This window comes from Ipomoea triloba, chromosome 9 (genome assembly GCF_003576645.1).
Source record: "Ipomoea triloba cultivar NCNSP0323 chromosome 9, ASM357664v1".
Taxonomy (NCBI): Eukaryota; Viridiplantae; Streptophyta; class Magnoliopsida; order Solanales; family Convolvulaceae; genus Ipomoea; species Ipomoea triloba.
Genome location: NC_044924.1, coordinates 26,987,417 through 27,059,505, shown reverse-complemented (window position 1 = coordinate 27,059,505; position 72,089 = coordinate 26,987,417). Strand labels below are relative to the sequence as shown.

General features: G+C 33.3%; 4 protein-coding genes and 1 non-coding gene across 9 annotated transcripts; 2 read left to right on the top strand and 3 right to left on the bottom strand.

Annotated features, from left to right (window-relative positions):
* The first annotated feature begins 5,577 nt into the window (after positions 1-5,577).
* On the top strand, positions 5,578-10,879 carry LOC116029425 (myosin-binding protein 1-like). 3 transcript variants are annotated; one of them, XR_004100330.1, is made up of 6 exons: positions 5,578-5,751; positions 6,063-6,133; positions 6,377-7,440; positions 8,026-9,437; positions 9,623-9,697; positions 10,694-10,879. XR_004100330.1 is itself a non-coding variant. In XM_031271425.1 (5 exons), exons 3-4 carry the CDS (start codon positions 6,462-6,464, stop codon positions 9,432-9,434), a joined length of 2,388 nt encoding a protein of 795 aa, XP_031127285.1. In that variant the 5' UTR covers positions 5,578-5,751; positions 6,063-6,133; positions 6,377-6,461; the 3' UTR covers positions 9,435-9,437; positions 9,623-9,981. The 3 variants fall into 3 exon arrangements, 2 of the variants coding, with proteins under 2 accessions (XP_031127285.1, XP_031127286.1); XM_031271425.1 differs by lacking the exon at positions 10,694-10,879 and having other exon boundaries at positions 9,623-9,981; XM_031271426.1 differs by lacking the exons at positions 6,063-6,133; positions 10,694-10,879 and having other exon boundaries at positions 9,623-9,981.
* LOC116029426 (uncharacterized protein At2g34160-like) lies at positions 10,167-12,623 on the bottom strand. Of its 2 annotated transcripts, XM_031271428.1 has the most exons (5): positions 12,488-12,623; positions 11,776-11,824; positions 10,727-10,789; positions 10,563-10,627; positions 10,167-10,464 (listed from the first exon to the last, which is right to left on the bottom strand). In XM_031271428.1, exons 1-5 carry the CDS (start codon positions 12,617-12,619, stop codon positions 10,312-10,314), a joined length of 462 nt encoding a protein of 153 aa, XP_031127288.1. In that variant the 5' UTR covers positions 12,620-12,623; the 3' UTR covers positions 10,167-10,311. The 2 variants fall into 2 exon arrangements, with proteins under 2 accessions (XP_031127288.1, XP_031127287.1); XM_031271427.1 differs by having other exon boundaries at positions 10,563-10,789.
* A 13,899-nt stretch (positions 12,624-26,522) lies between these two features.
* LOC116030661 (protein TIFY 5A-like) lies at positions 26,523-29,224 on the bottom strand. Its single transcript, XM_031272974.1, has 3 exons — positions 28,764-29,224; positions 27,895-27,976; positions 26,523-26,947 (listed from the first exon to the last, which is right to left on the bottom strand). Exons 1-3 carry the CDS (start codon positions 28,871-28,873, stop codon positions 26,759-26,761), a joined length of 381 nt encoding a protein of 126 aa, XP_031128834.1. The 5' UTR covers positions 28,874-29,224; the 3' UTR covers positions 26,523-26,758.
* A 21,490-nt stretch (positions 29,225-50,714) lies between these two features.
* LOC116030516 (phosphoacetylglucosamine mutase) lies at positions 50,715-61,554 on the top strand. 2 transcript variants are annotated; one of them, XM_031272784.1, is made up of 11 exons: positions 50,715-50,993; positions 52,095-52,155; positions 57,455-57,571; positions 57,665-57,927; positions 58,373-58,492; positions 59,011-59,153; positions 59,250-59,492; positions 59,819-60,237; positions 60,322-60,497; positions 60,879-60,975; positions 61,133-61,554. In XM_031272784.1, exons 3-11 carry the CDS (start codon positions 57,511-57,513, stop codon positions 61,285-61,287), a joined length of 1,677 nt encoding a protein of 558 aa, XP_031128644.1. In that variant the 5' UTR covers positions 50,715-50,993; positions 52,095-52,155; positions 57,455-57,510; the 3' UTR covers positions 61,288-61,554. The 2 variants fall into 2 exon arrangements, with proteins under 2 accessions (XP_031128644.1, XP_031128643.1); XM_031272783.1 differs by lacking the exon at positions 52,095-52,155.
* Positions 61,555-62,328: 774 nt separating this feature from the next.
* TRNAS-GCU lies at positions 62,329-62,410 on the bottom strand. The gene has a single exon. It is a non-coding gene; the product is annotated as a tRNA-Ser (tRNA).
* Between the last annotated feature and the right edge of the window lie 9,679 nt (positions 62,411-72,089).

Genomic DNA, 72,089 nt, shown 5'->3' with positions numbered 1-72,089 from the left:
AACAACAACAACAACAATAATAATAATAATAGTTAATACCCATTTTGGTTTATCGATTATTATAAAAGGACGTTTTTGCCCCTCTATATAACGGTGGATGTATGACAATTGTAACAGAGCACCAAATTGGGTATGATTTTTCAAGTTAGAGGACTAAATTGGATACTTTTAATAGTATGAGACTAAATCACATATGACCCTATAGTCGAGTGACTAAAATGGGTATTAACTCAATATTTTATTTGCAGATTATTTCAACTTACAATCTTTCATTCCAGTTTTCTGTGAAATGTGAAATGTGATTGACTGAATTGTGATTTCTTATTCACTGAGGAAAACTGGCAAGTGAAAAGTGAAAACTGGGACATTGTGGGACAATGGTTTGGCAACAATTTAATTCTTACTGCCCTTGATTCCTTTGATCCTTTTAGCCATTAGGTATAACTGTATCATATCATTAAGCTTTTAGTCTTTTGCCTTGATTAATTGAATCAATAGTGCATGGGCCTTATAGTCATCTGATCTCGACATCTGGTATATCACTCTCCCTTATTCTCATTCTGTTTTTTTTCTCATTAGTATAGTTCAATAAATACTAATTCCAATTGTCAATAGCTATAATGATGCTTCCACCAACCCAATGGCGTGGCTCAAGTGGCAAATGAGCTCTCTTTGTGGGAAAGAATTTTGGGAGTACCCGAGTTCGATCCCTATAAGCGACGATTCCCCCTAGGCTAGCTCCGCTCCCTCTTGGAGCGAACGTGGGTAAACCCGGACCGTTAAACGGATGGAGAAAGACCCCGTGTCTAAAATGATTTTGGGTTGGTATATGTTGCTCACTAGTTTTGAGTTCTATTCTAAAATTGAAGTAGCAATATAATTTGCTCCTAATCCTACCTTGACATGAAAACATAGCAATTCGAGCTTCTTCCCTTTTTCAGCATATCTGTGAATGAGTGAATCTGTGATGGTTTTAACTTGCACGTCCATATATATATATATATATATAATGCTAAATGTTGAATTTCTTATTTCTGATTTCATGTATGCCATTTGGGCATTTAACTTGTAACTTGTAACTTTAAATTAGAATGCTGATCTTGAGTTCTTGACTTGTAAGTTGTAAGTTGGAACTTGTAACTTTTAAGTTGGTATTTGGACACATTTTGTATTTTGGTCATGTAAAATTGTAAATTGTAAGCTGTAGCTTGTAATTTGTAGCATGTAGATTACTAAATATGTAAGTTTTAAGTTAAGTTTATAGTTTTAGTTTTAGCTTAGTTTTAGTTTTTTTTTTTTAAAATTTAAATATGAATACATCCGAAATTTGATTACAAGTCAAGAACCCGATATTTTAAAATATGAATGGATTACCTTCTAAAAAATAACAGATATGATTTTAAAATTACAAACCAAAATCAGAATGGGTGGGCGGTTCCAATATTTGAAGTTTTGAACTGTCCGAACCCGTCCGATGCATAAGGCTAATTTTTGGTCCTAGATTTATAGGTGTCAATCCACTTTTTAGTCTTTTTTTTTTCAAAACATATCTTTTTGATCGTAGTATTATTGTGGCATGACCATTTTGGTCTTTTATCAACAAAACAATTTACATTTCGTTAAATACAAGGACATTTCGATCTTCAATTATGAATTTTTTTAAAAAAATAAAAATAAACATAAAAGTATAGCGGATCAACCTACTTTTTTTTTTGAAAATCGGATCAACCTACTTTGTATAAAAAATATCAAATTAAAATATCCTTGTATTTTTTTGAGTACTATGACCCTGTTACATGTAGTATCACCCCCACTGAGTCTTAAATCCATAACCTACCATTTGGGAAAGTCACTTCATGCAACTTGACCACAAGGTCTTTGGCAAATATTATTCTATTTAACAACATTTCAATGATTTTTTTATGGAGGACAAGAAATAGTCATGCCACAATAATACTATGAGTCTATGACCAAATGAAAATTTTCTGATAAGAAAGAACTAAAAGTAGACTATCACTTATAAATCTATGACAAAAAATGAAATTAACTATTTTTTTTTATTGTCATTAATGGAGGATCATGAAGTATTCCATATTTCTCCAATCTTTATTTGAAATTTCCTTAAAATATACAATCATAGCATGCCGATATTGTTTAGATGTAGAGAGAATATGAAATAGGTTTGTTTAGTTGTAGATACTTCATACTTATATGAGAAATTATTAATATTGACAATATTGTAATAGCAATGGAGTTATGTTTCCCTATTATTATAGGTAAATTGTTATTCCAAATGTTTTCTCTTTCATGAATTGTTACTCTTAATTGACTTTTGGCAATTCAAACAATTTAAGTGTATAATCGAAAAAGCTCACCAATCACCGAAGTAAAAAGTTAACACTAAATTGGTTTATTTTGAAAAAGTAGAAAAGAATTCAAGATATTTTGTAAAGAAAACAAAAATTATATATAATGACATAGAGTTACAATTTTTTTGGATGATGAGTGAAATTCGCAGACACTATTCGATGATATATTAGGTAAACCATACCTTGTAACTACAACTGACAAAAGATTATAAGGAAGCTAGGTTATTTATAGATAATCAGCTCAAACTAAGAAAGTCAATAGATAATTCTCACTAAAAGTCAAACTTAGAACCTTATGGTTATTAATCCAGCAATGTTCCTATATAGGTTTTCAATACAATTTCATATGTTTTGAAAACTTGTATTTTGTACTTTGTAAATTGTACTCTTCCTGAAAAATATTTAGCAAAATACAAATTACAATTTCATAAAACACAACATTATAACATGCAATATTGTAAACTTTTTCTAATTTTGTATTATTTAACGACTAAAATTTTCCTAACTTTGTATATTTAACGACTAAAATTTTTCTAGCTTTGTATATTTAACGACTACTTCTAAAAGAGTGAACCATTATGGAAGTATAGTGAGACATTATTATATTCAAACTCGAAAAAGAAAACGTACTCTCTTAATTAAAGTGTGAGAACTTGGTGAAATTCAACTAATTTAATACATTAGTGTGCTTTGCCCCATATGATTGTTTCGTATCATTAAAAAAGAAAAAAAAGGAAAAGCTATATAGGACATTGAATTGCCAACTAATGATATGATGATTGACTCCTTGTTAATGAGATTTGTCAATAATTGAAAGTATTTTTTTGACATCAAAAAATTATTGAAAAAATAGTCAAATAGATCATTAAACTTTACTCGGAAATACAATTAGACTTCTGAATTTTAGAAAAGTGTAATTACACACTCGAACTTGTTAAAATGAGTCAATTATGTCTGATTTTCTGGTTACTGGTAAAATTATGGCCGGCATTGTTCTGTGTCGTTTTTAAAAAAATAAAATTTCCAGTAGCTTTCTCCGGTCGACGACCGACTGGTCATCTTTCTCCAGTGGCCAGAACTTTATTTTATTTTTTAATTCAAAGAGTGGCCGGAACTTTTTAATCGTCAGAATTAGTCGGAATTGTCACCGGAATTTTGATGACTGGTTATTTCAGGTGAATTATTGGTTATTGGGTTTAGATGCACTAAAATGATAAGTTTGAGTGTTTAATTGCACTTTTTTGAAGTTCATTGGTTTAATTGCACTTTCGAGTAAAGGATTTGACTCTTTTTACAAATTTATTTTCAAGGGTCTTAATATGTATTATTATTAGTTTTGGGTAACAAGGGAAACCTATAGTTATAACTCACAAACTACATAACAAAGGTAAATCGTATTAGAAAAATCTTGTGCGACAAATTCAACTAAAAGTGTGTTAACGAAAATTAAATTTACGATCTTTCAATACAAGAATTATACTGTACATCGTGATATTGCATGCATCATATTTAGTGTACAATCATTTGTGCATTTGTACACATATATATTACTATATCTTATTATTAATTGATTAAAAAGCATTAGTACGTAGTTTGGTACACAACATTTTGAGGTTGTGTATGTGATGGCTGCTGTGCCCATCTTTCCAACCGACTTATTGCTGCCTTTCTCGTCACTGTCGGCTACCTTTTCTTTTATTTTTCGTTCGTATTCGGTGTTCATGCCTGTCTCTAACACTAAATATTTGGCAACCCCCCTTAGGTTTTGTGTAATTACACTTTCGCACTTATTAGTTTGTTTTAATTGTGTATGATATTGATTCGCGCAAGGGAATCAGAATCGAAATGAAAATCAAATGCTTGGTAATAGTAATAGGTTTTAGTGAAAGTATTTTGCATGTGTTGGTAGTAAAGTGAAAATGGAATGATTACCAATATTGATGTTTGGGTATATATATATGACCCTATAATGAGAATAAAGATTTAAAAGATACAAAAATAAAAAAATCAAAGCAATTGATCATAATATAATGACATCCAAACACCAATATATATAAACAAAACGAAAATCTAAAAGCACTAATCCAAACTTAAGAATCAAATTATCAATGAGATGGAATGATACTCGTTTTTAAATAGGGAATAAGGTTTTTAATTGAAAGGGTAATCAAATATCATAACTGTGTTTTAAAAAGTTATCAACTAAACACTAACAATGATTTATTCAAAAAAAAAAAAACACTAACAATGATTTTGATTTTCATTCTTAGTGTGTAAACCCATGAACCAACCACACCATAACTTTGGTTAATAGTACTCTAGTGATTAGGGTTGAGTATTCGAGGCCAACTAATAGGTAAAGAATTAGACAAAATAATATATTTAATTTGGAAGACTAAAATAGGTACAAATTTGATAATTAAGGCTAGAAATAATTTTCTTTCTCCAAATTTTCATTTCTTTAGGAAAAATAAAAACTTTTACTAGCATTCTTTTTAGTCTATATCAATCGGTTATTGCAATTACTTCTAACATTTGTATCTTCTTCTCTTTTTTTTTTTTAGTAAAATCTTAAAAAAAAAAAAACATTACACACTATTTATTAGACAAAAGTTAGGAGTATCAATACGACGTAGGCATGTAGCCCACACCACCGTGGAGTTATGAATGACTGTTTTTTTTTTAACTCTAACCTGTCTTATTTGCTAGTTTAAAAAATAACTTTTAAAAAAAAGGAAATAATTATATTATATAGCATACTATATTTTAATAAATGAATAGAAAAAGTGTAATTTTTAATTTATACGTACTATATTTCAATGGTAACAATTTTTTATTCATAATTACAATTTGTACTTTAAAAAAAATGAGAGTGTACTAATTTTAATTATATACAATGAATAACATTATATGATTTTAAGACATAAACTTTTTAAAAGTATACGAAATCATGAATACAAAAATACGTCTACATATCATAGGGTAATTCATGCTCAGCTTGCCAATATCAAGTTATCAACCCACCTCCATACCCCTAGCAAAATTACATATCAACTTTCGATTCTAGATGCAATTTTACCAAACATTGGGCCTTTATGTGCAAATTATATAGAAAAGAAGGGTATAGATGCAAAAGTAGCAAAAGTTACTCCGGTAAACAAGTGCACCGTCCGCGGAAATATTCGAACTTTTTTTAGCAATTATTATACAGAAGACTACACAAGTACAAAACGAAGAATTCAAGAAAAACACACCAAGTTCTGCTGAGGATTCTTGTCTTACAAATTCTCCTGGGTTGATTCTTTGTTGCATCCAAGAATCTCAAATTGATTGCAAAATCTTGTTTGGGTGGACACTTGGCACTGTTTCATTTGATGATCAGGTCTGCTTCTTCTTCCCTTTCACTGTCTTTGACTTCTCCTGAAAATTGCACTACTTTCTATCTCTGTTTATATGCAAAGGGATCATTTTATTTTATTTTTTAAATTTCTGGGCTTTTTTTTTTTCCTGCAATTTGGTATTGGTTGACTGCTTGTTTTTGGAATCTTTTGTGTTTTTGGTAAAATTTTCAAGGGTTACATGCTTCTGGATCTTGTTTGGGAGATGGTTTTTTTTTTAGTATGATAATTTGATTAAGTTCTGTTGATGGAGCTTATTTATTTATTTAATTTTTTTTTTTTTGAATTTTTTCAGATTCTGGTGTAAACTGTGCATATACATAAGTTCAATCAGTCATTCAATAACATATAGTACTATATAATCAGGTATGTTGTAAATTTGGAAGGAGAAATAGCCTATTTGTGAAAATTAATGTTTGTGGTTGCACATGTTGACCCTTTGAGTAATAATGTAGTATAATTGAACTTTAATTTGCCTTGTCATGATTCATGGTTAACATATAACAACCTAGAAAGATAAGAGATGTAATTTATTTTATTTTATTTTTTTGTTGTTGTTGTGATAGATGGTACTTTGTGAAGTTTTTAATGATATATGTTGAATTACAGAGTTGCCTGCTGATTTGATTTTGAGAAAAAATTGGATTTATTGCACTTTGGGCACTCGAGTTTTGTTCTGGAGTTTGGAATCAGAATGGAAGCGAGGAGGCCAATGGTTAGATGTTGGGATAAGGTTGTCCCTAGTATAGTAACAGCATTATCATCGGCATTTTTTGAGTGGGTGCTTATCTTTATGCTGTTTATTGATGGTGGTTTTGGTTATTTGATCACCAAGTTTGCCCTATATTGTCGGTTGCAAATCCCGTGTTTGTTTTGCTCGAGGATGGATCGTGTTCTGGGCAAGGAAAGAGCGGGCTTTTACTGGGATTTGGTCTGCTACAACCACAAGTTGAACATCTCTTCGTTGGTTCATTGCCATCTTCACGATAACCTTGTTGATGCCCGTGGAATGTGTGAAAGGTGCCTCTTCTCATTTGAAACCTTAGATAAATTAAACACGGAAATGTATAGATCAATAGCGGGGAAACTAGGTGCAGATGCTCACCTTGTTGATGAGGATCCTTTACTAGAGGACTGTTCGAGCAAAAGAAACTGCTTTTGCTGCAAGGAGCAGTGCGGTTCTAAGGGTTTTGCCCGAAAGTTGCTTCAGATTACATCTTTTGGTTCCGAGGCGGGTAAAATTGATTCACCTTTGCCTGTGGAGAATGCGGATGATAGGGATGACGAGGAGATGAGGAACCGGTTTCATCAATTTCCTCTCTCAGAATACAAAAATGTCAGGATTACTTCTGAGAGCGAATCCGATGCTGCAATTTCAGACGATGAAAATGCTGATGTGGTTCGTGAAAGGGAGAATTCCAAACCGGATTCAATTGATCGATGTATACATCCAGAACCTCAAAATATTACCGTAGCTGAGGACTTGACATCCGAGAAATTGATACATCCATCTTCAGTGTCTGTACCGCCTTCTAATCAAGTTTTGGCTCAAGATGTTGGCCATGAGTTAAGGGAGATTAATTTGAGTCAAGCTGAATGTGTCCCCGAAATATCTGCACCATCTAAACTTACATCTTTCGTTGAGGTCCCTCCGTCACCTAAACTTGAGTCCGGTAAGTTAACTTTTTAATTTTATTGAATCCAATCAATTAGCTAGTCTAACCCATGGCCTCCATTTTGAATCTAACTGGGTGACCACTTGAAATATACCACTGGTAGACACAAAGACACAAAATGGACCGAACAAGCTCTGATACCAATGTCATAATCTTAGATTGGTTCAAGGTCACTCAATTGGGTTATAATGCACAAAAGGGCAAAACCACACTGAAAGATTGAATCCAATCAATTAGCTAGTTTAACTCATGGCCTTATAAATTCATATGTTCTCTCTTATATTTTGTGGGACTCAACATATTCCATATATAAAATCAGATGTCCTGAAACATATTTATATTACTGCAGATAGGTGCATAGTTTTAGACATTTACCTATATTAACAATTACTTTCTTCCAAATTTGGTTAATTTTAACTGTTTATTTAACGATAACTAGTGATTTTAATGATGTAATTACCTAACTTCAATAGGTTTCCGTAAATGAATTATGAATCAACCTAAAAGTATAAATAAGAATTGTTAAACATACTAAAAACATTCAGATATTAGATCTCACCCATCCTTGCTTTTTTACGGCAGCTGTTGCAACAATGACCATAGAGTTGGAGAAGGAAACGCCCAAGTCAGGGAGTGATTTTATTCCGTCAAGTGAAACACCGTTGGATTCTAAGCCCGACACAACTGACACTAGTGCACAGATGGCTACGTCTTTTTTGGATTTAGGTGATGCTTATAAGTTGGCTACCAGTGGTAGGGTAAGGCAACTCTCGGGGAAGTTTTTGAAGCAGATGTCCTTTAAGGATTCTACGCAAAACAGTGAAGACTTGAAGCTCCTGCTGTCGCAATTTTCTGCTAACCGGGGAATTGAGTCTTCATTAAATGATATCGGGACCAGACTGTCTGTGAATAGCGATGAGCTTAAAGGTTCTGATGGTTCCACGTCTCTCAGTATACAGATGATCCAAAGAAAGATCTCGCTTGAGAGAAACGAGTCTAATATCTCGCTAGACGGAAGCACGGTGAGTGAAATTGAAGGCGAAAGTATGGTGGATAGATTGAAACGACAAGTGGAGCACGACAAGAGATTTATTGGTGCGTTGTACAAAGAATTGGAAGAGGAGAGAAGTGCTTCTGCCGTTGCGGCAAATCAAGCAATGGCGATGATTACTAGATTGCAAGAAGAAAAAGCGGCACTTCAGATGGAAGCCTTGCAGTGCCTAAGAATGATGGAGGAGCAAGCCGACTTCGACAACGAAGCGCTTCAGAAAGCGAACGAAAATGTCGTGGAGATGGAGAAAATTATACAAGATTTAGAAGGTGATCTTGGAGAATATAAAAAGAAATACGGTGACATTACTCTCTTGAAGGATGTGGAGGCAACTATAGAGGAAATCAGGGCCGAGAATTTAGAGGAAACTCGCACACGAATTAGTGATGATATTCTCGGCAATGCAGATGGCGATACAAAGCGGGAGATGGCGAAACCAATGGCGGGAAGCTCGATCCTTGATTTCGAAAACGAAAAATTATACATTACGAGATGTGTGAAGAAATTGGAAGAGGAGCTGCGTCTATTTTCTAACAACGCTGCTGCAGATATGATTAATGGTGAATTTTCAGCCGAGGAATGGGTTAATGTGAGTAATCCCGTCGAACTTGACCATAGGGAGGATTGTCAAGGAAATAGCGAAATAGAAGCGGGTCATTTGCAACAAGATGCAATAAAAGAAAAAGGAATCCCTTGTTCTCAAGAACCATCCACGTTACCTCACAAACTCAGAAACGTGGCCGGAGGTATCGAGTTGGATGCACTAAGAAACGAGCTGTCGACTTTGACCGACAGATTAAAACTGCTCGAGGCAGAACACAACATAATTCAGCATTCCATCAACTCTCTTGGGAACGGGGAAGAAGGGGTTAAGTTCATTCGGGAGATAGCTGGTTACTTGCAAAAGTTACATTCGAGAAAAGATCAACTCTCGTGCTAAAAGGTGAACACTTAAATTTAACGCTAATATTAGCTATTGTGGCATATTTATATGTCAATGTGCATTTCCTTTGAAACAATAATCCGTTTTGGATACCAAATCTGCCCACCGGGAATACATTATTATGTAAATTTTTTTTATTTTTTTTTTATATCTATTAATTGACATTCCTTTTTATATCATCACAGATTCAAATGGATAAAAGTGTACGAGTTGACTTTCCCGAGACGAGGATCGCAGCTTCACTGTCAGCAAAGAACTATGTGAGTGTACAATCTCATCTGCTTTCTCATAGGAACAGCACATTGAAGATTTATTTACGTTTCGTTTCTTTCTCGTTTTAGTTTGTTTTCCTTCAGATTGCTTGAAAATTTAAAATTCGAAAAGCGTCCTCATTGGTGACTCCCTTCAAGGATTTTAGGGTATCATTGTATGTGGGCAGGAACTTTTGAGTAAGCTCACACTATAATGGTATACTTTTTTTTTTAATCTATGACTTTCATTTGTGTAAATATTCTGAGAAAATAAAAAAAAAAAGTTTGGATCTGTTCCAATTTGCAGAAATAGTAAAGAAAACAACGATTTCTACTAACAAAAAAAAAAACACAATATTATATATGTGCTGTATCTTGAAAAGATACAAGTCTGAAAAAGAAACTGCAAAAATGATACAAAAAACTAGTGAGGTGCACCTACAGCCCTGGCAACCCAGGGGGAGGGTTCGCCCTTGCTGTGGCTTCGCACTATAAATATATATTTATATATATCTTTATCTCTTATAGCGAATAAAATATGTAATAGCAGAAGAATAGTATAGTATACTCATATCCAGACTGAGATACAGTAAGTATGAGTTTTCGGGCGTAGAAATATGCTACTACTGTGGCTGCAGCTTGTTTTCCTCCTTGATGACGAGGTTGTTCTCGTTCTTGTTTGTTGCTTGTTCCGCTGCTTCAGCTGCTGCTGCATTATTGTTGTTCGGTGCCATTAATTTGTCGAACTTTTCGGTTTTTCCCAGCACGATCTCGATCTGAATAGTTAGTTAGCCAATGTTACACTTACAAAAAAAAAGGAAAAAAAAAAAAAAAACGAAAAAACAAAACAGGACGAGAATTTTCTGTATGTTACCCTCGCTTTCTGAACCATGCGGCCTTTTGCTTCGTCTTTCATTCCAACTGTGGATGTTAAAACCTCTGCACCATTTGTAGGCATTGAAAGTTTTTTACTTTTTTTTGTTAACAAGAATGGGAGATTTGCAGGGTAAAAAGAGGAGAGTGAAAGAGAATACTTACTCTTCTCAGTTGCAAATCCATTGTTCTTCAGAATCTCAGCAACTGTAACTACTGTGGTGATTGCTGTAATTTTCATTGAAGGGGATTGTTCAATTAAAGGGTGAAAATAGGTTATTGTATTACATGGAATTGGACACTCTCTTTCTTTTTCTTTTTTCCCCGGTTTTTGGTCTGACTAATCCCTATTTGCACCAAGCCAATCCAATTAAGGGGCAAAGTGCTGGTCATATTGGCAAGATTATCAAGGTGAACTTTCTAGTTGGCAAGGTTATCAAGGTGAACTTTCTAGGCAAGATGCCGTCGACCGCTTAGGCGATGAGTAATATATATATATATATATATATATATTCAGATTTAAACCAATTAATATTAAATGTCAAATGCCATATTAATATTCCTCGAAACTTGTATTGCATTGGGCAACCCAAAAGTTCACTGAGACTTGCACTATATTGGGCAGCTCAAGAATCCTTACTTTTTTTCTTTTTTGGGTCCTTTCTATGTATGTATACACAGGCATAGAAAAATCAGACTAGATATGTACAGGAAAAATATACACCACGACAAGAAGTCCGATCGCCACCAGAGGGCTCGCGCCGTCACGCGCCACCATCTCCAAACTGCTCCGCCGTCACGCGCCGGCGCGTGCGGTTGTTTCCGGCGACTTTGCCGGCCATTTTGTTCTAGGCAGGCGAGCAGATTAGGCGGTCGTTGTCGACCGCCCAGACGCCTAGGCATCGCCCTAGGCGACACCTTGATAACCTTGCATATTGGTTTTTTCATAAGAGAGTTTCGAACTCCCAACTTCTCTTAAGAGATGAGAGTGCACGACCCACGCCATTAGGCAGACACGAGGATTGAATTTTGAGATTTTTCATAATTTTTATAGATTCATGGATTTATATCCTAGATTGATGATTACATATGCACAAAATGCATAGTGAGAATTTTATGAATTTTTCTAGGGTGCCATGTATGTTATACTTAATAATAAAGGAAGGAATTGTTAAGGTTATTAAGTGAAAAGGGATTGACAGATGAAATTTTACCCATGCCCAGAGCAGATAGTTCAACCTCATTATGCTGCTGAATATACCTCTGCAAGCAAATGATAAAACACATTATTTTTACCTCATATGAATCATATGAAATTAATACATCATATGATAATTATACAAGCATAAATGAAGAAGCTAAGGGGATTTTCAGGAGAACTTTTAAACTACAACAATTTCAATAAAATTGTTAAAATCAATTTAATTGTCACATTATTAATAAAAAAAAATCTAGAAAAAACACATAAAACACGGGTACTTGAAACTCACTTTTAAAATACAATAATTTTGATAATTTGTTAAAATCATTTTCAATGTCACTTTATTATTAAAACAAAAAATCTAGAAAAAACACAATGCTGAAGAAAAATTACTTTCAAACTCACTTTTAAACTACAATAATTTAGATAAAATTGTTAAAATCATTTTCATTATCACATTACTATTAAAAATAATATTTAGAAAAAAGAAAACAAAATGAAAAAAAAAAAAAAACCAAAGACAAATTACTTCAAACTCACTTTTAACAAAAAAAACATATCTGAAAAAAACACGACGAACATGCAACGACACATTTAAATGATTTCAAACTTGTATTTTCTCCGAGAATCAACATCCACCCACCCAAATTTGGCGAGTCATAATTCATGATTTTCACATTCATTTCCCCCCATAAATTGGATAAATTCAAGCAAGGAACAAAAACCTTGGCAAGATTGACATAAAAGAAGAGGGGTTTCTTGGTGTTAGAAACTTGAATCCTATTTTTCTTCTGTGTTTCAGTGTTGTTTGTTGCTGGCTGGGGTGCCACTGCCACTGCCACAGCTTCCATTGTCATCTTGTTGTCTTTCTCACCAAACAAACTAATTTTTTTTAAAAAAAATAAATTAAAAAAAATGTTTCAACCTCTCTTAATATTATAAAGTGTTGTTTTGCAGTACTCTTAAGCTAGTTTCCTCTTTGGGTTGGAAATAGAAGAGAAAAATTGGTATAAATATTTTGAGAGTAAAAGTAGGGAGTTATAAGGGCTTTTAATATGATGAAGGTCTCCTCCTTTATGTGAGGAGAACCAAAGGTATGGGTGTTTTGACCAAGTAAAGATAAAAACAATGGTTACCCACTTTGATAGATACTAGCCACTGGTCTTGCTCCTAATCCGGGACACTACTATCATTTGGCATTCATATATCTATTATAATTTAGGTTTTTCTATTGGTGGATAATGATTATATTGCATGTGTTGTCAACTTATTATAAGATTAAAAATGTTGCGGGAGCAACCTATTGACTTTCTTGGTAGCCTATTGGCTTTCTTGGTTTGAGTCGCTTTGCTATAAGCAACGTAACATATGCAACTAATATGCAGCTAATTTACTTCCATCATTGTGGTTCTTTATTATCTAGGGTCACAGGGTGGACTTTATCCAGTGCACACCTTTGGATAGTGACTGCGAATTTCCCTTATCACTTAAAATAAAATGGTTGGGGGTGAACGTTTTAGTGGGAGTTACTATGAAAAGTGATCTTCTGATGTACTATGTCATAATTTTCAATTTGGTTATGAGTATCAATTTATCCATTGGTCGGGCAGGTAAAACTTATTCAATTTAGTCCTCATGTGTACTAAATTTAATAAATTTTGCATAGTTAAAGGGTAGTTTTGGATGAATTGATAGATGGGGACTAAATTGGGAATTATGACATAGTTGAGAGACTATTTTAGATATTATCTCTTTTATTGGTCTACAAGTAATCATATTGTATTTAGCAATGAAGGAAAATAATTATTTGAGTTATTGTCACTTTCGGTCCCTCAACTATTATCTACTTTCAACATTTTATCCAAAAGTATTAATTGTCTCATTTGGTGCATAAGCATGCTTTTATTGCCACATTTAGTCTTGCCAACCAAATCTCTTGCAATCACTCATTAGAAAATGCAATTTTTTTCTCACGTAGGAATGCTTCAACGAAAAATTTTAGTAATATTATTGTGTATTTAGATTTGAATGGACGATAGATTTTTCCCTTGTAGCAATCTTAGATGAGAGAAAATTTACATTTTCTAGCGAACAGCGGACATAATGTATCGAATGTGGCAACAAGAATATACTTGTTACTAAATGTGACAAAATTGATAATTAGAGATCAAATTAAATGTGAGAAATAAATAATAGTTGAGGGACTAAAAATTACAGTAGTTCTAATTATATTTTTGGTCTTTTATTTATTTTTAAGATATAAATGTAGAACATTATTTATTATTTGAATATTTGTAGATAACCATAAAAGTTTTGGATTGACTAATATCCTCTATTAATCATATCAACAAGAGATATATATACCAATTGTTGATATATATTTATTTAAAGAGTTAATTCCCAAAATGGTCCCCCGACTATGACCTTTTCTTAAATTGGTCCCTTGATTTTTAATTGCACCCAAAGTGGTCCTCCGACTTTTGAATTTTAAGCCAAAATGGTCATCCGTTAGCTTTGACGTTAAGTAGGTGTTAAAATGAAGGGTAAAACTGAAAATTTAGGTTTTGCACTCCAATTTAAAGCAATCTATGACTTCCTTCAATAGCATGCACATATATTTCTTCAAATTAGGTTTTTACTCTCCTAAATCTGCAATCAAAATGTGGGATAATCAACTAGAAGGCAAGAAATCTTTGCCTTTGAAAGTTAGTGGATGAAGTTGAAGATGAACTTTTTTGGCCTTCTAGTTAATTATCCCATATTTTGATTGTAGATTTAGGAGAGCAAAAATCCAATTTGAAGAAATAAGTGTGCAACCTGTTGAAAGGAATCATATATTGCTTTAAATTGGAGTACAAAACTTGAATTTCCAATTTTACCCTTCATTTTAACACCTACTTAACGCCAAAACTAACGGAGGACCATTTTGGCTTAAAATTAAAAAATCGGAGGACCACTTTGGGTGCAATTAAAAATCAAGGGATCAATTTAAGAAAATGCTATAGTCGGAGGACCATTTTGGGAATTAACTCTTATTTAAATGAGTCAGGATAATTTACATATAGATTTTTAAGTCCTTTGTTTTTTTGAGAGAAATTTAAGTCCTTTGTAAGAGTTGAAATTTGCACCTTATACATGAAGTAGTTAGGACTATTACTTGGTTGTTTTAAGTCCTTTGTTGGAGTTGAAATTTACACCTTATACATGAATTGAAGTAGGTAGGACTATTACTTGATTAAAAAAATAAGAATATTATACATTTTTAAAGAAATATACTTTCTGAAAAAAGTCGTCAAGTACCTCTGACAGTATCACTTTTACATTCATTGAGTCACCGTGATTTACATCATCCCAAAGCACCTCTGACAGTGATAGATGGTACATTTGGCGGATTGTAGGGGATACTTGGGATTGAAAATTCAACCTTCTGAGAGAAGAGGAGAAGATAAAATACACATGGTGAAAAAGTAGCCAATTTTTTTTTAAAGGAATATAATAGTAATTTATATGTCTCGAATACTGTACTAACACATTGAAATAGCATCTTTTGAGAAGGTACAAATTTCTTAAATTCATTCTTTAATCTAATGACAAATCTTCAAAAGAGTTGAGACAAAAATAATGTTTATTCTAATGAAAGCTATTAAAACATCATTTGAATTAAAGAGCTTCGAGGCGGTGTTAATATTAATATGAACATTAATGATTCTAACATATAATCATAGGCCGAATTTGAGTTGGTTTGAATGGTTAAATGTAATATTGTAGAAATCAATAATGTAGAAGAAGAATTTTTTAAAGGCCGGGGGCCTTGAAAGCTTAGAATCAAAATATATTGAAATGCTCTCTCCCTCTTTAATTTTTACCGATTATTTTATATAGTTACTATTATATATCTAGAATATAATGTTCAAATAGTTACAAATAATAAGATGAAACATGTTCTATGTTGTTGGGTTGTATGTGGTAAATAGCCCATGTTTGAATCAATTAAGTTTTTTGTATCCACTATATTTTTGTTGGACATCTTCTCATCTTGACTCTTGAGTCATAATTATTATTATACTAGTTTTTTCGCAGGATAATGTTCAATGTTTATTTTTAAATAAGTACTTTAAAACATATTAATACAATATTATATAAGAGATATTTAAGCATATTTAGTTAATTTGTTTATTTAAATTGATAATTCAAAGTATATGAATGCAAGATAATATATGATCAAAGAGGTTGATTATAATTGTCACTAAAATAAATGTTTGTAATTTGTAAAAATGATAGTCTAAATACTTAGTCTAAAAATGATAGTATAAATAAACACTATTTTTGGTAATAAAAATTTTTACATTTTAAATCATATTAATAAATTAATACGATTTACTTTTAAAGTGAATAACTGTGATGTAGTCCAAAAAATATTACGGGGTAGTTTCCCGCTTCAATTTATTAAGTTATTTGAATATCTTATTTGTCAACAAATCCTCCCCAAGTATGGAATATGATTTTCTTCAAAATATTTTTTTAAAATTTTTTCTATGTTATTAATAAAATACTTGGTAAATAAATATATAACATTATTCTGTATTATAACTTTGATACGGCGTATTTAATTACAAGATAGAGTAAAAAGAAGACAATGAATAATGTAATGAATATAATTAATTAATGAATTTGGAGATAAGGAATCTTTGCATTGTATAAAATAAAGACAATATAACTAACGAAATTATATCCCTTTTTTAATTTTTTGATAATGAATATTTTTTATTGTATAAAGTAAAGACATATAACTAATGAAATTATATCTCTTTTCTAAATTTTTGATAATGAATAATTTTTATTGTAGAAAATAAAGACAATATAACTAATTAATGAAATTATATCTCTTTTTTAATTTTTTTGATAATGAATAAATTTTTTTTTTGAATAAAGGCATTGTAAACATCGAATTTTAAATTAAAGAAATGCATATGTATTTTTTTTTTTGTAGCTACTAATTTTTTTTTTTGAGGATAAAAGCATAACTTTCATTAAAGTAAATGTTCAATACAATGAGGAATAGAAAACAACCAACAAAGAGGACCAATTTGAGAACGAGTGGCTCTAGCTAACGCATGAGAAATCTTGTTCACTGATCTAGGAATAAAATAGTAAGACACTGTTTCAAAGTGTCGTTGAAGTAATCAGCACTCACGCAACACACATCCTGCATACGAGAGATCCTGTGAACGTGATCCTCAGCCAACGTGATCCGTTTTAGACATAATAAGCTTTGCTTAATGGCCTAGGGATCATCCTCAAAAATTCGTGTGAGATCATCCTCACTATAAAAAGTAAAGTTCTTTGACATTCATGCCAAAAGTCTGACGCGAAATGGAAGCCATAGTGCCCCTGAAGAAAAGGAACTTAATAGGTTTATCGGTCACTAACCGTCCCAAAGTGTAATACTCTTGTTCTTCTGCTGCAGATTCGAGAGAAGCATATTACCAATCTAATGGGTGATATCCTCATCATCAAGATCAACAAAAGAAAGAGCTACTACAGGATTTTGGACGTCGCCGGTCCATACTACACAAACCAACAAAGCACAAACAGAGACAAAACACCAACTGGAGAAGAAGGAAACACTCTCACAAACGGAGAAGAAAGAAAAACTCGCAAAGGAATGCGAGAGGAAAAAATTGCTTCACTGTTAACAGTTATTAATAGAGTGTGCTATTTATTTTTCAATAATATACTCTAACATATTCGTAGTATATATTTAACAATTATGCTAACTCTGATTGGAATGCGATTCGAACCTAATAAGATCTTTCTTATAGAAATTAATGGGTAAGTTAAAAATTAATAGAATATTCTGTTACTAAAGTTTATACTAATAGAATGTGGGGTTATCTAAGGGAAGAAAATAATATAATAGAGGGTAAAGAAGGAAAATCATAAAAAATTACTAAAATCAAAATAATATTGAACCATTCATTTAAGTAAATAATTACTACCAATATTTTTTTCTTCCCGTTATACCCCTAACTTTATTGGCTCTTATTAAGATTGTATATGTACTGTATGTATGTATTGTATATAACTGTATTGACTCTTGTATGTTAAGATTGTAGATATGAATGCATAATACCATGAAAGACAATTATGTCAATTTGATCGAGATAAGTATACTTCTTCTTCTTCTTCTTCTTCGCTACCATGTATGATTTTAATTGTTTTTTTTTTCTCCATGTATGATTTTAATTGTTTTTAGGGTTGATTATATGAAAAATAGATAGAGTTATGCAATGAAAAAGCTATTGCATCTCATTGTTCATTCATGTTTGACCATATCTAAAGACGATTTTAGTAAAAGTAAACATATCCTTTGCATTTCTCAGAGTGTGGTCAAGAAATGAAGGTTTATAAAATAATGAGATAAATTTTCACATTAAGGGGTGGTGGCGCAGTTGGCTAGCGCGTAGGTCTCATAGCATCTGAGGTATCCTGAGGTCGAGAGTTCGAGCCTCTCTCACCCCATAATTTCAATTTTCAACACTTTCCACCTGCCCCGACCATATTAGTTTCGTAAATCACATTTTTATCATATCCATTCGTTGTGTATTTAACATTTTTTGCCAATATTAGTTGTCCACATAATTTTTTAAATATTAATATTAGTTGTGTCTATACCAACTCTGATTCGGATTGAGTTTGAACCTAAACCTTTCTTATAGAAATTAATGGCTAAGTCAAAAGTTAACGTAATATTCCGTTATTAAAGTTTATACTAACGGAATGTGGGTTATTTAATGCAAGAAAATAATATAATAGAGGGTAAAGAAGTAAAATCATAAAAAAATTACTAAAATCAAAATAATATTGAACTATTCGTTTAAGTAAATAATTACCACTAACATATTTTCTTCCCGTTATAGTCCTAACTTTATTGGCTCTTATTAAGATTGTAGATAGATATTATATATAATAATTATTTTAGTGATTATAAATGAACAAAGGAAAAGATGGAGGATAAGGCCGGATCTGAGCATGTCTAACATGAGCAACCGCACAAGCTAGGCCCCCAATTTTTGGGGGCCCCATATTTAATATATATATATATATATATATATATATATATATATATATATATATATATATATATAGGGTCATGTTCATGTGTGGCCGCGCCCTTACGTGCGGCCGTGTGGTTTACACCACTCAATGTTAAGAAATGCACCACTCAATGTTATTGAGTGGTGTATTTCATATTTAAGAAACACATCACTCAATGTATTGAGTGGTGTATTTCATATTTAAGAAACACACCACTCAATGTATTGAGTGGTGTATTTCGTAACATTGAGTGGTGCATTTCGTAACATTGAGTGGTGCATTTCTTAACATTGAGTGGTGTAAACCGCACGGCCGCACGTAAGGGCGCAGCCACATTTGAATAAAAATCTATATATATATATAGTTTACAAAAAGTTAGGCTAAATGTATGAAGATTGGACCAATTTCTGACAAGATGAAAATGCCCTCCATTTTAACACTGATTTGATGGAATATGTAACGGAGGAACAAATTGGGTGAATTTTTGAAAGTCGAGGGACCACATTTGGTGCAATTGAAAGTCGAAATGCAAAATTGAGAGCGAGCAATAGTCGAGGGACCATTTTGGAAAAAACTCTATATATATATATATATATATATATATATATAGGAAGGGGTTCCTGTACATTATGTTCCTTAGGTGATCACACAAACTCTCAAGTTCTTCAATCCTCTTAACAAGTAATTAAAATTATGTATTTTTCATAATTTTTGTTTATTGTTTTAAGAATTTGTTTCTTGATTAATTATTTATTCATAGAGTTTCTAATTAAATTCTTTTTTTTTTCTAGGGGTGGGCACTTCGGGATTCGGTTCGTTTTTTTTTTTTTTTTCCGGTTTCGGTTTCGGTATTGGTATTTCGGTATTACAAAAAATGATACCATTCGGTTTTACAATAAAGTTGGGTTTGGTTTCGGTTCGGTATGAAATGGTTCGGTTTCGGTTCGAAATTATTTCGGTTCGGTTTAGGATGTTCAATTTTCAAAATTTACTAATTTTCCAAACGACACACTACCAAACAATACATATTCGCACAATCCAAAGTATAAAATATAAATATTACATAACAACAAAACAATTCAAACAAAAAATTAACATAGCAATCCAAATTTAAGAGAGATACTAGTGAGGATATGACCTGAACGATGGAGTAGGTATCAAGAGACTTAGATTTACTTCTTCATCATTACTATTATTATTATTAAAACGAATTCTGTTTGATTCGGTTTTTACTAAATCGTTTGGTTCGGTTCGGTTCGGTTCAGATAAACCGAACCGAATTGTCACCCCTATTTTTTTCCCATAAGATTTTATAATGATGTCTTCTAAAAAATATACATCTGGATCTAAGAAGCCTAAAAAGAAAAAAAGAATTGAGCAACTAACTCAATCAAAAAATGAACTCTTGAAAAATTAATTACAAAACGAACTCAATGGATTAGCTTTAATCTCCATTAAAAATGAGCTTTTGGAAGAAGTTGATATCAAAAGTTTGATTGATGATTTTGCGTCTAAATGTGCACGACGCATGTCACTTTTTAAATAAAATTTTATATGTATTTTTTATACAATATTTATATTTTGATACAACTTTTTGAACAACTATTATTTATATATAGAAATTACTCGAAAAAAGGACTCAAATTAAGATATGGCACATGGCCCTAATTTTTATTGAAACAGTCCTGATGGAGGAGGGCAGCAGGTTGTGAAACGAAACAATCTTCTTTTGTTGTTTCATTCCTATATTATATATATATCTATCTACATACAATACATACATATACATATATATACATATACAATCTTAATAAGAGCCAATAAAGTTAGGACTCAAAGGGGAAGAAAAAATGTTTGTAGTAATTTTTACTTAAACGAATGATTCATATTATTTTAATATTAGTAATTTTTTATAATTTTCCTTCTTTACCCTCTATTGTATTATTTTCTGCTCTTAAATAACCTCACATTTCGTTAGTATAAACTTTAATAACGGACAGGCCCGCTATATTAAAATTTTTTTTTTATTGTTATCTGATGAACGCGAGAAAGCGAGAAGGTTGCTGCCCAACGCCCACGCCGCTCAGGAGCCCAAGCGTCGCCGTTGCACCTTCGCCATAGCAATCATCCAGCATTCTCAACGGTAAAAATAAAAAATGGAGTCAATAAAAGCTCAGGAACAAACTACAAATCCACCATTCACCATCCACACTCACATGCCCTGTCTACAGACTACAAATCCACCATAGCAAGTAGCAACCACCAGGTCTTCACTCTTCAGCCCTTCACCTAAGCCTAATCATTTTCACCAGGTTATAAATTTATCCTTTACTAGTATTCTATAATTCTATTAATATTGTAATTTTGACTTCCTGATTAGTGATTTCGTGTACAAATGTATAATTTTGATTTGTGAACTGTAATTAGGAATTAAGAATGTTGTGCAATTGTGATTTAATTTGTGAATTGTAATTAGAAATTGTGATAATTGTGTTTGTGTACTACTGCAATTAGGGTTTAGGGTACTAGCGTACTGCTATACTAGGAATTAGGAATGTGATAATTTGTGACTAATTACTAATTAGGAATTAGGAATTGTGTACTGCTATTAGGCTATTGGCGTACTACTATACTAGGAATTAGGAATGTGATAATTTGTGACTAATTACTAATTAGGAATTAGGAATTGTGTACTGCTGCAAATTAGAAATTGTGTACTGCTGCAAATTGCAAGCTGCAAATTAGAAATTGTATACTATTAGGAATTAGGAATGCTGCAATGAAATTGTATATGAAGATTGATTTTATTTTGTAATGTGTTTATTCATTTATTTATGCAGTGAAGGCACATGTTTACCTAACATGTTAGGTAAAATAAAGATTGTTGATTAACTGATTCACAAGTGCAAACGCTTCACATGTGCTTTTGTTCTTTTTTTTTTTTTAAGATCAATTATAATTTTTATACAATAATGTTGTCTAAAAAACATTTATCTGGAAGTGAAAAAAGAAAAAAAAAACAAATTGAGCAGTTAATAGACTCACAAAGAGGAGTTATGAATAAATTTATTAAAGTAGTAGGATCCTGTAATGAAAATTTAGAGAGACCAAACGTAGATAATCTTGAACAATCGAATGAAAATTTGAGTAATCAAGATCATATTGGTGAGGATATTGGTAATTTGAGTGGACGGAATAATGTAATAAATAATAGTCATTTGGGTGAGCATGATAATTTATCAAATGAGTATAATGTTAAAAATATATTGGTTGATGAACAAACTATGTACTCCTTGTTTTGATATTTATGACCCTAGAAATTGGTATAATCTTGATAATAAATCAAAGATATTTTGGTTGAAAATGGGCCTATAAGGAATTTAAATATTTTGTTTCCTTTAGATAATAACTCTAGGCATTTTTCATATGCAGAATTTGATATTTTGGGATTGATTGAGATTATTGCAGAATTTGATTTGATAATGCAAGATCATAATTAGACGTATTCAAAACCATGAAATTCATCATCATTATCTTGGTCCCAAAATTCAAAATGAGTTAATTTCTATTTTTGCCCAAAGTGTTAAAAGTTCTATCATAAATATTATTAAAGAGGCTACATATTTTTCTATAATTCTTGATTGTACCGCAGATGTGAGTCATCAAGAACGAATGAGTTTAGTAATACGATGTGTTAATATGCCTAGTAATAAAATAAAAATAGAAGAATACTTTTTAGAGTTTTTAAAAGTGGACACCGATTTAGGACTTTTTAATGAATTGTTAGATGCAATTAAAGCTCTAGGTCTTAAAATTGAAGATGTGAGAGGTCAAGATTATGATAATGGTTCCAATATGAAAGGAAAGCACCAAGCTAAGGTGTTCAAAAACGATTACTTGAAATAAATCCGAGAGCATTGTATATGCCATGTGCTTGTCATAGTCTTAATCTTACTGTTAGTGACCTGGCACATTCTTGTATTAAAGCAGTTTCATTATTTGAAGTTATGCAACGCATATATGCTTTATTTTCAAGTTCTCCTAAAAGATGAAATGTTTTACTTGATAATGTTTCAAACTTAACTGTAAAATCTTTATGCAATACACGTTGGGAGAGTCGAATAAAAAGTGTCAAAGCTATTAGATTTCAAGCTCCTCAAATAAGGTTAGCTTTTTTAGAATTATCTAAATCTTGTGATGATGCCAAATCTAAGAATGAAGCGGATAGCTTGGTTAGTGCACTTGAAAGTTTTGAATTTTTACTTGGAATTGTTCTTTGGTATTAAATTTTATTTGCTATTAACATGGTAAGTAAAAAGTTGCAATCAAAATCTATGTGCATTGAAACTACTAAAAATCAAATTAAACGTGTAATAGATTTTTTTGAGAAGTATAGAAATGAAGGGTTTGTTTCTAATATAAATATTGCCAAAAGTATTGCATGTGAGATGAACATAGATCCTACATTTCCAATTAAACGTCGTATTAGTAGGAAAAAACAATTTGACGAAAATGATCATGAAGAGGAAATGCAATCACCTGAAGAATCCTTTAGAGTTAATTATTTTCTAATTGTTGTGGATATGGCAATTGGTTCATTGAATACTAGATTTGAGCAATTGAAGACATTTGAAAATATTTTTGGATTCTTATATGATTCAAAAAAATTGAAGTCATTAGATAATAATGAATTAATAGAATGCTGTAATAATTTTGCAATTACTTTTTTCTCATAACAATGTGTCGGATGTAGATTTAAATGACCTTTTTTATGAATTAAAAGTGTTACAGATGACTTTGCCAGACAAGTTGATGTCAGCAATCGAGATTCTTGAGTTTGTCAAAGTTGTAGATTGCTACCAACGGTTTCTATTGCTTATCGGATTCTATTGACTATATCGGTGACTGTAGCATCTGCAGAGAGGAGTTTCTCAAAATTAAAATTATTGAAAACATACCTAAGATATTCAATGTCACAAGAAAGATTAAATGGATTGGCAATATTGTGTATTGAGAATGATATCTTAGACAATATTAATCTTGAGGAAGTCATTGATGACTTTGCATCTAGTAAAGCACATAAAAGTTTTCTGTCATGATTAGTTTTGTATTAGTATTATATTTGTAAAATGTCGCATATTTTTAAATTTAATTTCAATTTAGTTGACATTAGTATTTTTGTACTCGTATATAATATTTAAAATTTAATAATAAAAAATTATGTTAAGTTCTAAATGCGGTATGGCCTTTTTTTTTTTCACTTGCCCTGTGCCTATAAAACTATAGGAACGGCCCTGATAACGGAATATTCCGTTAACTTTTAACTTACCTATTAATTTCTAGAAGATAGGTCTTAGGTTCGAACCTCATCATAATAAGAGTTGACATATATATTGTTAAATATATACTACGAATATGTTAGAGTATATTATTGAAAAGTAAGTACCACTATATTATTTTTATTAAATTATTAAATAAATTAGTAGTTACAACAAAAAATAAATACATATGCATTTCTTTAATTTAGAATTCGATGTTTACAATGTATTTTGTTCAAAAAAAAATATTCATTATTAAAAGATTAAAAAAAGAGATATAATTTCATTAGTAATATTGTCTTTATTTTCTAAAATAAAAATTATTCATTATCAAAAGATTAAAAAAGAGATATAATTTCATTAGTTATATTGTCTTTATTTTCTAAAATAAAAAATAAATATCAAAAAAATTAAAAAGAGATATAATTTCATTAGTTATATTGTTTTTATTTTCTACAATAAAAATTATCCATTATCAATAAATTTAAAAAGACATTTAATTTCATTAGCTATGTTGTCTTTATTTTCTACAATGCAAATATTCTTTACCTTCAAATTTATTAATTAATTATATCCACTACATTATTCATTGTCTTCTTTTTATAATATGTTGTAATTAAATACTTCATATCAAAGTTATAATACAAAAAAATGTTATATAATTATTTACAAGTTTCCTATTAATAACATACAAAAAAAAAATTAAAAATAATTTGAAGTCAATCATATTAATTGAGGAAGATTTTTTGACAAACATGACATTCAAATAACTCAATAAATTGAAGCGGGAAACTATCCCATAATATTTTTTGAACTACATCAAAGTTATTCATTTTAAACTTAAATCATAGTTCTTTATTAATATGATTTTTCCCAACATCTGTACCCATGATTTGCCCTAATGTTGCCATAACATGAAATCCGCTAAGCATAACTACCTGTGATCAACATCATTATGAACATTAACAACGTGTTTGGTTCATGGAATAGGTCGGGAATGGAATACCATTCCCGGAAATATAATAGACATATTCCATCGTTTGGTTCGTCCTTTTATTCCTAGGAATAGCGTTCCCGGGAATGATCTATTCCCTTTGCAAGGGGAATAGCCATTTCTAGCTAGGGGACCCCCTAGTATTAGCTATTCCCAAGTACTTGGAAATAGCTTTTATACTATAATACCGAAAATACTCTTTTGTATTATTAACCAATATATGTGTGTGTGTGTGTATAATTAATTAAATATATGCATTTATATAACACTTTACACATAACCATTCACCTTAACTTTTGCACATAATTTTCCCATGAATTACTGACATCCACACATTTTATTTAACCATCAAAAACTCACTCAAATAATTCATAATTGTTAGATTATAAAGCTGAAATTTTGACCACATGTTGAATCTGTTCGAGTTGATTGTTGATGTTGTTCCAGAATGAAAATCGGTCCAATAATAATAAAATAAAATAAAAAACGAAAAAATCTAAATTTTGTCAAATAACATAGCCAACAAAATTAGAGTACAAAATGTGTATCATTTTTACATTATTTATTTATTTATTTATTTATTATTATTATTATTATTATTATTATTATTATTATTATATATGCAAACACATATCTTTGTTTATATCCATAAGGACATGTGGTAAATTAGGATTCTTAGACTTTCATCCATTCACAAATTCTATATTTTCATATATAATTTATATTTTTTTCATATATCATAATAATAATAATAATAATAATAATAATACTTTTTTTGTATAAGGGTATTTGTGTCTTTTAAACACATTCCATTCCTATTCCTTTAACCAACCAAACACTGAAATTACATTCCTAAAGTCTATTCCTTCCGCGAACCAAATAATAGAATACAATTTCTATTATATTCCTAGCCTATTCCATTCCCTATGGAATACTATTCCTATTCTCTTAAAAATCATTCTATGAACCAAACATGCTGTAAAGACAATGGATAGGTCTAGCCCAGCTTCAACCTCGGTTGGTTTGTTTTTTCTTTATTAATAATAACTTAATTATGCTTGTTATCTAGAAATAGTTCGATTGTACTCTAGGTTAATTGTCAAACCATTAAAGGTCGGTGGTAATTCCTCCAACTGTCAAGATTTTCGTTATTGAGTAAGAGTCAAACTTTGTAGATGCAATTCGATGTGAATCTAGAGGCGCGTTATAGGGCAAATTTAGATTAGTCCAATAGTGATGGAGATACCAAATGTCGTATATAAAAAAAGAAAAGAAAAAAGATTTGAACACTTATCCAAACTAGATTTGTAATATCGACTATTAAAATATCTATAGTTCAAGAGAATTCGGTAATCAAATAAGAAAATGTTTTTGTCATGGTGGTATTAATAATTGAGTAGATCAACTCTTAAATAATGCTATAAATGATGTCCAAATGGTAATGAACAAAGGATAAGGAAAGTAGGTAAATTTGTAACATGACTAAAGTGGATAAATTGATACTAGCTAGGATGATGAGTAGAGTTCCCATGCATGATTTATTATTATTGGAGTAATTAATAATATATGTTATTAGTAAGGAATGGCTACCCTGCAGCTCTAATCCTGTCTCTTCTCTTCTGCAAAAATCTTTGCAAAGATTTCTTCAGAGACGACCCTGCAGCAGGAGTAGGAGGGCTATGATAATGATGAGGAGATGACAACCTCAAATTTGATCTGTTAATGTTGTCTTTTTCTTCCACTTCTCTTCTTGCAAGCCAAAGGATGCCTAGGATCTGCATGTTTTCCAATACAACACATAATTAAAACATAAATTTTAATTTATATAGCTATTGAATCAAAATCATATAATACTAGTAACCAGCTATTAACACTATATATATGTTCAACAATTAGATCCGAACGTATGAGATCTTCCTTATGGAAGGTAGCATTGATGTCATTAAACCACACATACGGTATTTAAATAATTTTAGAAAAAGTTAAAAATAAAATATATGGGTTCATCATTAGATTGCACATTCTTTTCCACTACCAAAAATAAAACCAGCATGTATACATAGGGTGTGTTTGGTAAATAGTTGTTAGCTGATTGGGTCGCTGGGTTCGACTAGTTGACTAGTTGATAGCATTAGTTGATTGTAAAAAGATATTTGGTAAATTATACGGATAGCTGATTAAATGCAAAAATGACTTTCTAAAAAAAACTGATCAAAAAAGTTGCTTTGAGCAGCTATTTGAATTTTAGCATTTTGAAGCAATAAGATATTACAAAAAGCTAATTAATCAAACACTTGTATTGAATGTTTAACCAAGTCAAACAACTAATAGTTGTCAAATAAATCAAAATTGACTAATAAGCTAATTATATTACCAAACAGGGCCTAGACCCTATCATACCTTTTTAAGAATGTCAGATTAGTTGATCAATAGCTAATTTTACCAATATATTAACAGCTTTTAGCCTTCGGTTTCTAATTCCTAACTTTTTAATAATGAACTTTATAACTGTGCTCACTGCTACAGAAAACACCTTCAATGTCGTCAAAAATTTATTTAATTTCTAACTAGTTTTTCAAATAGATATGCTAAACTGAGCCATAATTAACTAAAACATCTTAATAACGAAGCGATCCATTTGACATTAGAATTACTTTCTCAATTCTTTTTCATTCAAATTGCAAAAATGAATGAAATATAACCAGAAATGTCAATAATGTACCTGCAGCTCAGATGCATCATCACTGAAACCAGTCTTTGAATTGTACAAAATTGTAATTCTCTTTCTGATGGATGGACATGCCCTATATCTCCAAGTGCAAGGTAAAGTATAAATTACCAAACAGTACTCCATCAATCAATAAATAAAATTTTCAAGAAATTATATTCAGTTATAGTTAGAATACAAACAAATTGCTTAAAAGATTAGATATTTCAATTTTTAGTAGAATATTAAAAATTACAAGCCGGGAGTAAATTATATTAACCCTAAAGATAATTTACAATGAAATACAAAATATCATTGTCTCACGGAAAAAAATATTGAAATAATACCTGAAATCTGTAAAATAACAAAACCATAATGTGTGTGTATGTGGCCAGATTCCCGTGCCAACAGTGCTTTCCGTGCGGCGGTGCGGTCACTCATCATTAGGTACATATAAATGCACAACAAAGTATTCAGAAAATGCACCATTAGGTACTGTGGTGCATTTTGAAACGCCGTGTAGTGCATTTTTGCATACCTAATGGTGAATTTGCACTGACCACCCAGAAAACGTTGTCCGCATTTGAACTAATATATATATATATATATATATATATATATATATATATATATATATCCAAAGGAGAAGAAGAAGGAGGTATGCATCTAAACATATATACAACCCACAATGATTTTAATTTGAATCATTTGTGGGTATTCTTGAAATCAAAACTAATGCTACTTGTTCATTGTAACTCCCAAAAACAAAAACAAAAAAACAAAAAACAAAAAACAAAAAACAAAAAACAAAAAACAAAAAACAAAAAACAAAGAAAACACCCCCACAAATACACAAAAAACCTGAGAAATATATAAAAACTTACACCGAATGAATTTGGAACTTTGAATATGGCAAAGAAGTTTCACTCTTCCTCCTCATCATGCTTTTTTTTTTTTTTTCCCTGTATATATATATTTCTAACAAATAAAACATAAAACTATCAAATGAAGAGTTAATATTTTTCTCCTTCACCTTATCAAGTGTTATAAGAAGGAGACATTTAGAAACAACATAGCTTTCTTTCTCTCTCTCTCTCTCTTTCTATCTCTCTCGATCTTTCTGTTGTATAGAAACTTGAGCAGCCAAATGTCCTAAAGACTAGGAAACATTTATATAGAAGGGTTGAAGGAGTCCATTGTAAATCTTGGGTCTTCCATCGTTACAACATGCCTAGCCACAAACTAAAATATCAAATCAATGTGCACTTTAAAAACCACGCGAAACATATGATAGTTTTTTGCACATGTGATGAACAACTTCAAAAAAATCCCACCTTTCCCTAAAGGGAAATATTGGCGTGACCTTAAAGAAATAAATGTTGAAAGCATCTTCTCTGTCTATCCATTTAATGTAGGAAGATGCATGGAAATTTTGGTCACTTAGATTTTTATTTCGCCATTTAACGACCCTAGACGACAAGGAACCATAAAGATTTTGATGGATAATACATTAGGTCTGGGCCACGGACCGGCCTAAGAGAACAACTGGATCAAGAGAAAGAGACCCAAAGCCATCGAAGAATACGATTCGAATTGGACTTAGTATTTGTATTATTAGTAGGATTAGAGCTTATTAGTTATAATGTAACAGGAGGCGGTCCAGGATTCCTATTCCTTGTAAGGCTCTATGTCCAAAATATGTATAAATAGACCCTCCATCCTTGGAGAAAGGACAAGAAATTCTGAGCAATAAAATACCTATATTCTCGATCTCTATATATTTTTCCTACATATTTCCTATATTCTCGCTATTCTAGCAGGTAGGTAGTGTTGGCCTGCCTGTTTACCCAAAAGTCATAAAACCAACAGAGATAAGCCAACGTAACAAATTTAAACCAAAAAAGTCAATAGATCATTTACACTAGGAGTAGACTTTATAACTTTGTGATTACTAAATCAACCATCTAACTAATTTGGTTGTGATTACCCTGCTCACTTAGTTATTAGTTATTGGATTTATTGGCTAGCCTCCTAACCTCGTGCCATGGAGTTTTAATTTAGGTCTTACTAACTCAATGGCAAATTAATTTAATTTCTTCATATAGAATTTTTTTAGATTTTAGTCATGTGGCAATTTAGTATAACTAAAAGAAGTATATAGTTATAATGCCTTTATTTTTTTTCTTTTTCATTTTAAACATGCAATATTGTTGTTTGATTTGTTACAAAATCTTTTGCAAAGTATATATCGACTACGTTTTTTTAGTAATCTTGTTTGATTTTTAAGAAATATGTGCATAATCTTTCATATGAATTTTGGTTGGCATCTACTTTAGATCATTTACAACATTGCACGTTGGAGTTGTCACATTATGCTTATCTAGAAGGAGTTTCCTATTTTGGAAAGTTTGTTGCCAAAAGGTATCGAGAATAAAGTTGAAGGTTGGCTAGCCCTAAGGCACAAGAAGGTGCCTATTAACTTCACATTCAATTTTCATGTAGGTGGACATTTTCCTATGTCCCAAGATTGTATTATGACTTATACCTACCTAATATCTTTATTTTGAGTTTTCTTTTTGTTGGTTTTTTTTTAAACCCAAATTTTCCGACTTTGTTGAACTATATATGGATCTCATGAACTTGCTTCTAGTCTCATGAAGAGGTAAATTGAGTCTGTAAGTGTACAAATGATACACATTTTGTAACTTAATTAATTTGTCTATATTATTTGTCAAAACTTAGGATTTTATTATTATTTTATTTAATGATTATTGGACCGTCTTGAACAATAATATCAACATTCTGATGGAACAGAGTCCGCGCTTGGTCAGAATTTCATATTATTAATCTAACAAATTATTGATTTATTGAGCAAGTCTTTAGTGGTGAAATTAAATGAGTGGACAACATTAATTCATGGAAAAGCTTCAACTTGTGTTTAGGCATAATGGTTATTAAAGGCTATATAAAGTGATGAATTAGGAATTGTCTTTTCACGAATTACAGTGCAACATTTCGAAGAATATTATTATTATATTGATTTGGTAGTTTATCTCATATCAAGGTGTTGAATTGTCATTAATTATGCAAGGATTAGTAAGTGAAGATTTGAAGCTGTGAAGCAACAGTACGGCGTGCACGTATCTATCCAACGTAAGGTGTTCTTGAAGATTATGATGTTGATTAGGCTGTGGCCTTTTGTATGTGATTATGTCATACAAACCCCCTAATCTTGGTGAACATCTAGTGGATGGGTCTGACATGAGTTGCCCCACAGGCGTAGGAGTTTTAGCTCTGAACTGCGTTACCAATTAGGGTGCGTTTGGTTCGCACATGAGAATCGGAATCGGAATGGGTATCAAATACTTGATAATGGTAATGGGTTTTGGTGAAAGTATTTAGCATGTTTGGTAGTTGGGTGGAATGGGAATGATTATTAATAGTTGGAGAAGAAATGAGGAAGTGAGATGAAACCCTTATTTAATAAGGGTATGGGTTTTGTCATTAATGGGGTATTCCAAACCCATAGTAGCATTCACAAAACCTATCAACCAAACACAAGCAATCACTTGCATACTCATTCCTTATGCCTAAACCCACCAACCAAACACACCCTTACTGTGTCCTGGTTCTACTCTTTCTTATATTTTATCTTTTATTTATTAAATTAATCTTAATAAGGATAAATTAATTTGTTATTAAAATTGAGTAGAACTTTAAGTTTTTGCCTGTATTCAAGACCCATAATATAATTTCAGAGTCAATATAACTTAGAAACTCAACATCAACCTGTGTATAACCCAAATCCAAACCCCTACGGTTCACATAAAATAATTGGACAGGAATGCAATTTAAATTCAATGGAAAAGAACTTAGTAGGAATATTTGAGTACATTACTTAGTTGAATTTGGAATTGTAAGGAATAATGATTATAAGACAACATGCCTTACACAATAATAATGATAAAAAAATTTATAAATTAAAACATTACAATTTATAAATTTTCTTTTGAGTACGATTGACTCAATTACATTAACCTTCCATTTGGGAGAGTCACTATATATCACTTGAACACATTGACATAATTTATACATAATAATATCATAAATTAAAATATTATAATCACATATTTTATCATAATAATATAATAAATATTATTATATAGGATCCAACTCCCATGAAAATCATGCCCCAGGTGAGAACATGTAGACAAATTCAAACCATCGATCTAGTAGATCTAACAGTTTAAAATTAAAAAAAAAATTCGTTTTCATTAATATTACAATTTTTTTTTTAAATATTTATGAAATGACCTCGTTGCTTTTTTACTTGATTTCCTATCTATTAAATATTACAGATAAATGGTTTAGATTTTTTCACACATTCTCATCTGTAGAGTGGTTTTCATATTAACTGGATTCTTATTATACATATCTGGTTTTGAATATGGAAAAGAAAGAGAAGAGGTGAGAAGGAAAGAAGAAAGAAAAGAAGCGAAAAGAAAGAAAAGGAAGAACAAAGTGGCGAGAAGAAGAAAAAGAAAGAGAAAAGAGAGAAAGAAAAGGAAGGGTAAAATAGTCCTTCTAAGTCATATTACATATTTACCTGTTTTTTTTTTTTAGTACTAGAGTCTGTTACAATGTAGTATCTGTTCTCAATCTCAACCTACTGAAACACAAATAGACAAAGAGTCAATACCGGCTCGAATCCACCTCAACCTATAAAAGCACAGAGAGTCAATATTCTCTCCACTATGGCTAAAACCCATGACCTCTAATTTTGGAGAGTCACTTTTTGCCACTAGACTACAAGGTTATTGGCTTAAACACATTTTTATTATTCAATTAATTAGATTATTATTATACTCTTTTCAAAATATTATTATTATACTCTATTTTCATTTTGGCCTTGAATTTATAGGGCAATTCACTTTTAATCTATTTTTTTTTTCAAAACATCCTCATTTGGTCATAGTATTATTGTGGTATGACCATTTTGATCTTTTATCAATAAAACAATTTAAATGCCATTAAATACAAGGGCATTTCGATATTCAATTATAAATTTTTTCAAAAAAATAAACATAAAAAATTTAACAGGTCAATGCACTTTGTATTAAAAAGATCAAAATATCTGTGTATTTAACGACATTTCAACGATTTTGTTAATAGAGGATTAAAAATTATCATGCCACAATAATACTTGAATCAAAGGAAGATATTTTAATAAAAATGGACTAAAAATAAACTATCACCTATAAATCTAAGATTAAAAATAAAATTAACTCATATCTTTAGTAAGTTGTAAATCTAATACCTCTAATTTTTTCTCCCAAATACAGTCTACAAAATTGCTATTACCTCTAATCTCGTTTGACTTTTCAGAGGTACGTACATCAGTACATGATCTTTCTCCGATTTAATTTATGACTTTGGATTGGCATCTACTTTTGATCATCTAAAACATGCATGGTGGAGTTTCACGTTATGCTTATCTAGAAGGACTTTCCTATTTTGGAAAGTTTGTTACCAAACAGTACCAAGAATGAAGTTGAAGGTTAGGCTATATCTTCTTTGCCCAAGGCACATGCAAGTGCCTGTCAACTTCATATTCAATTTTCATGTGGGCATGCTCCTAAACGTCAAGATATTGTTTTGTGTTATGCAAGTTGAGCTCTTTGCCAAATTATATTTTGGACTTAATTTCAGCAGAAATGATTTGTGTTTTGTGGTAATTTTAAATTTAGTACAACTATCATTTTTACTATTTAACACTTTAACTATCATATTTTGGACGTTTTTGGTCCTTTCGATGACTTTTTCGGTAAAACTCTATTTTAGGCAACAATATTTTCGTCTCTTCAATTTTTTTCTTAATGAGTTAATTTCAGCGGAGGTCCCTTGCATTTGATGGCAATTTTAAATTTAGTCCCAAATAATCGATTTTTATATTTAACAACCCAGACTATAATATTTTGGACACTTTTGGTCATTTCGATGACCTTTTCAGGTGAAACCCTATTTTAGGCAAGGACATTTTTGTATCTTCAATTTTTTTAAAAAGATTTTGTGCCAATATTTTTTAATGAAAATTTTCGTCTCTTCAACCATGGATTGCACAATCTCCTTCAACCCAGCCTCAAATCATCATTTTCCAATGACGATACCGAGTACATGAGGATCTCTGGGTGCAGGGTGAATCATTTTGCAAAGCAATTGGAAAGCTCAGGATGTCGCACACCTAATCAGCTTCAGTTTGACCGCTATTGTTTTAATTTAGTCCATGATTCTGTGAATCATCTACTATAGTTGTACAAAAAAAAAAATAATAATAATAATAAAGAAAGAAAGAAGTCTCTTCTTTGTCATTAGAAAATACCATTTACTAAAATAGGGTTTCACTTGAAAAAAGTCATCCGAAGGACCAAAAGTGTCTAAAATATGATAGTCTAGGTACGTGTCAAATAGCAAAAACAATTGTCTAGGACTAAATTTAGAAATGCCACCAAAGACAATGGACCTTTGCGCGCTAGAATTAACTCATTGAAAAAAAAAATTGATGAGATGAAAATATCATTGCCTAAAATAGGGTTTCATAGGAAAAGTCATCGTAAGGACCAAAATTGTTCAAAATATGATAGTATGAGGTGTTAAATGTCAAAAACGATAGTCTTTAACTAAATTTAGAATTGTCACAAAAAACAAGATACCTCAACTGGAATTAACTCTTCTATTTTGTATTTGGCTTTTGCAAAACGAAATCTGGTGGAGTCTCACATTACTTATTTAGAGAAACTATGATGCATTTGTAAGGAATCGATCCCAATCCTGAAATGATATCAATTGCAGGATGTATTTCAATTAGTCTACGATTCTAGATGTTTGTACACTAGTGCTCACTATAAAGCAAAACTGAACTATGTATCTTGTGGCTACAAGCAATGCAAAATAATGCTATTATTAACTTGTTTTTGATTGTTCAACCAGTTGAATTGTGTCTTTTAGTATCATTGGATTATGTAATTCTAATCGTTTTTACGAGAAATTTTTTTTACAATTTTCATCCTTCAAACAATGCGCCCTATAAACCTTAGTTGATTTAGCTCATATTCAATTCCATGTTTGGTTAGCAAGTAATTTAGACAATAATCACATATAGATGTATTATATCTTTAAAAGGATCATACTAGAGACCCATACAATTATCACTCCTTATTAACCACTCTTGGACTTTAATTTCTATCATTTAACTCAATACACATATTCCTTATCATCTCAAAATGTTGTTAACCAATTCACCAGCAATTATATTCATGAAAATAAATAGTTTGTGCTTTTTTATTAACTTAAGGCCTTATTAAAGAGCCATCTATTGAATACGAAAATTCCTTATTAAATATGTAGATTTCTTTTTTATTTCACTAAAACCAATTCAACAATTAACTCAAGGCCTTATATGAGGAGGCCTTATCATGAATTAAGGAGCAAGATTTTCTAACTATTATTCTACGGACTGATTGTCATTTTCTTCAATGTGCAGTGGACTCTCGCATCCCTATGATGATTATTCCTATGTTGGCCTCATAATTAAAGATTATGGTCCTGTTTGGTAAATAATCATCAAGTTTGATTTATTTGACCACTATTAGTTGTTTGACTTGATTAAAAAATCAATATAAATGTTTGGTTAATAAGCTTTTTGTAACTCCAAAATGTTAAAATTTAAAAGGCTACTCAAAGCAGCCTTTTCAATTAGCTTTTTGAGAAAAGAAATTATATCAAACAGTTATTCCCTAACAACTAATTTATCAAACAACTCTCTACAATCAGCTAATGTTATTAACAAATCATACTTTCTAATCCAAATAGCCAACCCAATCAGCTAACAACTATTTACCAAACAGGGCCTATATTGCTTTATTACGGCGGGATACTCAGCTCGTATCTACGTCTCATGTTAGGTGCTCTGCTACTACTCTTAGGGTGGCTCATGTTTTGGCTCGAGCTATAGGCTCTATGGGTTTTTTGTAACTCAGTGTTTCTATTGTCGGACACAAAGAGTAATCCCCTCGCTAAATTTTAGGCCCTTCTAAAGATGAGACATCTGACTTGAAGATTTAAAATTGCTCCATTTTCAAATCCAAATTTCACTTGATGTATTTATAATTTTTTATCTTTCCCTTATTGATTTGCATGAAGCAAGAAATAAGAAAGGAGCATGCAAACCACGTTGTGAAATATTAAACACACGTTGCTTTTGTTCTCATATTTTTCAAATCACCCACACAGCCATGTGCGTATGTAGTTGGAGCTTTGTTTGTCAACATCAACTTGTTTAGACAACTTCAATTTGGTCTTCATCAATGAAGTTGTCAACATCAACTTAATGTGCCCTAAACAAGCCCATATGTTGTGTATAGGTCACAAGTAACGTATGGACATAACCCAGCTTTTTATTGGTTACTACACAGATACAATCTCATGGCTGTTCGTCTAATTTCGATATGATATAGTACTAAATTGAGTGATACGTTTTGTTTCAACGAAAAGTTTAAAGTAATAGTCGGATTACAAATTTAATTATATTTTATATATTATAGGTTCAACAATAATATACGTACTTCTTTACTTTTATAAAAATAATTACATAATTTCTAATATTTCATGTCGAGTCATTTATTTAGAACAAATCAAATAATTATAACATTTTTTAATTCCTAACCCAGGTGTGGTTGATTTTCAAATTTTTACAGTTATATTTTGCGATATTATAATCTTTCTTCAATAGTTATATATTCTACGTACTGTTGCAAAAATCCCCGCCTAGGCGCTAGGCGCTCCTAGACCGAGGCGAATTGTTCTCTAGGCGTCCGCCTAGCGCTTAACTCAGCAGAGTTAGCCGAGTTAACTCGAGCGAGTCGGTCTTGTTAATTTTATTATTATATTTATATATATTTAAATTTATTTATTTATATATGTAAGAAAAGTAAGATATATATATATATATATATATATATATATATATATATATATATAAAATATAATATATGACATACATCCACACACATGAATTAATTTTTTGTTTTTATAGGTCGCCACCTATAACCGCCTAGGTACCGTCTAGGCGCCGCCTAGACCGCTTAGGCGGTAGGTGCTAGTCTACCGCCCGACTAGCGCCTAGCGCCTACTGCAACCATGAATTTCGACGATATTATAATCTTTCTTCAATTCGTTATACATATACGAAAAGTGTTAATTGCCACTACATCTACCATGTACTCACAACTTGATTGTCACTCCTTGACGTGAAAAGTTTTAATAGTGTCGTTTTCCTCTTCTTCTTTCTTTTTTTTTTTTTGTTTGTTTGTTTTAAATCCCATCCTATTAAAACTTACCACATACAAAAAAAAAAAAAGAAAAAGTTAGGCTTATGAGTGGTAGATGTAGAAGCGTCTAGCATTGTAATACATATACTACCTATTTTATTGTTTGGCCTAGTTATTGAAAACCATCAACTCGTCAAGGCCTTCAATCTTCTTACTAGGATGGGAGTCAGAAAGTGTTGGATTGACTAATTCTAATTACTCCGTATTTTATTTATTTTCTGTTGAATAATTCTGCTGTTTATGTTCAAAATCATATCTTACAAGGATCCTACCTTCAAGTTTTAATCATACTTTTTAATTCTTCAAACACATATATAAAGGACTTAGGACAAACTGTTTAAGAATCAAGACAGTTTCAGAATAATCATTTCCAATATATACTATTTTTGTTCTTTTCGTTTTGTTTAGTCTCTATTATAATACTTGTTGTAACATCAGTTTCAACTTTCAACACACCTTTGTTTTGTAGCTTTATAATTTAATTTTTCTACATAAAAAACAGAGGACTTGTTAATGTATGACTTGGGGCTATATGGACCAATCATTATACTATGGACCAATGGACCACTAACATAAGGTATATTTTTGTTATATACATTTTTAATATAATACTCCTTCTGTCCCATTTTACCTGTTCTATTTACTATTCATTGGTCAAATCAATTCTTTCTTCATTGCTTGTTTTCTTTAGTAATTTGTTATTATTTTTAAATTTAATTTTTGTGTTTAATAGTACTTTTAATGTAGTTTCTAAATATATAAATTTTATATATTAATGTTAAATTTAATATTATAAAAAATTGAATTAAAAATAACTTCAGTCAAACCTAGTTAAACGAACAAGACAACCAAAATGGGACGGATGTAGTAAAAAAAAATCATTTTTTGAAGGTACATTACTTGAGCACTAAAGGTACATTATTTGGTATGTTACCAAATAATGAACATTCAGCATACAAATAGTGTATATTCAATATACTTAAAAGGGAAAATCATCATTTTGGTTATTCAATTGTTTTCTAACTGCCAATGTAATCCCTGGTTTTCAATTTCAACTAACTTGATCCTCGAATTGTTTAAAATTTCGTCAATTAAACCCTCCGAGGATAAAATTGACGAAAGGGAAAATTGTAATTTATGCCCTTCCATGATATGACAATTATTAATGTCACCCCTGAATTATTAGTGGTGCAAATATTGTCCCTCAATTTTCAAAAACGATACATATATTGGCCCTCCATGGTGTAAATATTGCCCCTCTTGTCGGTACGGGAGGGGCAATATATGTACCGATTTTAAAAATTGAGGGGCAACATTTACACCACTAATAATTCAGGGGTGACATTGATAATAATTAGCATATTATGGAGGGGCAAAAATTACAATTTTCCCTTGACGAAATTTTAAAAAATGGAGAAATCACCATTTTTGTCACTCGGAAGGGTTTAATTGACAAAATTTTAACAATTCGAGGGTCAAATTAATTGAAACTGAAAACTAGAAACTACATTGACAGTTGGTAAACAATTGAGGGACTAAAGTGATGATTTTTCCTATTTAAAATGTACATTTATTCATGGTCCACCATATAATTTGCCCTATACGAACTATGACCACTATTTATTATGTTTTTTTACGGTATTCCTAATCCTACCCATTATACTATTAAGAATTACCCTTTAGTGGGATAACCCAACCAATTTGGTCAAACTCGACAGTTGGCTTGGTAATCACAAGAGTTCCAAGTTCGACTACACATGTTTTCTTGGTTGACCCGATTTGCTATGGACAACGCAGACAGATTTGCCTCATTATGATCCTTTGTCAACTAGGATGACAAGACGCACTTCACCCAGATTGCACATTCGGATAGTGGTTGTAAGGCTTTTCATAAATCAAAAGAATTACTCTTTAATTGGGTTTGCATGCTATTATATAGGAGTGATGTTTACCCTAGTTCACACCCTCAAGTAATGGTTTTAAATTTCTCTCGTCACCCGAAGAACTACCTTTTAGTTAAATCTTTATTTAGTGGACCCATACCATATCAGATATATTATTGCTTGTTTGGTTCAACGAAAATTATTTCCTAAGGAAAATTTTTCCTCAAATTTGAGAAAAAATAGATTTTACATTGTTTGGTTGATGGATAATTTATTCTAATGGAAAATGACTCTGATCTCTCAAATTTGAGAAAAATGAATTCCTTTCTCTCATTTGATATTTTATTTTTCACACTTTTTCTACAAGTTAAAACATATATAATTTTTATATTACCATCGCATATCTTCTTCTTCTTCTTCTTCTTCTTCTTCTTCTTCTTCTTCTTCTTATTATTATTATTATTATTATTATTATTATTATTATTATTATTATTATTATTATTATTATGTAGGGGCATTTGAGACTTTATACTAATTATGAAAAAGAAATCATTATTTTGGTTCCTCAATTGTTTCCCAACTATCAATGTAGTCCCTAATTTTCAATTTCATCAATTAATTTGATCCTCGAATTGTTTAAATTTTCGTCAATTAAACCCTTCTAAGGGACTAAAAGAGTGATTTCCTCATTTTTAAAATTTCATCAATTTGATTCTTGAAGAGTTTAATTGACGAAATTTTAAACAATTCAAGGATTAAATTAGTTGAAATTGAAAATTAGAGACTACATTAATATTTGGAAAATGAGGGACCAAAATGGTGAGTTCCCTACTAATTATTCCAAATAATTATTTTTCATGGATTTTAAATTCAACTCCTCAATGTTTCCGTGCCGAAGACCTTTTGGTAGGGGACTGGCCAAATGGTTTGCTCCATTCACATGGGTGGGAATTGAACTCTCAACCTCATATTTATAGGACAAAGTGCTTGACGGTAAGAATGATTACCGGAGTAATATTGATAAGTAAGTAAGAATAGTTTGAGTACAAGTGTTTCAGTACAATAGACAAGTGAGTAACAATGGTTCCAGTACCACAATGTAGATCTGTGTATTTAGTGAGAGTGAGTGATTTTAGTACAGTATAGTAGTGTTGAATATCATAAACAAAGTGTCCCCTCTCCTTTACCACAAGTCTGCTACTTATACTATGGTTGCAACGGGTCCTCCTCTAGTGAGTGTAACAGAGTGCTAGTAATGGTGAGCTGCATTGAGTGCTGGTAATGGTGAGCTGCATTGAGTGCTGAGTCGTGATAATGGAGATTCGTTGGAGTAATTATCACCCATCAATGCGCCGTCTTTGTGTAACGGGTGACCGTTTGTTGCCTTCGGGTTAGTGTTGATTCGGGTCAGGTGCTGATGCCCAATTATCTTGTCACTAGTCCCCCCCACTCCCTAGCCAACGAGAGTGGTTGAAATGGTTTGGGAGTAATGACGTGTATAAAAATTGTTTTTTTTTCGAACGGTAAGAGAATTGTGGCCGAGGTCAGCCTCGGCCAAAATTTTTTTTTGTTTGTTTTTGCTTATGTTTTTTTGTTTTGTTTTTTTTTGTTTTGTTTTGTTTTTTTGTTTGTTTTTTTTGTTTGTTTGTTTTGTTTTGTTTTGGTTTGTTTTGTTTTTGTTTTTTTTTTTTGGGCGCTTTGTGCGCAAGCTCACTTCGATCAGCCGTAGGCTCAACCAAAGGGAATAGAGTTTTTTTTATATATATAAATATAATCAGGACGGACCATTAGCGAATGACATGTTTTTTGCGTTGCGCGGGCTTCTCCTCTAACTCACTGTCTCTTCCTTCTTCGCCCTGGTCGCACCTTCTCTTCTTGGTGTTGGAGGCTGAAGGCTCAAGATCTTCTTCCTTTCGCCATACATTGTCAGGTAGGCCTTGTTGATGCTGGTACTGCCCCAGATACTTAACAAATTGAGTAAAGTATCCGCTCTGCACCAGTTCCTCTACTTGTCCTTTTAAAGTATGGCACTCGTCAGTATCATGTCCAACCTGTCGGTGGAACCGACAGTACTTGGTTTGGTCCTCGCACGTAGAAACTGCCATACACTTTGAGGGAAAATGCACCATTCCCATTTCCTTAGCGTGACTTAGAATCACGCTAACCGGGTGAGTAAGAGGTGTTAAGTGTCGCGGTGGGGTGAGACGAGGCCTTTCTTGAACTTTCCCCTTCGTTGTGGATAACTGGTTTGGGCGTGGTGCGTGGTTGGTCGGATCAACTTTGTCAAGTTGCCCACTCCTCCTGCCCTCTTCCTCATCTTTCTTCTTTCTATCAGCCTCCTCGGCCTCGGCATAGTGGTTTGCTATCCTAATTAGCTCCTCATAGAAGCGTGGATGGTGAGTGTTCAACTGTCTATGAAAATTTCCTAACCTCAATGCCTGGATGAACATGAAGATTGCCGCCTTAGAATCGAAGTCGCACACATTGTTGACTTCCGTCTTCCATTTGCTTAAGAAATTTCTTAAGCTTTCGCCCCTGTCCTGTTTTACTCCGTAGAGATGTGAAAATGGTTTCTTATGTTGTATATGCCCGGAGAAATAAGTCAAGAAATGTTTGGACAACTCCTCAAAGTTCTGGATCGAACCATCCGGAATCGTGTTGAACCAATCTTGGGCGGTTCCATCCAAAGTGGTCAAAAACGCTCTGCACATTATGACGTCGCCTGCCCGGGTCATTACCATGGCTACCTTGTACCTTGTCATGTGGACACGCGGGTCAGAAGTCCTGGTGTAGGCCTTGATAGTGGGCATCCTAAAATCTCTTGGGAGGGGCGCATCCATTATACTAGGAGAAAATGGAGCGGTCATCCTCACCTTAGGTTCTGGTGAATGTTCTCTTGCTTCTACCCTTCTCTCTAGCTCTTCTATCTGTTTTTGAAGTTTTTCCACCACTTTTTTCTGCATGTTTGGGGTTTGCTTGAGTGCCGTGGACTGACACGGAGTTGGCCCCCTAGACTCACCCATCCCTTCCATCCGGTGCGACTGCTCACCTTGGTGTGGACCCTTGGTCCTTTTGGTCTTCGGTTGTGCCCACAACCTTGGCTGGATAGCAGCCCTTTCACCCCACCGTCCCATGGTGGGCATAGAAACGGTCGGCCGACGAGTTGCACCATGGTACAGACGCTGGGTCCTCTGTTCCTCTATTTCCTCCTTCTGCGCGGATGCCTGGGGCCGTTGAACTTGAGATTGCACCTCCACCTCTGGAGGTGGCGGTGGCGGTGGCGGTGGTGGGGCTTGGCCTTGCATCCCTGCTACTAGCTGGGGCATCGTCGCCGCCGCCTGTTGAATGACTTGTGCCGCCGCTTGGAAGTCCGTGGCTTGGATGGGAGCAGCATTCACTAGGAGGGGAGCGTGGCCCCCATTGTGGTTTTTGTTGAGTTGGCTACGGAGATCACCCTCTCGACAATGATTGTTATTGATCGGGTTGCGAAGATCACCCTCGCAGCGATCTCCCACACGATTACTGTTGAGTTTATTTAAGTAGTATTAGTTGACATTTTCTTTGGTTGTTATGTTTTAATTTTACTTAATTTGTTTTATTTGTTATTTGTTCCCGGTTGGTTAGCTAGAAGTTTGGGCATGCATGTGCATGGTTGTTTCATCCCTTGTATTTATATCCTTCTGGATAGTAGTGTATGGTGTGAGATAATCTACCATTTTAAGTTTTCTTCTCTTCCGCTGTTCAAACTTTATTATGGTATCAAAGCCAAATTAAAATTTTTTTTCTCCCTTATGGCTGAGAATCAAGTTCCAGTAGTTCAAGCCGTTCCCTCTACGGTTGCTGCTGGATATATCAATAGGCAAGCAAATGCTTCCTTCACATCTTTTAAACCCAATGTTCAAGATGGTAAGAATTTTGTTTCCGGTCGGTCGCTTACTTGGATTATTGATACAGGTGCAACAGACCACATTGTGAATAATGTTACATATTTTTTGGATTCGAATGAGGTGCGAGAAATCTATATCATGTTGCCAGATGGAAATCGTGCCATGGTTACTCATGTTGGTTGTGTGCGATTATCTATGAATATTATTTTACAAGATGTATTGTGTGTGCCTCAATTTGAATTTAACTTAATTTCTGTAAGTAAGTTGACTAAGAACATGGGTTGTTCTTTGGTGTTTCATGCTAATGGATGTGAAATTCAGGCTGGTAGGGACCGGAAGATGATTGGTTTAGCTGAGGAGCGAGATGGGTTGTATCGTTTCCTAATGCCCGATGATGAACCATGTCTCAATCAATCATTATTTTCAAAAAATGTTGCTATGAATGTTGTTTCTGATTTGAATCTTTGGCATTTTAGATTGGGTCATGCGTCTTTTCGCAGAATAATGGGGTTGAAAAGTTTAGATAATTCAATAAATTGTTCTCCAAATTTAGTTTGTGAAATTTGTCATTATGCCAAACAACGACGTTTAGCATTCCCTACTAGTGTAACATCAACTGAGAGGTGTTTTGATATTATTCATGTTGATATTCGGGGGCCATATAACATTCCCTCATTATATGGCCATCGTTATTTTTTAACTGTGGTTGACAACTTTAGTAGGGCTACCTGGGTCTTTTTTATGTGCGCAAAGAAGGAGGCTCGACAATTGTTACAAAACTTCTGTCAATTTGTATCTACACAGTTTGATGATAATATAAAGTGCATTCGTTCAGGATAATGGGCCAGATTTAAATGAGAGAGTTTTATGGTTCACGAGGTATTGACATCAGAGATCTTGTGTAGGTACTCCACAACAAAATAGTGTAGTAGAACGCAAACATCAACATATTTTGGCTGTGGCTCGGGCTTTGAGATTTCAGGCATGTTTGCCGGAAGAATTTTGGGCTGATTGTGTTGCGCATGCTGTCTACCTTATTAACAGGTTACCTTCACCAGCCATCAAGAATAAAACTCCATATGAAGTTCTTTTTCATAAAACCCCCCTCTACACCACACTAAAAGTGTTTGGATGTTTAGCTTATGCCAGTACATTGGTCTCAGGCCGTACGAAATTTTCTCCTCGTGCAAGAAAGTGTATTTTTATTGGGTTTCAAAAAGGCATGAAGGGATACAAGTTGTATGACATACACAAAGAAGAAGTTTTTGTCTCGAGGGATGTTTTATTTCACGAGTTTATTTTTCCTTTTGCAGAAAAAAATCAAAAGCCTGTTTTAGAGGTTCCTCTCCCAAATAAAATTGTAGACCTTGGGGAGAACACAAGTATTTCAGTTGCAGGAGACACACCTATGCAGACCACTACTCAACTTCCTGGTTTAGTGCAAGGGGTGGTTGAAGAAAGTAGTATGGGTGGTGGCATTTCCTCCTCACCTGACAATGCTCATTTCCTTGGTAATTTTTCATCACCTGGAGGTAGTTACTCTCTCTCACCTGAATGCCAACAACTTGGTGATAATTTTGGTGTTGAAAATTCCACTTCTTCATATATGAGTTCCAACGGGCAAGATGATAGGATGCCCTATGATTCTAGTTCTCCAGCTCATGATGGAGAGCCAACTCATGATGGAGAGCCAGCTGACAGTGGGGGACCCATGTGTTCAGATGATAGTCATTCACAAAGCCTGGTACAGCCACATAATGTAGAAGTTGTTCCAACACTCCAGCGTTCTACTCGTCACCAAGTGCCACCATCTTATTTGAAGGATTATCATTGTAACTTAATATATGGCGGCTCTTCTAACTCATGTATACAGGTGCAGGGTACACCACATTGTATTTCCAAGGTGGTTGCTTATGATCGTCTTTCAAGTTCCCATAAGCACTTTGTTTTGGCCTCATCTTGTGTCACTGAACCTACTAGTTATAATGAAGCTGTGAAGCATGAATGTTGGCGTGAGGCTATGCGTGTTGAATTAGAAGCTCTTGATGTTAACAAAACATGGGTCCTAACAGATTTGCCCCCTGCAAAACAGCCCATTGGTTGTAAATGGGTTTACAAGGTGAAACTTCGTGCAGATGGTTCCATAGAGCGATACAAAGCCAGGTTAGTGGCAAAAGGCTATACACAAACTTTTGGCTTGGACTATCTAAATACTTTCAGTCCGGTTGCTAAGGTTACAACTATTCGTGCTCTTTTAGCTACTGCGGCTATGAAAGGATGGCATTTGCACCAGCTTGACGTTAATAATGCTTTTTTGCATGGGGACTTACATGAAGAGGTATATATGACTCTGCCACCTGGAGTTAAAGCAACAAAGTCGGGGCAAGTATGTCGATTAACCAAGTCTTTATATGGCTTGAAGCAGGCTAGTCGACAATGGAATATGAAACTAACAACTGATTTATTATCTCAAGGTTTTAAACAAGCATCTTCAGATCATTCATTATTTACTAAAGGGTCTGGAGAAACGTTTATTGCTCTTTTGGTTTATGTCGACGATATCGTGGTAGCTAGTGGTAATCTTGAAGCAATCCAGGGAATTAAGGCTCATCTAGACTCAACCTTTCGAATTAAGGATTTGGGTCCTTTGAAGTTTTTTTTAGGTCTGGAGGTTGCTAGGAGTCGTCATGGAATTAATCTCTCCCAACGGAAATATGCGCTTGATTTGCTTCAAGAATCCGGTTTTTTGGGTAGTAAACCAGCGGATAGTCCCATGGTTGTGACCACAAAGGTGCTGCATGCTGATAGTCCCACTCTTCGTGATGCTACCTGTTATAGGCGAATAGTTGGGAAGTTGTTGTATTTGACCATCACCCGCCCAGACATAGCTTATGCTACCCAACAACTTTCTCAATTCATTGATTCTCCAACAGAAATGCACCTTCGAGCAGCTCATAGAGTGCTTCGGTATGTTAAGAAATCGCCAGGCCAAGGTATTTTTTATTCAGCTAATTCTGTCTTCCATATCAAGGGGTTTTCAGATTCTGACTGGGCTACTTTTCCGAAGACAAGGCGTTCTATTACTGGCTATTGCATTTTTTTGGGGGATTCTTTAGTCTCTTGGAGGTCGAAGAAACAAGCAACTGTGTCACGGTCTTCTTCTGAGGCAGAATATAGAGCATTAGCTACTGCGAGTTGTGAGATACAATGGTTGTTATTTCTACTCAGTGACCTCAGTATAACACCGTCAGCCTCGGCCTTGCTATTTTCTGATAGTCAGTATGCTATTGCTATCGCTATGAATCCCGTTTTTCACGAACGAACCAAGCACATTGAGGTTGATTGCCATTTCGTTCGGGAATGAATTCAGAAGGGTGTTTTGAAAGTATTACATGTTTCTAGTTCCAATCAATTGGCGGATTTCATCACTAAGCCTCATGCACCGGCGCTATTTAGTTTTTTCAAGTCCAAGCTGGGTATCCATTCCATCTATGATCCAGCTTGCGGGGGCATATTGAAGTAGTATTAGTTGACATTTTCTTTGGTTGTTATGTTTTAATTTTATTTAATTTGTTTTATTTGTTATTTGTTCCCGGTTGGTTAGCTAGAAGTTTGGGCATGCATGTGCATGGTTGTTTCATCCCTTGTATTTATATCCTTCTGGATAGCAGTGTATGGTGTGAGATGATCTACCATTTTAAGTTTTCTTCTCTTCCGCTGTTCAAACTTTATTAGAGTTGCTCACGAAGATCACTCGAGGCGTGACCATTGTTCACTTGACGAGAACCATGAGAGCTGCTGGATCCAGATCGTGCCATTGATAGCAATGAGATGAGCTGGGTGTTTGTGAATGACGATAGCTGCGTTCTTGTGATGTGTGAAGTTTGCCTGAGATCTAATCTCGGCTCTCAACGAAAGCACCAATGATGGTAAGAATGGTTACCGGAGTAATATTGATAAGTAAGTAAGAATAGTTTGAGTACAAGTGTTTCAGTACAATAGACAAGTGAGTAACAATGGTTCTAGTACCACAATGTAGATTTGTGTATTTAGTGAGACTGAGTGATTTGAGTATAGTATAATAGTGTTGAATATCATAAACAAAGTGTCCCCTCTCCTTTACCACAAGTCTGCCACTTATATTATGGCTGCAGCGGGTCCTCCTCTAGTGAGTGTAACGGAGTGCTAGTAATGGTGAGCTGTATTGAGTGCTGGTAATGGTGAGCTGCATTGAGTGCTGAGTCGTGATAATGGAGAGTCATTGGAGTAATTATCACCCATCAATGTGCCGTCTTTGTGTAACGAGTGACCATTTGTTGCCTTCGGGTCAGTGCTGATGATTCGGGTTAGGTGCTGATGCCCAATTATCTTGTCAATGCTGAACCACCACGCCAACCATATTAGTTGAACAGATATTATATTGTAATAGAATCAGTAGTATTCAAAGAAATATAATAAAGTATGTGTGTCCATTGGTGTTTCGCCTTATCTTTTCGATGAATGTTTTTGTAGTTCTTGCAAGAGTATAAGATAGTAGAATATCATGCAAAAAAGCTAGTCATAAAAATGAGTTAATTTTTTGTTAGTTTTTTTTTCTTCATTTGGACTAATAAATTTTTTTTTATTCATCAGTTTTGTGATTTTGGTGTAGGGAGGGCAAATAAATGGTTTTGTTAGATGGTATGATCATACGATGTGCGCAAGGTCAAGAAGAATTATTCTTGGGTTATTGAGATGATCAATCAAAATGAATAAGAGATTACAAGACTAAAAATGAGGCTGGCTACAAGATTGTGCTAAGGTTGATGAGTAAAGAAGCAATGGTAAACAGGGTAAGGGTACTAGGATAGTGATATTGATTTTAAGAGTATGCATTGTGTTATTTGTACTTATAGCAGTTAATGTACTTATGAAAAAGAAGGTTCTTATGTTGGATACTAATAGTGGTTATGTTAATGAAAGCACAAGGTTCCTGGATTTTGAAAGATTGTTTTGTAATGAAAGCACATATTTGCAAAGTATATGGTCAATCCATATGCAATGAATATCACTACCATAAAAATGCAATTGTATTGCAAACATAATAAAATATATCCAATTACACAAAAAAGTAATTGTATCACAAAAACACAAATTAAAACATCATATCCAAAATAGAGTTTAAATCTAGACTAGTGACTGAATAGTTTATAAAATTCACTAGAGTACATCATATCCTATCCAAAAAATAGTCACTAAAATCAATTACTCTAAATTGATTGGATCTTTGTCATTCCCAAATAAAGTTGACTTGGATGTTCTTGATCTTGTAGACTACTTCTTTATTGGATGTTTCTTCCCCAGTGATTTTCTTTTACCTATCTGACTTGGTTTACTGGGTGGCATGACTTCTTTCCTTTTAGTCCATTTAACTCTAGTAGTTGGTATGCCTCCAACACTTCTCATGTCTTGTTGAACTGCACATAATGAGAGACTTGATGAAATTCATAAAACTATAAATCTTTATATGTAAGGATTAGATTGGACTGAAACTTACCATGAGCATGTTAATGCATACCTTCTCCTATTACATTCACTGGAATTTGAATACTCATACTCAGTGAAACCCTTACAAGACATATTTGTCAAATTTTTGCATTTACAATCCATTGACTGAAATTTGAAATCTATAAAAATTCACTATAACTTACCTCCTTCAATGTCCTCACTCTGAATTAGGATTTAATGCCATTGATCATCCAAAATATGCTTATCTGGAATCTCCCATTAATTATTTTTCACCTCAAGCTGAGTGATGAGCGTATTTTTGTACACACTTTACCTCCATTTCTTAACCAAGTTTGTGCTTAATTCACCCCATTTTATGCATTGCGTGAGACTTACTCGTGTTATTTCTTACCTTTAGGTGTATCCATCCTTAATAGCAAGGGAAGTGAAGAAAATGGAGATTATTAAATGATTTGCAGCACTAAGGAGCCCTTTTTGAGATGATCGAGAGCAACATGGAGTAATCCCGAAGAAGTATCGCATTCAGGAGCCAAAGCAAGGAGCGTTTTTATGTTAGTGTCGCATGTGCACTGAAATGTCTGTGTAGGAATCTGTCTCGGGACAGGATGACACCACACACGCTTGAGCAAGCTAGCGTGTATACACAGGTGCCGACACTCCAGTGTCTGATGTGACGGTTCTTGTTCTGCGCTATTAATTGTCTTTTATTATGAATATACCAAGATCATAAGAGGGAGACAATAGAAAACCCTTCCCAAATTTTTCCAGATATGTTTTTCTAGTTTATATTAGATTTATTTTCCCTTTCAAGGATTGATTTATTAGGTTTATATACTTGGATTTGAATAAGGCTCTGGACTCCATCTCGAATTTCTCCATTAGAGAAGTTTTTCTTCTCTCTCTTTTATTTACTTGTACTATGTTCTTGGAGAGTTCTTTTCGCAATAAAATTTGGGGAATCGACTCAAGCCTCCTCCTTCGCTACCCAATATTTCACTACAAAAGTAGGAAAAGATTGGGGATTTTCAATACTTGTGTGCTTGAAGAGCTGAGAGTTGATATATCACGAAAGTGGGGTAACTCTTGCTCTAATCCTTAGATCGAAAGATTGAGGATTCTTGCATACATTGTGGTAAACCCTTGTTTTAAGATTCCCCAACGTGCTAGAAATGAAAATAGCATTTAGAAGGTGATAGCCCTAATTTGACCCCCTCGTCCTTTTTATTAGATCTTCTCATCTCTTATTTCAAGCTATATTTCAAGCTAAGTGTGTTCATCTTGTATCCTAATTGAATGCCTACCTACGTTGAACATGTTCTTGCTTGGACTCTTGCGGGTTCTATAACATGGGTTTCACTACAAAAAAACGCAGAAATAACGACAGATTCATTCCGTTGCTAAGTTAACGACGGTATAGTGACGGTTTTTTGTTTTTTTCAAAAAATTGGAAGTTAGCGACGCCCTAGCGACGGTACGTTGCGACGGAAAAGGGTGGTCGTTAAATCCGTAGCTAATTTTAGCGGTAAATTATCGCGCTTAAAATTGAGACGGTTTAGCGACGGAATTTTGGCGGGCTGATTAAATAATTTTATTAGCTACGGATCTGCGACGGAAAGATATCCGTCGCTAAGGATTAAGGCATATATATATTTTTTTACAAACTAGCGACGGAATAGTGACGGATATTTGTATCCGTCGCTACAAGATGATTGCCGATTTTTAAAAATAAATTAGCGACGAATTTATTGTCGTCGCTAGAGTATTATGCCCGTTTTTTAAATTGTTTTTGTTAGAAATTAGCGACGGATCGGAATCCGTCGCTAATGAAATTCGGCCATTGTATTGTGTTTGTACTCTAGCGACGAATTTGAGGTTCCGTCGCTATAGCGACGAAACCCCAAATCTGTCGTTAAGTTAATGACGCTTTCCTTATTTGTTTCAAAAAAATAGCGACGGATATCCATATCCGTCGCTAAGTTGATCTGGTTTCACGTATGTTCGGATTTGTAGAGACGGCTTTTAGTTTCCTATATAGCGACGGAACCTTAAAGCCGTCGCTAAGGTTTTGACGCGGCGGAATTTTTAAAAAACGTAGCGACGGATCGTTGTATCCGTCGCTAAAAAAGAAAAAAAATTGGATTGGTCAACCCTAAACGCCTAAACCGCCCCCAGAGCAAATACAAACGCCTAAACTCAAACGCAAACCTCAAACGCAAACCGCCGCCCACCGCCCAGTGGTCTGCCGGTCACCGCCGCCCACCGCCCACCTACGGTCACCGCCAGCTGCCGACCACCGACCGTAGCTGCTCAGTCGCTACGACCAGTCGCTGCTCAGTCGCTGCACGCCGCCGACTCTACTGTTCCAGTCGCTGCTCAGCCGCCGACTCTCCTACGACCAGTCGCTGCACACCTTCACGCTCAGTCGCTGCAAACCTACGACCACCGCCCAGGTAATTCCTTCTACGTAGTATATATTAATTTTTTCAGAATGTGTTTCTATATATTATATACTGTAATATATGTATGAATATTTCTATCTATGTGTATATATGTATGAATATGAAAATGGATGTATGTATTTGTGTGAATGTACTCGTAATGTGAAATCGTATCAGTTTCCGTACTCGTAATGAATGTTCAATTCTGAGAATTTTGTCTGTCTTGTGAGATATGTGATTTTAATACCTCATTTTCATGCCTAGCTATCTGTCCACTCCTCCTAGCTGTATGATAAAATGCCTCTTAGAGAATCTGATAAAATAACCAGCGTTATTCCATACTGAGTAGTTACATGCATAGCTTTAATCCTTGATGCATTATAATAAAATGTCTTCTCTACTATGCTTAAGGAAAAGCTGAGATAGAAAGAAGGAAAATGGATTCTGTATAGAACATTTAAGTAATTAATCATTACTCCGGTAGAATGCATTGACAGGGCTAAGCTGGAACACCTAAAGACACATTAATTTCCTCCCATTAGCCTGAGTTTGATATACATGGAACTTTTAGATGCTTCATGAATGTCTTGAGAGATGCCAAAATAGTAAAAAACAAACAATAGTTATCCTCCCATAGCTTCTTTTGATATTGCTCTATACATACATTCAACATTCTGATATACTTATGTTCAATTGGGGTTCATTGTCTCCGGCTTATGATTCAAGTGTGCATTTATCCATCAAGCAGTGAAATTTTGATGCAAGAACAATATGAATGCTGTAGTCTGTTTCAATCTTGTAGCATCAACCACATGTTCTTTAAAAACCTCTCCAGCAATAGCTTCTTCTTTAATTTTTCTGCTTATCAATTTAATGTGATCTTTAAAACTGCTATTAATTTAATTTTTAATCCAATTAACTTAATTTGAATCAAGTTCTTTTATTAATAAGAATGGTTTTTTTTTTCTTTTTACTATTAAATTCATCAAGTTTAAATCTTTTTTACCACTCTTGATTCATTTTAAGTTGGCATGACTTGTAGAAACTAGGTTTTATAGTAAGGTATATATTTTATTTTATCAAGTGCTAACGTGTGGTAACATTGACTACTAGGTATTGCGAACTGACAAGTTTGAACTTTCAAAAATCTTCAAGTTCTTCTTCGGTTGATAAGGTAATTATAAAATTTTTATTTATTGTTTATTTGCCGGCTAAACCGCCTGTGGGTACCGGCACTTGTGTTATCTCCGGCCAAACCGCCTGTGGGTACCGGAGGCTTATGATTATTTGAATCTATATTTGAATGTCTATAAGAAATCTTCGAATGATTTTTGTCTCGGTCAAATGTAGTTTTGGGTTTTTATAGAGAGAAAGCAGAAGTATTATAAAGATGTCTAATCTTACTGATTTTGATTATTTAATTTTTGTAATGCAAAGTATGATTAACCAAATTTCTAGGAATTGTCAATAGATTTAATTTTAGATAGTAATTCCCAAATAAGGTAGAATTGTTATACATTTGATTCATTTCAATTTGGCATGATTTGTAGAAACTAGGTTTGATAGTATTGGTCAAGGGATTCTTTCTGTCTCGATGAAATGTAGTTCTAGTTTTTTTTTTTTTTAAATGAAATGTAGCATTGAAAAATATTTTACAATAGGTGATAAATACAATGAGTTCAAATCGTCATTGGATGTATACACGAATTAGAAATGGTCTTCTCACTGAGGAGTTTTTGGCTGGTCTTGAAACTTTCATCCAATTTGCTACTAGTCAACATAGTTGGATGGACGGGGAAAGAATTAAGTGTCCATGTAATCACCGCAAGTGTCAAAACACCAAGTTTTTAGATGTGCCTACCGTGAAATTCCACTTAGCAAAATATGGATTTGTGTCGGACTACTATGTTTGGCGCTTCCATGGCGAGGCCAATCTGAGGGTAGATGTCGATCAAGATGTTGGTGCCCCATCTCAAATGGCTAGTGAAGAAGCATCTAATGCTTACCATACAATGGTTATGGATGCTGCTGGTCCTGAATTTAATGTGGATGAAATAGATGCTTGGCTGGTTAGGTTTTGTTATAAAGATGTCTAAGACTTGACAAGTTTAACTTAGCTTGGCTGGTTAGGTTTTGTTAGGCTTGTTAAGATTTTACACACACACACACACACACTCACACACTATCCATTTATCTTTTTATCTTTTCAATAAGTTATACAGTCTATACTGTCCAAAGATGTAATTTCCCCAAGCCTTCTCTTTTCAGTTTTCCCTTACAATTACGGAGTATCTCTTAGCCCTTAAGTTTTCTTGCTACCAAGTTCCTCTACCCCATATGGAAAAATATAAAAGTGGCTATTTAAGAGCAATTTCTTTTAATATTAAAATGTCACCTTGAGTATTGTTAATCTGGACAACCACTGATCTGCATGTGAGCTGGAAAATGTTGAGATTTGAAGCTTTGGTTTTGAAACATTTTTTGAACCAAACCTAATGAACTGGCATGGTCTGTTTGTATTTAACGAGCCAAGCTTGAAGCATATGATGTTCCAGACTCAACTACTCAAGCACACTACGCCAGCCTTGGCTTGACTAGTTTACTGCTCTCTTTGTGGGTATCTTAACTTTCTTGTTTAAATGGAGAATATGCATGCCCTCCTTCTGGATGGTAAATCAGTGGCTTAGCATTTTTGGATTTGGAGGAATGCTGATATGTTATGAATTATATTTTACCCAAACTTTAGATGAACTTAGAAATTTTATTTCTTTTTCTTCTGGCCTGATGTAGGCAAATGGGGTGGGTATGTTTCTGGCTTACAAAGTGACAAGAAACCCAATATTGTCAATTTGAAGCCAAGTAATGCCACTCATGGTACAACTGTTCACTTTGCACCCAAAATTTCAACAGAGTTGAAAGAAAGGACAGTGAGGCAGTGGGTCATGGTGCACGATTGACAGATATTGTAGAATTTCATGATAAACAATATCTGTTATCGGTTAAGAGCACAAATTGCAACCATACCGTGTGTGTCAGAAAACTTACAGAAGCTGAGATTCTAAAACCAAGTGACTAGAAGTTGAGCTTTTATGTGAAGACTGCCTCACTTTAAACTTCTGCAACTGAAACTGAAACTTTTGGTTCCTACTCCATTATTTCAACTCTATCTGATATATAGGAAATAAGTATCATGCAATGGTACTGAAAACTTTGATGCTGGTTCAGATTTATCATCGAAGTCTAATCCTCAGTCTCTTGTGCCCATAATAAAATCATAGGTGTGATTTTGTGTGCTCTTGTTTAAAATTTTCAACCACAATGCTTATTTAGAATAATCCATTTAGGATTGCTTTGAGTTTTCATTCCCATATGTTTTGAAGGTGAGCAAACTCTATTTCTAGATCTAGGTCCTACAAATGACAACCTTTTTATCTGTTTTAGTGCCAGAATTAATAAACCATCCCAAGATCCTACTATTGATTTGCTGCAAATTAAGTGCCAAGGGGATGGATATTTAAATTTGCATGCTCCTTTTGTTGGTTTTTTAAGTGTTGTCAATTACTAACACATTTACAATGCAAAAGGCATGAGACAGTAGTTTCTTGTTAGATAAAGTGATAAGATGGATTAGGTCAGCCAAAAAGGGGCAGAGTGATGGAGGGATTTGATGCAAACCCAACAAGACTTGTTGTAGGACCCAAAACCAATACCTCCAGAACACCCTAGTCCTCGCGAATCTGATAGGAAGAAGCTTGCTATCTCTGGAGATGATTGATGTGAGTCTCTCTCAGCACTTCCACCAACCCGTCAATAGCTTGCTATCATTGGAGATGATTAATGCGAGTCTCTCTCAGCACTTCCACTAACCTGTCAATAGCTTGCATGCAAGTTTTAGAGACTACAGACTCAAGGGGTCCTAGCTATTGTTGAGAGAGAAGTTTGATCTCAATTTTCAAAATAGCTAAAAGTGTTTACATTGTTCAAGACATGTATTTATAATCCAATTTAAGCACAAGTATATAAAGCCAAAGAGTACAAGCTATTAAAGCACACAAACAGAGGATATTCTATTATTCCTTGCAAGAGTTGGTGTTCAGGGTTTGCACATGGGTTCCTGTTAACCAATCCCATTTTGAACTCCACATTCTGCCTAGGAATCACAGGCTTCACTTAGGGGTTCCTCAATCCCACCACACCATCCTGTTGCTTCACAAGATTTCTTCCTCAAATTGCATCTGTGCACTGGCAGCAACTTTGAGCTTTATAAAGTCTGAATCTTGGAAATTCAAAACATAAAACTTGTAGAGCATTCTTTTAGATTTCTATAGTATGAGAGATATATATGACCAAAATAGCTGTGGCAAACTGTCTAACTTCAGTGGGACTGCATGGCAGGTTCCACCATCCTGCCACTAGAGCCTATCACTCCATGCTCTCTGCCTACAAAGCCACAGGTGCATTTCATGTTCTTGGCAATCCTGTTGCCAAGTCCTGTGAGGAAGGGGATAATGCCTACTGTTATCTAGATCAAATCTCTAATGCAATGGTCTTGCTCTGTGTCATCCTCCCCCTCTTGGGTCAGTCCAGGTTAGGATTATATAATGAATGGCTGTAGTGGAAATTTGATCTATGAAAGGATATGATAGATTTTATGTCCACTCAAAAGTCATCTTGTGTGAGCATCTATAAGCAGTATCTGTATTATGTAATCATGGACGTTGGACACCATTCTTTCACTTTTTAGGATCAAATGAAAAAAAAATGGTCAAGATCACTAACATCTCAAACATGCTGCATCTTCAGCACCTACTGCTCTAGCCTCTAAGTGAGCAACTCAAAACCAATTCCCAAATGGAACTTGTGGGTCATTCAATTGTAAGTTATTCCTTAGTCGGTTAGTCCTCACCTTTCGCTCATACCCTCACCCTATAATTAGTGTAAATCTTATGCCTCGTAGTTTTGACCATTTAATCATCACATGAATGTTGCTCTACTTCATGGAGATGTGCACCTTTCGTCTCATATATTCAGAATATCTCTAGCTTCCAGACTTGTGTTGTTACTTGTTAGATTTTTATATTTTGGGCAATGTAATTCTGGACATTGTATTGAATTTGCGTTGTTAAATTTTTGTATTTTGGACTTATTGATTTGTGGTTATTTACTAGTTTTGTATTCAAGTATTGGACTAGTTATCATGTTATGTAATATGTTCTGTTGTTGTAGTATTAGGTTTATTTATTTATTTATTTTTTTACAAATATGTAGGCCGTTAAAAAGGCATAAAAGCGTATTTAAAGCCTATAATGTATGGGCCTTAAATAGGCTCTAAGCCTATTAAAGCCTATCTTTGAAGTCTTTTTAAAAGCCTATTTATTAAATAAGTCTTTAAAAAGGCTTCAGTCCCGTCCATGCCTATTGTAGGCTCAGGCTTGGGTTTAAACAAAAGCCTATTCACAGGCTTAGGCCTAGGCCCATACTTCTGGATTTCATAACAGGCCCAGGCCTAATTTGCCAAGGCTTAGCCCGGCTTGGCCTATTTCCACCCCTAGTTTTTGCACTCTTTTCTATAGTATTTGACCCGTTGTCTATTTCATTTTTGTTTGATTTATCCTATTTTCTTTAAAGCATTTTTTTGAAGAATGAAACAACTAAAGGAATGCCTTGTGAATGAATGATACCATTTGGTTTCAGCCATTATTTTAATGTACTTTGATGGTATCAAATTCTGATTGTCATGATCCACTAGCTGTCTTTCTGACTGAGATTGCTTAGCTTCATGTACTTCCCGAGGATATATTTTGATCTTTGATATGTTAGCAAAGCATTTCAATTTGGAAGGACTCTGAGTTGTTTCTTATGATTGTTGAGAGCTAGAAAAATTTGCTCATCTTTGTTCCAATGTGCCTCAATTTTCCTTCATTTTGTCTCAATTTTTCCAATATTGCTAATCAAAGCTGATTTTCTGACTGGGTGACACAACTTCTTTGTTGGAATATTTCCTTTACTGTTGTCAACTGTAAATCTGTAATTGGATCGATAATTATTGAAACTTTGTGGAAAAATTAAGACGTTAACAAGTAAACCCCATTATAATTGTTTAGCAAATTAGGGTGACAAGAAATCAATTAAGCTTTCCATGGCTTCTATAAATTTAGGAAAAGCTAAACTTCAAACCTTGTTGGTTTACTGTTTGAAGTTTACCTTTCTGATCTTGTGTCACTGTAATGCTAATTTTTGCATTCTACATTCTCTAGGCTAATGCTATAGATCTCATAAGGATCCTGATATACTTGTGTTCAAATTCAGCTAGCTTTACTTCTTTTATGATTTTGATTGCTTTATATGAAATATTAGGACGTACTGATAATTGTATATTTTATTACTTATTGGGCACTTTCTTGCTCAGTGCTTGTACCCTTGACTATTTTTCAAACAATTGGGATATTCTTCTTCTTTTTGGCATGAATCAGAACTTGAGAATAAAAACCAAAGAAGCTTTCTCTCTGTTTGAAGAGTCAGACTGGTAATGGATGACCAACAGAGCTCACTTCTCCTTGAATCTGCAGCTTGTTTTCCACCTCCCAAAGGTTGAAGTTTTCTTTCCAATTTCAGTTAAATTTCTTCTTCTTCAGTAAATTAATTATATTTTTTTGGATGTTAATGTTAGAATCTTTGAACAGGAGTAAAACTATCATATGGAACATCAGGGTTCAGAGCTGATTCGTCAGTACTTGAATCAATGGTCTTCCGGGTGGGAGTACTGGCTGCACTGAGGTCGCTCAAGACTGGGTCAGTGATTGGCCTAATGATCACTGCGTCTCACAACAAGGTCTCTGATAATGGAGTCAAAGTGGCTGACCCAAGCGGTGGAATGTTGACTCAAGAATGGGAGCCCTTTGCCAACCAGCTTGCTAATGCCCCAAATCCTAGTTCACTTCTTGAGGTTTCATAATGAAAACTCTCTATTTTCAGAAATTTCATTTAGTTTAGAATCATGTTTAGTTCTTAAGTGTTGACCAATAGAAAACAGGTAGTTGGTGGTTTATATCAAAACTTGTAAATGGAGTGTTGTGTAGGTAGAGAGTAGGAAGCTGAAGAATAGGAAAGACTAACAAAACAAAGTTGAAAAAGGAGGGGAGAGATGAGGAGTCCTTTTACATTGTGTATGTGTGACAAAAACAATTTGAGAATTGGTTATGTCATTATTGTTTAGACATTTTATTTTGAAAAGCAGTTCTCTCTCACTTTCTTGATGTTATTTCCATTTGTTTAAATTTCTAATACTATATATTGATACAAAATGCTTCTATGATTCTTCTAAACTTTATGCTTGGTTTCTATGATTTTCACTTTTGTTTTCTAAAAAAACTCTTGTTTTTTTGAAACAGTTTATAGTTGATTTTGTGAAGAAAGAAAACATTACGCTTAATGGAAAACAGGAAGCAGTGGTATTACTGGGGAGAGACACGAGGCCCAGCGGAGAGCGTCTCCTTGAGGCTGCAAAGAAAGTATGGCTTATCCTTATTATAACCTCTGACCTCTTTGTAGTGCATAAATGCAATGTAATCTAGCTGAAAGCTGTTCTACTATTGCTATGCCTTCAAAAGCCACAAGGCCACAACAAAAATTTGCACCCGCCATCCTTTGCATGGAACCCTCAGTGGTGTAGTTGCATTTATGGTGTGTGCGCGTGCATTTCTTTTTCTAGATAAGACAATGTTCCTCTAGTGAAGACATATGGGCCATCTATTTTGACTATCACAATTAAACTTTCAAGCATTATAGACCCATGTACTCTCTCTACTCTCTCTCTCTACTTTTGGTGTCCTCTGCCTCTCAAGGGCATACTTATACAACACAGGCATGCAAAAGCTACAACCTACATGTTTTAGAAAGCAGAAATGTATCTTGCAACATGTTAGTCAACTTCACTATGAGGATTGATTGGGCTTCATATCATTTACCTTTACACCTTTACCCTTCTATAGTATAATAATAAACTATTTCTATTTCAACCTGATTTTAGGGAGTTGCATCAATTGTGGGAGCCATTGCCAAAGATGTAGGAGTGGTGACAACCCCACAACTCCATTGGATGGTCCGTGCCAAAAACAAAGGCATGGAAGCATCTGAATGTAGTTACTTTGAACAACTTGCGAGCTCTTTCAGGTTGATTTATGCTGAGAAAGATAGAAACTTTCATTCTTCATCTGACATGTTTTAATGAAAAATATTAATTTTATGCACTTTTACCTGATTGTGTAGGTGTTTGATGGATTTGACACCCCAAAGAGATCAGAGTAATTTTGGGAATGACAAAGTGATTGTGGACGGCGCAGATGGTGTAGGTGGAGAAAAGCTTGAAGAGCTGAAGAAATTGTTGTCTGATATCTGCATTGAAGTTCGTAACCATGGTGATGGCGTTCTTAATGATGGGGTTGGCGCTGATTTTGTGCAAAAAGACAAGATTGTCCCACGCGGTTTTGACCATGAAGATGTTGGGCTTCGGTGAGTCAACTCCTATTTATTTATTTTTTGAAACGTTTTGAAGAAATTGTTGGGTAATATGATAATTTGGTTTTATGTATGTTCTGATGTGTGCTTTTTCATTGGTAGACATCACAGCTGTCCTGTAAACTTATCTGAATATATTGCTACTTCAGTAAAGTATTACGGATGTGGGAGTTACATATGTCCTTTCTTGCGAATCCATTACTGATTAATATTTGATGTACAAGTTTTTTGGTATATATATGATTTAAAATATGTTTTTAGGATCATTTGATTCATTAAGTTTTGAAGCAGATTAATTAGTTATGATTTTAGTGTTTCAGGTGTGCTAGTCTGGATGGCGATGCTGATAGGCTTGTTTATTTTTCAGTAAAGTCAAATGACAGCAAAACAATTGACCTTGTTGATGGGGACAAAATATTATCCCTGTTTGCTTTATTTATCAAGGAGCAATTAAGTATTTTGAACAAGAGCATAGATGGAGTAGGAAATGAGTCTTATCAACCACGGCTTGGTGTTGTTCAGACAGCATATGCAAATGGGGCATCTACTGATTACCTAAAGTTAATGGGCCTAGATGTTGTGCTTACACCAACTGGTGTGAAATACCTGCATGAGAAAGCTGAAGAGTTTGATATTGGTATTTATTTTGAGGCAAATGGGCATGGAACCATCTTGTTTTCAGAAGCATTCTTACACTGGTTGGAGAGTAGAAGTAGTTCATATTTATCGACATCTGAAGGTTATTTCACCAGTCTTCATCAATATGTTGCTGATGTCGGCCTTTAACTGCCTTTCGTAATGAATGTTTGTTTGTTTGTTTCAGGTTCAGAAGAACAGAGGGCTGCTTTGAGACTTTTGGCTGTTAGTAAGTTGATTAATCAAGCTGTAGGGGATGCTTTAAGTGGTTTGCTTTTGGTGGAGGCTATCCTTCACCATATGGGATGGTCCATCTACAAATGGAATGAGCTTTATAACGATCTTCCTAGCCGACAACTTAAGGTTAGTCTTTCTCTCTTGTGGGATTTATTCTTATGCTCCAAATAGTTTTCAACATCCTTTTTTTGGCTGGAATGTAGTCAGTGTACAGAGTAAGCCGGTATGTTAATTGTTAATATGCAAATCACAAACTGCAACATAAACTTGAAAGCAAAAGGAAGTTGATCATTTGCTTTGTTTCTATTGACTGATTAAGTTGCTTCATTCCCAAATCCCCCCCCCCCCCCTTCTTTTTTCCTGCAAAAGGAACATGGTTCAATTTCTGTTATTTCTTGATATTATTTCGAGGCTAAACAACTTTCAAATCATTGATTCATCGAATAAAAGAGGGACTGCAGAGTGTATATACATTTCAATCACACTTAATTTTCCTCTTATTTTCAGGTCAAAGTAGTTGACAGAACTGCAATTACCACTTCAAATGCTGAGACTGTGGTTGTTACACCTACCGGTATTCAGGAAGCAATAAATATTGAAACTGGTAAGTTCATTTATATACAAATCCAGTCCGTGTCTATTGATTTCTTTTTTTGATAGTGAGATGAATTTATCCTGGTTTTTATCTTAATGATAAAACATAATTTTACCTTACATATCTGGAGATGGTAAATATTAATGAGTCGGTTGTTGTGATACAGAAAAATACCCTCGAGGAAGATGTTTTGTTAGGCCATCCGGAACAGAAGACGTTGTGAGAGTATATGCTGAAGCAACCACTCAGGAAGGAGCAGACGCCCTCGCCAATTCGGTGGCCAGACTTGTGGAACACCATCTTGGATTTGGAAACTCCTAAATCCAAATGAATTTGTCTGTCTTGCACTCTTGTTTTAGGGAATTTTTGGATTTCATAAACTTATATTATATTATGGCAGTGTTTAAGCTTGATTCTTGTTTATTTAAATAATAGAATTAGTTGATCACATGTTGTCATTTGTCATATCATTTTAAAAGAATGAATAAATGTTATGCATTGTAAGAGTTATTAAGCTGGGAGTGTGCTTAGCTTTTGCCTTCAATTAAGGGCAGAAAAAGAGCAGATTTCTACAAAAATTCAAAGTCAGTCCCTCTCAGTTATAATAATTTTTTTCTTGTCTCAATAACTTTTTACTTGTAAAACATTATGAAAAATAAAATTGGAACAAGGCAAAATGTTAGACCTCAATTGCCATTCTTTACACAATAAAATTAATAGTATCACGAACACAAGAATAGGAACAGACTCCCCACATAGTATAGTATACCCCTCCATAATACCACATTACAAGATTAAGTATTTTCTTTAATTTTTAGCTCAAAGAAACTACACATTGTTTAAAAACACAGCACTTGGGAAGCTGGGAGAGCAAAAGATAGCTTTGTATGACCAAAAATATGTTGGTGGATTGTTTTAAAACACAGCACATTGTTTAATCACTATGGTTGCTTTTAGGACATAGGAGTGATGGAAAAGTGGATTTCAACATGAATACCAAAGCGCAATGAGAAAAAAAAATTACATTAGAAAAAAAATGAACTCTCGACTCATTGCTAATACAAATTCTAACCAAAAATAAAATAAAATTAATCACTATGGTTGCTTTTAGGAGTGATGGAAAAGTGGATTTCAACATAAATACCAAAGTGCTATGAGAAAAAAAAAATTACATTATAAAAAAATGAACTCTCAACAAATTCTAACAAAAAAATTAAAATAAAAATTCATCACTGTGGTTGCTTTTAGGAGTGTTGGAAAAGTGGATTTCAACATGAATACCAAAGTGCTATGAGAAAAAAAAAACATTACATTACAAAAAAATGAACTCTCAACTCAGTGCTAATAAAAATAGAAAGAAGACGTCGCCTGAGAGATTCGAACTCTCGCGGGGAAACCCCATGTACTTAGCAGGCACACGCCTTAACCACTCGGCCAAAGCGACGATTACATTAAAATTGGTAAGTCATAATATATCAAAGATAAATTAAATAACGATGAAGATGTTAATAATACAAATTAAATTAAATTAAAAGTAATCTTCATAACGTCATAGTCCATTAGTCCTACAATTCCCAACTAAATTCTTTCTTTCTGGGAAACACAATCATTGTCTTTCACTACCTTCCCTACTACTATACATCTATCATTCCAACATCCATATAAGAGTATGAGTATGCTCATTAGTTTAGGTTTTACATTAATTTTTGCAGGCCATGTAGAAAAAAAAAAAGGCAAATAGAGAGAGAAAAAGAAAGAGAGAAAAGTAAAATCTGATGCAAAATACGTGACAACCTTTAGTACAGTAAAATTCAAGTTAGAAGTTTGCAATTTGTGAACTTTAAAAAAAAATTAAATATTTTTTCAATTGTCATTTCAGCTCGAGAGTCTCAAAATTTCTGAGATAAATTTAGTCTTAGGGAAAAAATTTTAGAAACCAAACCACTCTGGAAGGAATTGAATTGGAAAGCCATTTTAACTTAAGACTAGAAAATATAATTTTGAAGCTTAAAATAGTTCACATTTAAACTGCAAAGAAATCCGAAGCATAGTTTAACTATTCAATTAATCCAAAAAATAAGGTATAGATTTGGCCTTGTTGCCATGAAATATTTGGGAGTCTATAAGTCAATTAAAATACTTCCGCTATTTACTTCATTGAGATCCTTAAGTATAGGGTTCAAACTTATAAAACGTGTGAGCATCCTGTTTGACTAAATTTGATATTTAGAGAGACTAAACTAGCCATGATCATGTGTGGACTGAAGTGTTTATCATTCAAAGATGGATAATGATGGAAAACCATAGTGATGGATGACCTAAGGATTTATGCAATTATGCTACAATTGTGTGTTACACTTGAAAGTTAAAATGAATGGGTTTGACCATCAAATATATTCATAAATAGTTAAACTATCATGTAAATCGTTTGATTTTTTTTTTACCACTCAAAAGTGACCAGAAATTGAGTTTTTAACAACTTTGTGCTATATAAGCTTGTTCAATTTAATTTTTCTATTAATAAAATTTTGGTCAGTTTGACCCTTATACTTCCATAATTGATAAAATTATAGATAAACTCAAACATTTTTCAGTTAATTTCGTCCTATTACTTCTAGCTAGAATTGATGATATTATTATTTTAAGAAAAAAAAAAAAGAAACCTAACACGGCTAAAATTAACTTAGGGTGTTTCTAATGTGATAGAATGATATCAAAATTTATTGACATGGCGGTGTCACAATTAGGAATCTAAATGTATGTTGTTTTCTTAAACCTCAATAATTTAAGTGGGACATAAATAAAGAGGAATCTTTTAATATTCAAATTAGAATTCAGGTTGATGAAACACTGTTTTCCCAGATGCATGACCACACATTCACTCCCCACTTTCCATGCGAGTTTTTGAGTACTATTCATAACTACTTATCGGATGCCACTAGACCACAAGATCTATGATCCATATTAGTTAAATTAATGTCTGGTAAAAATAATTGATTGTTCATTTTAAAACGATTTGAGCAGCATTCAACATTACCGTTTTGAAAAAAGAATTTTATTTTCCCAAAATACTCATCCCTTTATTTAATAATAATAATAATAATAATAATAATAATAATAATAATAATAATAATAATAGCCTTGGGCTGATTTTATAAATGAACACAAAAGGTTGTTGCAAAATGTCATTCGGTAACATTTTTCAAGCTTTGCAAGCTTTCATTTAAAGAAAGGTTGAAGTCATGATTGATTTTTTTTTTTTTTGTTTTTTTTTGTTTTTAAAGTCCACATAAATTTACAAGTGGTTTATTTTTAGAGATGGGAGCAACATAAATATTAAAATTCAATTTTGATTTTGACAACTTAACCAAACACTACATAATTAGTTATAGGTCATATCCAATAAATGTATATCATTGTACATAAATGTATATAGTATATCATTGTAAATAGTAACAAATATTTTTTATTCAATTGTCAATTCCTTGTCTGTCTCTATAATTTCACTAAATTATACTTATTTGTTTGTTCTCTATCTTTTTTTTTTTTCTTTTAAATTTCTTTCTTTCGTGCCTTTACTTTTGAAAATGGAAAATGAAAAACGGATTCCTAATTAATATGAGTCGATTTTTATACTTGCGAAGATTAAGTTTAAATGAGAGGGGATTGAATAGCTTTTGAGTGACGAGAGAAAATCGTAGTATAGCTATTACTCAAGGGTATGTATTGGATAAATATTTTCTTGTGACTCCAGTCGACAAAGAATAATAAGAAGGTAAACCGACCTAGGTTGTCCACAGCTGACTAGATGACAAACGTTGCATTTCACACCCAAAAAGACACATGCTTGGTATTTTAATCATAACATGATGTATGAATGTCTAATTGAAGTGGTTCTAATGGCATTGGAAAGAAAGCTCAAAGGGCTACAACTCTTATGAAGACCATAAAGCATAATTATGAAGTTACAAGGGTCCAAATTAACCTAGAAGTCGAAGTTACATTGCAAAAGTGTTGGAATTATTGCATACTGCAAACTTTCGACACATTATAAAAAGATAAGTTTGACGGGTAAGTCTACCGAATGATGATTTTTCTCGGCTACAAGTCCACAATAGTCCGATATGTTTAACTTTTCACTAAACGTGTTGAAATTTCCAGATCTACAATTTTACAACATGAAATACTTTCTCGTCGCGAGTTCGACCCCCACCTTCAACCAACTCAAAGCCGTTTCCTTTATCCAAGTCATGCTCCCAACATCCTCTACCACATGCGATCAATGAATAGGCAAATAAAGCACAAAATAGGAAGTAAGACAATGCAATAACACATTGAACTAAACAAGCTTAAGATACATGGGCCAACAATTATTATAAGATTGGATAAGGTGTAACATTAAAACAAACAAATTATCGGTTAAGCAAAAAGCAAAAATAAGGTAAAAGGGAATAGGAGGGCAACCCAAGATGAAGTACTAAAGCCAAGTTCGGAATGGTGGTGAGTGTCAATCAAGCTCGGAGAGGTAGCCGAACCCCTCGGGCATAGGTTAGGCCATGACTTCCTAACCGCTGCCCGAGCAAGTGGACTACTCCCTCGTCGCGTGTTCGACCTCCACCTTCAACCAACTCAAAGCAGTTTCCATCACCCAGGCCATGCTCCCAACATCCTCTACCACATGCGATCAATGAATAGGCAAATAAAGCACAAAATAGGATGCAAGACAATGCAATAACAAATTGAACAAAATGAGATTAAGATACAGGGGCCAACAATTATTATATGTTTGGATAAGGTGTAACATTAAAAAGCAAACAATTTATCCGTTAGCAAAAAGCAACAAGAAAGGTAAAAGGGAATAGCAGGGCAACCCAGGACGAAGTACTAAAGCCAAGTTCGGAATGGTGGTGAGTGTCAATCAAGCTCGGAGAGGTAGCCGGACCCCTCTTGCATAGGTTAGGCCATGACCTCCTAACCGCTGCCCGAGTGAGTGGACTACTCCCTCGTCGCGAGCTCGACCCCCACCTTCAACAAACTCAAAGCCGTTTCCGTCACCCAGGTCATGCTCCCAACATCCTCTACCACATGCGATCAATGAATAGGCAAATAAAGCACAAAATAGGATGCAAGACAATGCAATAACACATTGAACAAAACGAGTTTAAGATACAGGGGCCAACAATTATTATATGTTTGGATAAGGTGTAACATTAAAAAGCAAATAATTTATCCGTTAAGCAAAAAACAACAAGAAAGGTAAAGGGGAGCTCGGAGAGGTAGCTGGACCCCTCAGGCATAGGTTAGGTCATGACCTCCTAACCACTGTCCGAGCGAGTAGACTACTCCCTTGTCGCGAGTCCGACCCCCACCTTCAACCAACTCAAAGCCGTTTCCCCCCACCTAGGTCATGCTCACAACATCCTTTACCACATGCGATCAATGAATAGGCAAATAAATCACAAAATAAAAAGCAAGACAATGCAATAACACATTGAGTGATAGACGCCAAAAGTACCTAATTATCTAGAATTAATTAAGTTGATTTCTTGCCAAAACAAAGTTTTGAAGGGTGCAACTATGTATTTTCATTCTATTTTGCTAACAAATTGCAAAAAAACTTTGTGTGGTATGTTTTGAAAGATTTCCACAGGATCAAAGGCTGAAATCAACCAAGGAAAGCGTGAACGATAGAGAAGAACCAATCCACACAGGGACACGCAAAGAACAAGCCAAAAACAACAAAGGAAACGAAAACGGAGAAATTCTCGTCCACAAGCATCACCACGCGTGTGAGCGTGCGTGGAATTATTCCAGTAAGCATACACGCCTGCCCACACGCGTGTGGACTGGTGTGGACAAGCACCAGAACCCTGTGCGATATTTTAGTATTTAAGGGACATTTCAGCTAGGAGGAAGGAGTCTTTTGTCAAATTTTCACTTCTTATTTTTAGATTAGGGTTAGATAGGATTAGTGGGAGGAAGAAGAACTCCTTGGAGAAGAGAAACTTGGATCTCCATAGCTTTGTAATCCTCTTGGGTAAACTCTTTCATTGTCATTTGATTTCTCTTTGGAATTCTCTCTTGCACTTTCATTTTTCCTAAAGATATTTGCTTTTCACTTTGATCTTGTAAATATGTTTTTCTATTTGAATGAAATGATGTTATTGAAGCCTATGAAGGGCTAGTTCTTAGGGTAAGGGCTAGGAAGGATGGAGAATTTGTGTTCATGATCTAGAATAGTCAATGAGTTTGATTTCTTTGGGAATGTTGAAATTGTGTGTATGTTTCGGATGAACATGTTGGATCGAGGGTCCCGATCTCTTCAAGAGTATAAGATCATCCCTTTGGCGAGATATCGCAAGGGGATGGAGCCCACTACCCACATCTCCCGCTCTCAATCTGAGAAGATGAGATCCGGAGGGAACTTGTAGACAAAGTGTTTGACAAAATTCCCCAATCGATTGAGGATTGGGAGCTTGAGTGTGACGCCACTCAGGACAGTGTTCCAAGCTCCTTCAATCATGTTTCAATGGAAATCATATCTCTCCCGTATGCTTTGAACCAATATCCACGACATTCTAGCCCCCATCTGCCTTGAATTCACATTTACTTTTTAACTCTACCCAAACCTTTGCACTCTCACTACCTCACTTTTTCAATCTTTATATTTTCGTCTTTAGTGTTATCTAAACCGTAAAAGATAGGAAACCTACATTCTCCAATTTTCCATCCACACGACACTCGGGGAGTTCAAGACTCTTCGTTTTAACATCACCCTTCCTTTCATATCTCTCATCACACCTCACCACGTATCACTACTTCTTCATTGAACAAAACAAGCTTAAAACACATGGGGCAACAATTATTATAAGTTTGGATAAGGTGTAACATTAAAAAAGAACCAAATTATACGTTGGGTGTAACATAAGCTTTAGAAAAATATTTAATTATATTATAAACAAATTCACAATCACAATTAAAAACTCTCATTTCTACGGATAAACAAATAAAGAGGTGTGACATAAGGTCTAATTCTAATAGAGCAAGAATTTGCGGAGTTTTAAAAGAAACACAAGAAGAAAGCAGCATACCATTGGGTTTTATTGCAAGTGCAAAAACAAAGTAATCCTCTGATCTGCAACAAAATTACCAGAACATACAATCAAAAAGTAAATTAAAGATGAAAAACATTAGATTATATAAAATGGGAAATGGATAAATAAAAATCAATTTAATTACTAAAGCAACTAAAAATATCAAAGCAACAAAGAGGAAAATGAAAATTACGCTGGAAAAAGGCTACAAGGAATTAAAGGCTGAAAGAGTATTAAGATAATCTCACACCAAGCAAAATAAAGAACGTACAATCAAACATCAATGGAATAAATTAGACCAAAAACTAGAAAAAGTTCAATCTCAATGAAATTGGTAACTCACAAAAACACTATTGTTTAAGCAAATAATAACAACAAGTTTATCTCTCCTCTAAGTCCACTTGCTCAATTCAGTTTGTGCTCTGGTGAACAATGAAGTTTGATCAAGGTGCGCTATATATAAGAAGTCAATAGCGAGATGAAGTGCTACTTGTGTGACTTTTTTGTTCGGTGGCGCTTAGAATTAAAACGGTTCGATGTTACGTTTCAATTCACTTTTTAATTTGTTCGGTGACAAACACTTAGAAACGGTTTGACGTTACACTTTAATTCACTTTTTAATTACTTATTCGGGTCTCTATTTTACTATATGCGGAGATAACTAAATAAAAATTTAAGGAAAGTGTATTATTATGCAAATAGCGGCTAGCTGTATCAGATATTGTCTTTTTCCTACAATATTTCACCTTATTTTTTTTTCAAAGATTTATACAGAGAAATAGGATATGTTTTCCTATTTATAAATTTAAGAATTAATAAGAAACTAATTAATATATTCAAATTAATTTAATTTAGAATATACCAACGAAAATATGCACCAATTATTAAAAGAAAGACCATATATGCATGTGTGTGTATTTATACTTACACACAAACAAAGATTTTTTACTATAAAAATTAAATTATAAAGGAAAAAGTGTCAAATATGCCACTAAACTTATCACTTTTGTGCAATTGGGCCATTTAACTTAAAAAGTGTGCAATTAAAACATCAAACAAGCAAAATTTGTGCAATTGGACCATTTTTACAATTTTTTTTTGGTAAAATCCAATTATATTACTAACATATATGTGTTAAGAGTGGCATTTTCTTTTACCATACTAGTTGGGAGTCAATATTGAAATGTTCTTAACTCAAATTGAATTAAAAATTTTTGAAAAAAATGGTTTAATTGCACAAATTTTGCTTGTTTAATGGTTGAATTGCACACTTTTTAAGTTCAATGACCCAATTGAACAAAAGCGACAAGTTCAGTGGTCTATTTGACACTTTTTTCAATTATAAATAATTTGAATTAATTTCTGTTAATTGAATTAAACACAAATTGAACAAATGGGGTAAGTTTAATTTAAAGCATACTCTTATTGACGTTAAATAATGAAATCTAAATAATAATATTAGTTTGATACATATAATTTCTTTTTAAAGTGCAATGTTAAAATTCTATTTTCTAAATCTAAAAGATTACACATACACAATTATAATCAACTACGTTTAGTAAAATATTTAATTATATTATTTATAAATACATACTCATAATTAAAATCCACTGATAATTATTAAATGACGACTCTGTTTAGTAAAATCTTTAATTATATTATTAATAAATCAACAATCATAATTAAAATTAATTGATAAATGTTAAATAACAACTTTGTTTAGCAAAATATTTAATTATATTATGAATAAATCAATGATCATTATTAAAATCGATTGATAACTTTTAAATGACACTTCTATTTAGTAACATAGTTAATTATATTGCAAAAACTTATGCGAGACCGTTTCACGGGTCTTATTAATCCGTGAGACGGGTCCAGTCAACATAATTTGGGTCATGATTAGTATTAAGAGTTGGCATTTGGTTGGTTTTTTATAACCTAAATTATGTTGATCCGATCCGTCTCACGGATTGAGACTCGTGAGACGGTCTTACACAAGTGTGATCCAAATTATATTATTAATAAATCAACGATTATAATTAAAATCAATTGATAACTACAAATGACGACTCTGTGCATAATTGTGAAATAATGACGACTCTAATTACTTAGTTATATTATTAATAAACCCACAATTATAAACCAAATCAATTGATAATTATTAAGTGGGACTCTATTTAGAAAAATATTTAATTATATTATAAACAAATTCACAATCACAATTAAAAACTCTCATTTTTATTGATACACAAATAAAGAAGTGTGACGTAAGGTCTAATTCTAATAGAGCAAGAATTTACGGAGTTTTATAAGAAACCCAAGAAGAAAATCAGTATACCTTTGGGTTTTATTGCAAGTGCAGAAACAAAAGTAATCCTCTGATCTGCAATAAAATTACCAGAACAATCAACAAGTAAATTCAAGATGAAAAATATAGATTATAGAAAATGGGAAATGGATAAATCAAAATCAAATTAATTACTTGGCCAACTAAAAACATCAAAGCAACAAAGAGGAAAATGAAAATTCCGCTGGAAAAAACTACAGGGAATTAAAGGCTGAAAGAGTGTTCCTAGAATCTCACACCAAGCAAAATAAAGAACGTAAAATCAAACATCAATGGACTAAATTACATAAAAAACTAGAAAAAGTTCAATCTCAAATGAAAATGAGAACTCACAAAAACACTACCCTCTTAAGCAAATAACGGCAACGAGGTTGTCTCTCCTCTAAGTCCACTTGCTTAATTCCGTTTGAGCTCTGGTGAACAATGTAGTTTGATCAAGGCACGCTATATATAAGTAGTCAATAGCGAGATGAAGTGGTGGTGCTTAGAATTGATGAAACGGTTTGATGTTACGCGTTTCAGTTCACTTTTTAATTTGTGGTGACGACACTTAGAAACGGTTTGACGTTACATTTCAATTCACCTTTTAATTACTTATTTGGGTCTCTATTTTACTATATACGGAGGTAACTAAATAAAAATTTAAGAAAAGTCTATTATTATGCAAATAGCGGCTAGCTGTATCGAAGATTGTCTTTTCCCTACACTATTTCACTTTAATTTTTTTTTTCCAAATTAAAGATTTATACAGAGAAATAGGATATGTTTTCCTATTTATAAGTTTAAGAATTAATAGGAAACTAATTAATATATTCAAATGAATTTAATTTGAAATATACCAACGAAAATATGCACCAAGTATTAAAAGAAATGCCATATATATATGTGTACACACACACACAAAGATTATTTACTATAAAAATTAAATTATAAATAATTTGAATTAACTTTTGTTAATTGAATTAAACACAAATTGAACAAAGGAGGTAAGTTTTATTTAAACCATATTCTTATTGATGTTAAATAATGAAATCTAAGTAATATTAGTATGATATAATTTTATTTTATTTTTTGAAAACGATATTTTTTTTAAAAGTTCAATGTTACATTTTATTTTCTAAATTTAAAAGATTACATATACACAATTATAATCAATTATGTTTAGTAAAATATTTAATTATATTATTAATAAATACATAATCATAATTAAAATACACTGATAATTAATAAATGACGACTCTTTTTAGAAAAATCTTTAATTATATTATTAATAAATCAACAATCATAATTAAAATTAATTGATAAATGTTAAATAACAACTTTGTTTAGTAAAATACTTAATTATATTATGAATAAATCAATGATCATTATTAAAATCGATTGATAATTTTTAAATGACACTTCTATTTAGTAAAATAGTTAATTATATTGCAAAAACTTATGTGAGACCGTTTCACGGGTCTTATTAATCCGTGAGACGGGTTCAGTCAACATAATTTGGGTCATGGTTAGTATTAATAGTTGGTCTTTGGTTGGTTTTTTATGACATAAATTATGTTGATCCGATCCGTCTCACAGATTGAGACTCGTGAGACGGTCTTACACAAGTGTGACCCAAATTATATTATTAATAAATCAAGGATTATAATTAAAATCAATTGATAACTACAAATGACGAC

Coding starts and splice junctions, on each gene's coding strand:
- LOC116029425 (XM_031271426.1), top strand. CDS start 6,462: ATGGAAGCGAGGAGGCCAATGGTTAGATGTTGGGATAAGGTTGTCCCT. Junction 7,441..8,025: donor GTCACCTAAACTTGAGTCCG/GTAAGTTAACTT, acceptor TTTTTACGGCAG/CTGTTGCAACAATGACCATA.
- LOC116029426 (XM_031271427.1), bottom strand. CDS start 12,619: ATGACAATGGAAGCTGTGGCAGTGGCAGTGGCACCCCAGCCAGCAACA. Junction 10,790..11,775: donor ACTATCTGCTCTGGGCATGG/GTAAAATTTCAT, acceptor TGAAAATTACAG/CAATCACCACAGTAGTTACA. Junction 10,465..10,562: donor GCATGGTTCAGAAAGCGAGG/GTAACATACAGA, acceptor CTAACTATTCAG/ATCGAGATCGTGCTGGGAAA.
- LOC116030661 (XM_031272974.1), bottom strand. CDS start 28,873: ATGTTTTATTTGTTAGAAATATATATATACAGGGAAAAAAAAAAAAAA. Junction 27,977..28,763: donor AAGTTCCAAATTCATTCGGT/GTAAGTTTTTAT, acceptor TTGGAGATATAG/GGCATGTCCATCCATCAGAA. Junction 26,948..27,894: donor ATGATGCATCTGAGCTGCAG/GTACATTATTGA, acceptor GAAAACATGCAG/ATCCTAGGCATCCTTTGGCT.
- LOC116030516 (XM_031272783.1), top strand. CDS start 57,511: ATGGATGACCAACAGAGCTCACTTCTCCTTGAATCTGCAGCTTGTTTT. Junction 57,928..58,372: donor ATCCTAGTTCACTTCTTGAG/GTTTCATAATGA, acceptor TTTTTGAAACAG/TTTATAGTTGATTTTGTGAA. Junction 60,498..60,878: donor TTCCTAGCCGACAACTTAAG/GTTAGTCTTTCT, acceptor TCTTATTTTCAG/GTCAAAGTAGTTGACAGAAC.